Here is a 60927-nt window from a genome sequence, read left to right as displayed (position 1 = left end):
AAAAGCAACTTTACTGGGAACAGCCTATATTCTGCGATGATATCTATAACAACAAGAACAATATTGATAACAAAACTCTGACATCCCAGGTCCTTGGGAAGGACTCGATGTCTGGATAAAACAAACCAGTCAATAACACCTGCCTGACTGTGTAAACAAGTAGAGGTGTGCACGGAACCACAGAGGCACGTTCCGGCACTGGGGGGAGTGTGGCTTTAAGGGCGGGGGGGGGGTAGTACGTACCCCTCCCGCCGCTTTTCCCCCTCCGGTGCTCGACTTATTAGCAAAGTTTTTGGGGCGACAGAGTTCCTCCCTGCCGCCCCTGCCCCCATCGTTGTCTTGAAGAAGGAGAAGTTGGCGCCACGCATGTGTTTGTAGCAGCGTGTGCACGCCCGTTGCTGCGTACACACCGCATGCATCACACGCCCTGGACTGGTTCCGTGCTCACTCCTATAAACAAGACATAGTCCTGTCATTTTCGAACCAAGTTCTCCTCCATTTGCACTCTAGTCGCCTACCCAACCACTTCAGCCCGCACAACTCCTCAGTATACCAAGGGGCCATTTTTGAAGCAGGTTAGAAGGGACGCTTAGGAGCAATCATGTCTACTGCCCTGATGAGTTCCCTGTTCCAGGTTCCCACCAGAGCATCGACAGAATCACCGTCTGCACCAACATCAAATCCTCCAAGGCCTTTGGAAATCCTACTGGATCTGGCTGCTGGGTCCAGCAGCTGGACCCAGCAGCCAGATCCACCTGCAGGGGTGGATTGTGGCTGTGTAACCAACCTCAACCAGGTAGTGGTGCATCCATGACAATGGGGAAACCACCAGATCCCCCACCCACAGAATACCCCCCCGATCCAAACAAAAGACCAGACTGAGTGTGTGGCCGGCAAAATGAGTTGGTTCAGAAACTAACTGGGATAGGCCTATAGTTGTCATGGCCACTATGAACTCCTGAGCTACACCAGACAAGCCAGCCCCAAAGTAAATGTTGCAGTCCCCCAGCACCAAAGGTTTTAGAGACTCCAACTCCGCAATGAGCTCCATCAGCTCAGTTAGGGAGTCAGTTGGGCAGCGGGGTGGACGGTATACCATCAAAATCCCCAATCTATCCCTAGTTCCCAGCCTCAAAAATATGAACTCCATATACGTCAACTGTCTCACAGGGGCCCTGGTAAGGGAAATGGTATTCTTATGGACCACAGCCACTCCACCCCTCCTGCCCACTTCTCCTAGCCTGCTCCATAACAGAGTAACCTGGAGGGAGAAGCTAAGCCCACACTGGAGCACTCACTTCCCCCAACCAGGTCTCAGTTATACATGCCAGGTCAGCTCCCTCATCCACGATCAAATTGTGGACAATTTCAGTCTTATTCTGAACTGACCTGGCATTGCAGAGGAGCAAGGCCAGACCCTGCGGGTCACTGGAGCTGCTCCCCGAGGCCTGAGTGCTGACAGAGCAGTTGGAAGTGGAAACGGTTACTAAATTACTGATTTCCTCTTCCCCTGTAACAGCCAGCTCCTCTGCCAGTGCCAATTCTTCTACTCCCCACCACTATAGTAATAGCTGCCCCAGAACTGCTGGGGCACCCCCAGCACCATCACAAACACATACCTGCAAAAGGCCTGGCACAACCCAGCTCTCAGTTCCACCCTCAAAGGCCCAGCCCCAAAGGCCAGCACCCCTTGGCAGCTGGCTTCCGCAGCCGCCTACAAAAAGCCCAACGGCCACACTGACAGCTACGCCTTTGGCAAGCCTCCTATTTAAGCCTGCAAGTCCCAAAAGCCACTCCTCCCACAAGTGTCTCCCAGGACAAGCGACAGGTGGTGCAGTTCAATCTGGGAGGCTGGCAGCCAGCCAGCTGGAACTTGGCAACAGACAAGCAGACAGGCAGGCTGCTCCCCAGCTGGGCTGCAGTATCCACAGGAGGCAAAGGGGCAGTTGGAGAGTCCCGGCAAGGCAGGTGGAATGGCCTTGCACCCTGCTGTTACCTTCCCCTTGTTGGAAGGAAAATAATTTTAAAAATCAATTTGCTATGCAGAGAGCTAATCAGGTTTTTCTCTGGATTGTGGCTAGTATTTGTAACCTTACAAATGGACACCCAGGCTGAGTGGTAGGCACCCAAGGAGGACAGAGAGTGGCACCCAGCTGTTTAGAAGTAGGGAGAGGGTGTTGCCATGGATGTTTGATTTCCCTGGTGTCATGGAAAGTTACAGGAGGTAGTTAATAATAGCTGCAGCAAGTATCATTGAAAAACCTGTGATTTTTCTATTTATGTATGCATTTTTGAAATAGGCAGGCAGAGCTGCCCCTTGCAACTTCTGGATCCCTCCCCCTCCCCCGGGCCGTTTTTGTAGCTGCTTTCTGCTTTACCTGTGGCTTATATAGATTTATTTACTGTTGCAGGCTGTAGCAGATTTAAGCCCAGCCTTTGTCTCAGAGCAAACCTATGTGGGGGAAAGAAAAATGCTGATTCATTTCCTCCATGTTTGCTCAACAAAGGCTGTTCCTTTAAAACTTAACTGTTTCTTGGAAGATATATCACTTTTTAATGGAGGATAAACCCTTCCTGGTGTGGGCAAAATCCCCAGGAAACTCTCCTTTTACTAATGGAAAAAGACAACTTTGTCTCAAAGTTCTTGATTAGTAGTAGTATTCATTTTTGAAATAATCAGGCACAGAGCTGCCCTGGTGACTTCAGAATGCATTTAATCTCCACAGAAGCAGCCTTTTGTAGCTGCTCTGTGCTCTACTTGTGGCTTGTACAGTTCTTTGCTTATCTTTGCTTGTGTTTTGATCCTGTCATGTTAGATACAAATCTACATACTTCTCTTGTCCTGTTAAGCACTATTAAGCAACCACTGTTTTTCATATTTCTCTGTATCTCTAGTGATGAGCAGTTGAGATTTGTGTGCCTGTGTGTTTGTATTTTGATCCCACTCATTAGATACAAATCTGCACTTTACCAGTTATTGCTATGGCACCCACCTAGTCCTAGCTCTGCTTCTGCAGCTGCCCATAATTGGCTCCTCCTGCCCTGCCTCCTACTAGCTGCCCTGCCTAGAGCCCCCAGTCCTAGGAACCACCAGCCACCACTGGCTCAAGGACCCGGAGATTCTTATCTTCAAAAGCCAATATAACTCTTGCAGTGCATGTAAGGCAGTAAAAGGAGCTGAACTCTCTGAAGACCACCCCTTTAATCACTCAGTAATTAAATACATTTAATATTCCATAGATGAATTGCTAGAACTAATTTCATTTCAGTCTTTTCCCTCCACAATAGTCATTGCATGGATTTTAGTTCAATTAAGTATATTTGCCTTACTTCTGAAATGGCTTTGTGACAGATATTCTCTTGAATCCCAATCTAATGCAGAGTTAAGCTTGCCTAAACCCGTTGAAATAAATGGGATTAGACATGCCTAACACTGCATAGCATCAGCTGTTTTGGAAACTCTGTAGGGTTTCTGATTCATCGGCATCTAATCACAGCACTTGTTGATGTTTGTTTCTCTTAACTTTTTGGATTCACTCTTCCAATGATGAAGCTCATAGTGAAGATGACACTCTCTTAAATACCTAGGACATAAGCTCTTTAGGGCTTTATAGGTTATAACTAGCACCTTGTATTTTGCCCAGAAATGAATTGGTAGGCAGTGTATTTCTTTTAATATAGGAGTAATATCTTCTCTCCAAGATGATCTGGAGACCAACTTGGCTGACATATTCTATACAAACTGCAGTTTCCAGACTACATACAAAGGTAGCCGCATATAGAGTGCATTGCAGTAATCAAGTCTGGAGGTTACCAGCATATATACTACAGTTCTGAGATAGTTTATTTCAAGAAATGAGGTAGCTGGCATATTAGCTGAAGTGAATAAAAACCACCTCTGGCCACTGCCTCAACCTGAGACACCAGGGAGAGGTTTGGGTCAAAAAGCAATCCTGGACTGTGTACCTGTTCCTTCTGGAGAAGTGTGACCCCATGCAGAATGGGCAGATCAAAATTGTCTCCCGAGTTCCAACCCCACACAATAAATACCTCCATCTTATTTGGATTCAGTCTCAGTTTGTTATTCCTCATCCTCCAGGCAGGCATTTAGGGAGGTTATGCTTCTCATGACATGGAGAAATATTTGGATGTCACCAGTATACTGATAACACCTGCACTAAATCTCCATGTGATATCTCCCAGCAGTTTCATGTAGATATTAAGAAGCACTGGAGACAGTATGGAGCTTGGAGGGGGGGGACCATATAAAAGTTCATGTGTTGAAGAACTACAGTCTCCAAGCGACACTATCTGAAATCTGCCCAAGAGGTAGGAGCAGAACCACCGCAAAGCAATTTCTCCCACTCCCAACCCCCTCAGACAGTCCAGAAGATACTATGGTTGATAGTATCGAAAGCCACTGAGAGATCCAAAAGGACCAACAGAGTCACACTCCCTGTGGTGTTCAAGAGGGAAATCCCTCCCTTAGCTGCAGGGAGATTCATCCTTCTAAGGGGATATCCTGGGAGAGTAAAGTAGAAAATTCCTCCCTTACAAGCAAGACTGAGTGGTCTTAGGCCTTCAAGGATGTGTGACTAGGCAGGACCCAATGAGTAGTGACATTCATTAAGAAGGATTTATTTTTTTAAAAATGGTAAGGGAAAATGCAGGTTTCAAACACCCAAAGAATTACAATAAAACTACAACACAGATCCAAGCGCTTAAACATAATCCCTTTACATGTCTGGCTAAACTGGTCTCTATTGTTCCTACTTACTCCTAGGTAAGGAACTCCCTGTTGATTCCCAGCCAAGGCTGTTGGACTCCCTTTCCCCTCAGCAACTTCTTGACCTGCTGCTCTCTGATAGGCCTCCAGGGAAGAACTAATTCCAGAACATAAACTCTTCCAAATGCTCTATAGGCTGTTGTATGGTAAACCCTGCTAGTCACTCAGGATTGGTCCTTTAGTTTTGATTTTCCCAGGCTTTCTTCCTTATTATGAAAGGCCCAACCTCCAAGCCGGTACTCTAAGTCTCTAAGTCACAGTTTCTCAACCGCTGGTCCCCAGACCACTGCCGGTCCCCAGGGGGTTGAGTGCAAGTCCTTTAACACCCCCTCCTTTTCAAGCATGCCAGTCCTTTAACACCCTGGAGATTAGCTCCCTGGAGCTAATCTTTAACCAGGCAGCCTTAGCTGCAGGGCTCTGTCTTCCTCTGGAGTCCCAGACAGCCTTTTCTCACTCCCAGCTAATCTCTCCAGTCTCTTTGATGAGAGGAGATAACGAGTGAGAGCGAGTGCTTGGCTTGGCTGGAGTGCTGCATGCATAAACTCTGTTCTGAACTACTACAGAGGAGGAACAGAGGCAGGCAGGCAGGCAAAAGATAAGAAAACAAACAAAAGTAAGCAACAGTGCTGATCAAATGAAAAAAGGGAAAGATAAGAAGAATGAAAGGGGTGGGGGTGAGGGGCGGGCTGATCATGTACTGACTCAACAAAAGGGGATGAAGATAAAATAAAATGGGATTTTTAAAAGCAAGCATACAGGAGAGAACAAGTACAATCTGTGTGAACTGAGAAATAAAATGGGGGGGGATGAGGGAGATGAAGAAAGGGGTGGCTAGGATGAGCTACTGACTTACCAAAAAGGGGATGAAGCTAACATAAACTGGGATTTTTAAAAGCAAACATGCAGACAGGAGAGAGAACTAGTGCAATGTGTGTGAACTGAGAAAACCAGTGGAAAAAAAGAGATCACGAGAAAGGGGATGGAGTGGGGGCTGGGTGTAGCAAGGTATGAAATGGTGAATAGAGGAGAGAGAAGGAGGGAAAGAAGGATGAAGAAGAGACCCACTAAAAGTCTTCCCACTCATGTGTGAGTACATAGTACTCCCCCCCCTCCCTTAAACCTCTGCCTAAAAATCATTACAGTTGTAAAAACCTGGATATATATGAATGTGTGGTATGAAGGGTTAAATCTCCCACCCCATTCCCTGTGGTTTACTTACCTAATGTGGATGCCATATTGATGTGTAAAGTTCATTACCATAACATTACCTTTTCAAGGTCATGAGTGTTTTAGTTCTGAGTGTACTGCTTGGAGGTTTTTTGGATGATGTTTGGTTACAGACTTCCAGTATGATATGAGATGTCATGTTTTAAGCTTCCTATCAATTAAGTTGATAAGCTGGTTTTATGGTAGCAAACATGCATTGTCCCATTTGCTAAGGAGAGCAAGGGCAGTGATTACCAAATGAAGAGAGGAGGAAAGCTGGAGGGGGAGTACTGTGTGTGTAAGAGAGAGTACTATTTTAAAAGCAATATTAAATTACTATTTTTATGCATTTAAGAAGCAAGATATTATGTATACAGGAACTTGACACAAGTTCCTGCCTGCATGTTTATATGCAAAATAGATAGAGGAGGAGTAAGAAAAGACAGAATTGGAAGAATGGAGTGTAAGGTTGCAACCTATTTTTAAAATATGGTAATGTTAAATCTGGACTGGACAAATCTCAGGTGCCAGGGAGCCATGATGTCTCATCCTTTCCTCCCTCCCCCTTTTGAGCCAGAACTTCAAAAGTTAAATATTGATTAAATTCATTTTCATTAATTTCACTTTGATTTAATTGATTGATTAAGTGTTATTTTAATAATCAGCACCCTAAAAATTGACCTCGGCCCCCATGAGCCAAGTCACGGTCAGTTTTGGCCCATCAGGACACTTGAGTGGTGAACACCTGTGAACGCCTGTACTTGAAACCCCTTTGCTAACTGCTTGAATAAACTTGATAAACTTGAAACCCCTTTGCTAACTGCTGGTCTGGGACGAGAAACTGCACACACAAAATGTAGCGGTCCTTGAAACTCTGCATGATGAATTTAGCGGTCCTTGACTCCAAAAAGGTTGAGAAACACTGCTCTAAGTGACGCCTAGTCCTCCCCTAAAGCATTAAGTTCACTACACTCCCTTGTCAATTCCCTGTTGGAGATCATCCATCAGGCCAACCAAGGAAGTCTCCACCCCACATCCAGCCCAAAACCCAATTAGAAATGGGTTTAGATAATCAGTTTCCTCCAAGACTGTCTGTAGTTGGGAGGCCACCACCCCCTCAATTACCTTGGCCAGCCGCAGAAGGTTGGAGACAGGCCTATGGTTGCTTAACTCTGAGGGATCCAATTCAGGCTTCTTAGGAAGAGGTCTAATAAGTGTCTCCTTAAGACAGAGAGGCTTCCTGCCCTACCTCAGAGAAGCATTTACAATATCTACCCGGCCTGCTACAACAATCCCCCTGCCAGATCATAGAAGCCATGATGGATGAGGATAAAGAAAACAGGCAGTAGGCCACACCATTCCAAGAAGCTTATCAACATCAACAAAAGTCAAACTGAAACTGATCCAGCATAACCACATAGGAGGAATTGTTGGACACTTCCACATTAGACTCTGAAATAATTGTGGGGTTTTAAGTTGGCCCAAATAAGAGATATTTTATCCACAAAAAGTTCATTAAGAACATCACGATAGGTAATGGATAGTTACAAAATTGATGGTTTCAAATTCTGATTGAAGGGAAGATGGACATGTACTAGCCCCTCACAACCCTAAGTATGAGCTTCTACATTAAGCACAGAGATAATTTTTAGTATTCATCAGATCTTCTTTAGAAACACTTAGTGTGCCTCAGTAAGTGAACAGTAAGTAAAAGTTCACAGAATGCATCAATTGCAAAAGAAAGAAGGGAGTAAGGACCAAGTATAACCAAAAGGACTGAGATTTCTTTTGAATGCGTAATAGCAAAAAATTAAAAAACAACCTGGAGGAGAGTGAAGGGGAACATGATGATACTTTCCAAATACCTTAAGGGCTGTTCATATAGAAGAGGACAAAGACTTGTTGCTCCAGAGGTCAGGACTAGATCCAATAGGCTTGAGTTGCAGGAAGTAGATTTTGACTCCTGAGATATAGCAGGAAGTATTAATGATAAAATGCAGTCCAATAATGGAACCAACTACCTGAGGAGCAGTGTTGGCTCTTCCTTCTTCAAGCAGAGGCTGGACAGCCAGTTGTTGTCCGTGCGCTAGCTCTGGTTTCCTGCCTTGAGAATGGAGTTGGGCTAGATGGCCTACAAGGCCTGCTCCGCCTCTGTGATTCTGTAAATACTAGGAATACATTCTTTGATAATAGATAATATCATGCTTGGGGGAGGGGAAAGAGTAACTTTACCCAACATCTAACGATATTTGTCAGTGTACTGGAGTATGAATAATATATATACATGCCATAGCACGAATTTTTAAAAAATAAATAACTAAAGCTAGGTCTTGCTATAAATACAAGTCAGGTAGCTAGACACAAGGAAAAGAAACAAAGGGACCTAACTGACACCAAGTGATAATCTTGTTTTTTGAAACCTGATTTTACATGATTTGGGGGGAGTGGTGAAATTGTGTTGGGATCAGTAATAGTAATATGGAGTCACCCAAGATTCATATTAGCAGAGCATCTCATTTTAATTCCTGTTTCAACAGCATGTCTTATAGTTAAGTTCAACTTCTGGTGTGGTTGGACCCTTCCTTCTTATAGAGGTGTAGGCATCCAAAGGTGTGGTATACTAACAATCTAGGGAAGCAGTCAATGGGTCTGAATAATTGTTTTTAATGATTCTGTAAACCAGAGTTTGGATTGGGAATGTGCTACAAGTTTGGTACATTCCCCCGCTCCATTTCCGAAATGCTTGTAGCCTTGTCTCCTCTTCCTTCTCCTACAGGAGTCCGTGACTTCCACAAAATCCAATGGAAAAGTTACATAGGAAGCTGCTAGACCATTGGTCCATCTAGCTCCGTATTGTCTATCTACACAGACTGGCAGTGGCTTCCCCAAGGTTGTAGGCAGTAGTGTCTCTCAGCCCCATTTTGGAGATGCCAGGGAGGGGACTTGGAACCTTCTGCATTCAAGCATGCAGATGCTGTTCCCAGGGCAGCCCCATCCCCTAAGGGGAATATCTTTACAGGATCACATATAGTCTCCCATTCAAATGCAAACCAAAGTGGAACCCACTTAGCAAAGGGGACAATTCACGCTTCCCACCACAAGACCAGCTCTTCTCCCCTCAAGTTGTGGGGGGTATAACAAGGAAGACTATTCAGTTAAAGGCAAACCCTGTTAACAGACAGCAATAACTTCAATGTAAGGCAGAGATATGACCTCAACTTCAGAAGTGTTACCAACTACCATAAAGCCTTTTGAAGCTAACAACTTTTTAAAACGAATCTTCATTAAGAACAGAGAAGCAATTACAGAGAACTTTACAGAGAAGCAATGTATCAGATTCAGCCTTCTCCTAACTTTAGATTAGGAGATTTATCTAAAAGTCTAAAATTTGGTTTACAAGTTTTGATAGTTACTGTTTATTTCTTTTTTAAAAAAGAAAGCAGCAGGGACTCCTAATGATCTGAAGTGGAAATTTTGCCAAGTCTCCATTTCTGAAAAGGCTAGTTAATTTTATGATACGATGTAACATAATTAATGCATATCAATACAAGATATACTGAGCAGTGCAACAATTGGCTTGTAGACCCTGTTGTGCTACTGAAGCACCTTTCATTAGCACAGAAACTAGTCTGGAATAAGAGGTCCTTTTCTTCGTAAAACAGCCTTATGCTATGTCCTTATGGTAGTGCAGCAGCATTTATAGTAGCACAGGGCTAATCGAGATGCTGCCTTCGGGCATTAGACAAACTTCCATAGAGCTTTTTGGAAAGCCCACATCACTGATTCTCTACTGCCCTTCTCTCAGAAATGCTGCTAAGGAATTGAGAAAAGTGCATTTGCATTCTGAACAGACTATAGTCCTATTCAGTGAAAGATGCTTTCCCCCTGAAGTGTCATCAGTACAGCAAAAAGAACTCAAAAGAACAAAAAGGAGCACAAACTTCAGCTCATCACAGAGTCAGCTTTATTCAGACCTGATGTTGTGACACTCTGGGCTATAATTATGTGACAGGGTTACATAGCCCATACCTGCAATAAGCCTCATTATTAAGTACAAAAATAGAAAAAAAAGAGCTTCAGTAAGGTAAGGCTTCTTTCTACCGGGAACCTAAAACGAAAGAAACAAATGGATCAAACTACTTTTGCCAAAACATAGTCCATATTATATTTTCCATTATTCAAGTACTGTATCCATTATTATTTCTAGCAATGTTGCTAGCAAAAACTAGGGAACAAACGGGGTAAAGGTTCGACAAGGGCTTCACAAAACTTCCGGGCACCAACAGAGGGGGCTTCTGTGTTCTACCTGGCTGCTAGCAATTGTCCTATACACCTCACATTTTTCCTTTGAAAAAAATATACAGCCTAATGACTCAGAATAAGTAACACCAATTGCACATTTGAGTTCTTGGTCCAAAGAGGCTTACTACCCTATGCTACTCAAGGCAAAGAGTAAGCTGCTGAATCAGTTGCTCTATTTTACAATAAAGTTGTCAATAGGGTCTGTACCACTTAGTCAGCTGCTACATTTTCTGCCCTATACCAGACCTACTGTAGTCCACAATCCCAAACCTGATAGAAACCTGGAACCTGCAAGTGTACTCATATGTGCAATTCAGCTCAGACTTTGAAGGGGAAAATAAAACATGAAGAAGAAATTGGTAGTATTGTGGGAGAACATCAACTAGCAAGAGAACTACTCCACTGCAAAACAAACCTCAGTAGTCTGTTGTTTTTTAAGTTGAAGTTTGCACGATAACAGCCATAGCTTCAACACTTTTTCTCTCATTTGAAAGGCTTCCTTAAACTTCTTTTTCTGCATAAATGCAACTGCCTTTGCTAGCAAAGCAGGACATTTGCTTGTATGGTGAAGGCAGGGTCTATAGCTGACATAAATTATTTGGGTTATTTAAGTACAGAAATGTGACTTTGGATATTTGTATTGTATGGTTTGGTTGTACGTATCTTACACAGAATTGGCGTTCAGCAAGTCAAATCACATGAAAAAACAACCACTTGTCTGGACCTGAAGCTTTTCTTGGCACTTCAAAGATTTTCCCTCTTGCAAACTCCAAGGGAAAAGTAGACATAGTTATCCATTTTGAATGTAACTTTTCCATGGATAACCTTTTCTCAGAAGAGAAGAAAGGCCCACTCTAGGCCAAAATACTAAAAAAAATAATTTTCTTTATGATGGGGCAATAAATCTGGACCTCAAAAATGTGAAGGTCCTGCAAATTTCTTATAAGTGTTCATAAAAATGTAGATACAATCAAGAGGCCTGCCATTTGTGTTCATATATAATATGTGAAATGGCCTCAGTATGCTACAGGAAGTGGATCATGATCACACAGGTAACTGACAAATATCTATCTGCAGGGAAGCCAGAAGCCTGTATATTTCAAATACAGTCACACAAGGTTGATTAAATAAGTACCAAGCACTATTGTCACTGAAGCATCTTTATAATTAATTCTTGAAAACAGGAGCTCACGTGTGGCAGACCATTGAGCTGCTTCTGGAGGAAATGGCGGCAGCCATGGCAAGGAAGCGGTGGCCCCAGCCTCAGTGAGGCAGTAGCCTGCGGGGGGAAATGCTGCTGCCGGGGGAAATGGCGGCAGCCGCAGTGAGGAAACAGCGGCTTGCACGCCTGCCGGGGTCAGGAGACGGCTGGGCCACCAGGAAGAAGAGGCAGCGGCTAGAGGGGATGAATAAACTGGCAGGAGAAACCATGGGCAGGTAGGGGGAGGAGAGAAGCAGGGCGGGCAGGTGTCAGAGACGCCCACCGGAAGACAGAGCCAGGGAGAAGGGGCGGGGGGGTAGAGTCGAACTAGGGGCACAGACACTATGCGCCCGTTCAGCTAGTACATCCTATTCCAACATTCCAATTTTAATGTCTTACCTGAAAGTGCCTTTGGTTTACTGTCACACATAAATTCCCACCCAGAGTAATAGGAAGAGTACTCCAAAGCCCATAAAGAGTGAAGCCACCAGGGAGATCAACAGTTCCTTGTAAATGTCTCGGGTATACTTAGTAGAGGTCACTTCATAGCTGAGATCTTAATTAAAGCAATAACCAAACACAAAAGTCTGAAGAAAGTTCTGGCAACGCAACACACACTGAAAAACTCTGGAGTTTTCACAAAGAATTATTCTTCAATAGGATTACCACCTTCTTTACTGCCCTGCACCTTAAATAGGAGCCTGGTATGTAGAATTTAAGCAAGTGAACCTTTTCCTGGCATAACAATAAATAATTAGAAAAGCATCTTCAGATTAATTTCCACACAATAGACTGCTCTTAAACTAATAGGTGGCAGAGCCAGGAGGAAGGTGGGCATCTGCCAGGGGAAACACTATCAAGGACACAAATGTAGGCCTAAAAGGAATTAAGTGACAGTGCTAGTGGACCTGGCTAGTCACAGGGCTGGGTGAACTAGCCGGTCATCCAGAATACGCTCCTGAATAGGACATCAAGCTGAACACACAACTTGGCAGCACTGCTAAACTAATCATGAAAGGGACACAAAAGCCACTCTTCGTCCAAGGTGGTGTTTATCCTAAGATCAGCCCTGCAAGTCACATTCAAATCAGATTACTCTAACGAGCTCTACATGCCCTTTGAAGATAGCTGGATTCAGGCCTGGAGGAAAATTCTGCACGTTTAGGGCTGCAACCTTATGATTATCCTTGTAGGCAATTAGTCCCAACTGAACTCAAGAATCAAAGTGATTCCTACATAAATATGTAAAGGCTCACACTAGTCGAGTTTCAGAAAGGAGAGGGTTTCGCCAGGCGCTTCTTTGCCCAACAAGCTATATGTGATCGCTTCTTCTCTGCATCTGGAGTGAGTCCGCCAGCCCGCCGCAGAGAAGCAAACGCATCTGGCGCTGGCTCCTGTCTCTAAGCAGGTAGAGGATACACGAAGAACCAGGCGGTGAAGAACATGCCGATAGCCAGCAACACCACGGTGAGGTGAGGGAACACAGCCGGGTTCACCGGGCTGGTGTATCTGCTCATCGTCTCCAGCTCCTGGTGCGGGGAGAGGTGAAGAAAGACCATTTCATAAAGAAGGACATATTTCTGCTGCTGCCGCCACTGTGCCCAGCCCTTCCAGCCCCCACACCCAGCCCCTCACCATGGCTCCGCGGGCACCCCTCCTCAACGTCTCTCGCTGTCTCAGGTGGCGGAAGGACACGTCGCTTCCTGAGACAGGCTCCACCTCTTCAGCGGAACTCCATCTGCTGTCTTCCTCTCGTCAAAAGAGCCCGCTCAAAGCCTGCTGGGAACCGTAGTCCGATTCACTCGGGGCTGGCACACAGGGGAGGAAGGGCTTCGAGCCGAGCGAACTACATCTCCCAGCGAGGAGAGGGCCTGCCCCACCTCCTCCAGCGATACTTAGGCGCGGGATTCGGAAGGCGCCAAAGGAAAAGGTGGGGGAGGCGGCAGCTGCGCCACTTGGAGAGGGTTCTTTTAAGCTCTCTCGGCAGCTGCTCTTCGTTGCAAGGAGGATCGCGCGCGGCAACGGAAGGGAAAACCGAACACGGTAAAAGGCACGTTGTGTGCGTGCGGTGGCGTGTGCGTGCCTCGAAAGGGAACGCGGGCGAGCGGGCGGCTGGCCGGCCGAACGAACTCGCTTGGCGGCTTTCGCGGCCTTTCAAGGACGGCGTTTCTCTCGTCCGGCGCTGCAAGCTGGGTTGCCAACTTTGATGGCCTTAGGGGATCCTATGCCTTTAACAGCTATCAGACCGGTCACAACTCAACCGGTATAGCTTTCGCGTAACATGTAGGCAGTTATTCCCGTGTTCTGTCTCGCCATATCGCTCCATTACAGCCTCCCGGCTTGCTTTCCCGCGAAGAGTCAGGCCGATTCCTGGAGACTCCAGGCCAGTCCTGCAGGGTTGACCACCTTATCCAAGGGTCGTGCCCGAAGCTGCCTGGTTCGATGAAGGGGCCGAGGGAGTTTTGGCTTCGGGCATGTGACGAGTTTGTGGGCCTTTTGAATTAAAAGCAAACTTTCGGATCTCCCTTTCTCCTCCAAATATGTCGCGCCGGCGGGGACGGCGAAGGTGCCTCCAGAGAGGCGCTGAGCCTTGGTTTACATGAGGGGAAGGGGTGCGTGTCTGGAGGCAGGTCCCTGGGAGCGCCGGAGTCGGGACTTCCGGATTGCTTCTTTTGAGAAGCCAAGTTTGGGAATAGAAGTGCCCCCACCCCCACCGTGGCGCCCTTTCCCCCCAAACGCCCTCTGCCCTGGGGAGATTTGGCGGTCTAGAAATGGAAGGGCCATTTTCTCCGTCCCAGAGTTAGAGGTGTAAGCCCTTCTAGTTAGTTCTGCAGAAGCGAGGCATACATATGTTGTTGACACTACTTAAAACTTAATTTCTAATGTGTGTAGTATTCAAGGCTATATACAAGCCTTAGAAATGAAAAGCAACAATAATGTCTAACAAAATGGTACCTACAAAAATAGAGTTAAATCAAAATAAATAATAATGGCTGGTGTGAAAAATTACTCAGAGTAGTTTCATTAAAATTAATTTTGACGGGACTGCTTTCCTCATGTCTGCCAAAGAAATGTAGCTAACATGAATTAAATTAGTTAATGTAGCAAGCAATTAAAATTGCCCACCCATGTTTAGTTTTCTTTATAATCCTAATCACTGAAAGTAAATATCCTTAAGACTGTATCCTAGCAGTAGTCACCAAACTATCTTCCTTCTTCTTGCTGTCCTAGATGTTAGGTGCTTTCCCCACCAAGCCATATGCATCCTATCTGGCTACCCAAACCTTTCCTGATGGTGGAACTTTATTCTGTAGTTCTTCTTCACTTCATCTAACCAAAAGTATATATTTTAGTTGACTGAATGAACCTAGTCTATTGATTTACTAATCTAAAAGCAGGTAACACGTGGAAAGCTTGGACTCTGCTTTCCTGTTTACTGGAATCTAGTTACTTTAAGACTTTAGCTCATATCTGTGGTTTTTGTTCCTAGGTTTCTCCTGTGTTGTCACCTCAGATTCAATCTTCAACTTTGGTTTTGTTACCAGGATGGGAATCCATGGTTTAGCCAAACTGATTGCAGATATAGCTCCTGCTGCCATTCGAGAGAATGACATCAAAAGTTACTTTGGCCGGAAGGTGGCCATCGATGCATCTATGAGTATCTACCAGTTCTTGATTGCTGTACGGCAGGGAGCTGACATGCTGCAGAATGAAGAAGGTGAGACCACAAGCCATCTGATGGGTATGTTCTACCGCACCATCCGCATGGTGGAAAACGGCATCAAGCCTGTCTATGTCTTTGATGGCAAAGCTCCACAGTTGAAATCTGGTGAATTGGCTAAGCGTACTGAGCGCCGAGCTGAAGCCGAGAAACAGCTGCAAGAGGCCAAAGAGGCAGGTGAGGAGGAAAATATAGAAAAGTTTAGCAAGAGGCTAGTTAAGGTGACCAAACAACACAATGATGAATGCAAGAAGCTGCTGGCTCTGATGGGCATTCCTTATGTAGAAGCACCGGGTGAAGCTGAAGCTAGCTGTGCTGCCCTGGTGAAAGCTAGTAAGGTCTATGCAGCTGCTACTGAGGATATGGACTGCTTAACCTTTGGTAGCCCTGTGCTGATGCGACACCTTACAGCCAGTGAGGCAAAGAAACTGCCCATTCAGGAATTCCACTTGAACCGCATCCTCCAGGATCTGAACCTGACTCAGAAGGAGTTTGTTGACCTTTGCATATTGCTGGGTTGTGACTACTGTGAGAGCATCCGTGGCATTGGCCCCAAGCGTGCTGTGGAACTCATCAAGCAGCACAAAAGCATAGAAACGATTGCACAACAAATAGATACCAAGAAATATTCCTTGCCAGAGAACTGGCTGCACAAGGAGGCACAACAGCTCTTCTTGGAGCCTGAAGTTGTAGACCCAGAAGCTGTGGAGCTGAAGTGGAGTGAGCCAGATGAAGAAGGACTTCTCAGTTTTTTGTGTGGGGAGAAGCAGTTTAATGAGGAAAGGATCCGTAATGGAGTCAAGAGACTGAGCAAGAGTCGCCAGGGTAGCACTCAGGGCCGACTAGATGACTTCTTTAAGGTTACTGGCTCCATCACTTCCGCCAAGCGCAAAGAACCAGAATCCAAGGGACCTGCTAAGAAGAAAGTGAAGGGGAGCGGTGCAGCAGCATCAAAGTTCAAAAGGGGAAAGTAACTGTTTTTTAGAACTGTATCTGTTCCCTTTCACTCCAGATCCTCTTGGGAGCAAAATATTAAACTGCAAATGTAGAGCCTTGTAGGCATCAACTGCAGGTGGTACTCAAAAAGTAATATAGCTATTGCAAAACCTTCTGTTTTGTCTAACTTGATGCATGAGGGGCGCTACTCTTACTGACAAAAGTGCTGCTGATCAGTGGCCACAGACCCAGCCAGGCAGAAGGCTGGCACTGCTGCCATCTCCTTGAGTGTCATCATCAGCAGACATCATAGAGCTTAGTCCATCTTTACTAGCCAGACCTTGCTTGCAGATGTATTCTAGTGGTAATTTCCAAATTTTCCTATTTCTGCTTCTATATACAGCTTGCTACTGTCAGATTGAAATCTGTGAACATGATGATATAGTGCTGCTAGGAGTATTAGCTCTTGCCAACTAAAGGTTGACAGTTACAAATAATAACCTGGCAGGTGTGATGTATTCTCCTCTCCCCACCCCCGTGTGTGTGTTCTATGAGGAGTCCAAAAAAGTCATTTAGAAGAATAGTAACTGTGTGTGAATAGAATAGTGGGCAAGACACTAAACCACTAACCACACAGATGGCCAGAAGCAGAATTTCTTATTAGCAATGATGTTCTTTTTAACTAGAAGTTATTTTCTTCCTGGTTTTCTGTAACTTTAATTTAGTGTGTATGTGGATTCGTGTGTTTTTCTTGTTGACTTTCAAAATAAATAAGGAAACCAAATTCCAGGCTCTCTCATTTTACAGATCCTAGCATTGTGATGCTTTTAACTGACACCATCCTTGACTCCTGTCACTACTGTGTGTTGTGTTACATTTTGCAATAATTGTATGATAAAAAACCTTTTAATATTATAAGCAATGTTTAAAATAGCAATGTATTAGACAGCCAAGGTTTTGAAACCTTAAGCCACAAGCTGTGGTTTTACCAAAGTTCATGGGGAAGTTCTCCCCCCGCCTTCCCACCTCAGGCCAGTAGCGACTGGTGGGCATTGGAGCAGGAGGGACAGGGGAGAACCTGGTCACTGAGGTAGAAGCCTCCCCTTCCTCCATGCCAACAGGCTTGGGTATTTACTTAGTGGGCTTGCCAGCACTGAAGAAAACGGAGGAAAAAAGCAGAAAAGTAGAAAACAAGTCTTGTAGGGTGGGGCAGAAGAAGGCAGAGAGCAAAAAAGTGAAAATGTAAAGCATCTTAACACTCACTTTAAACTGAAAGTTTTTGGATTACTGAAGCCAGCGTGGTGTAGTGGTTAGAGTGCTGGACTAGAACCGGGGAGACCCAAGTTCAAATCCCCATTCAGCCATGAGACTTGCTGGGTGACTCTGGGCCAGTCACTTCTCTCAGCCTAACCTACTTCACAGGGCTGTTGTGAGGAGAAACCTAAGTATGTAGTACACCGCTCTGGGCTCCTTGGAGGAAGAGCGGGATATAAAATGTAAAAAAATAATAATTCCCTGGTGTTTTTAAAGGGAAATCTGATTAGACTCTATGGGGAAGAGCTTACTCAAACCACAAGGAAGAACTTCCTGACGTTATTTATTTATTTAAACTTTAAAAATTATTTATTATTAAAACTTTTATACCACCCTTCCAAAAGGCTCAGGGTGGTTTACATTAAAACACCATTAAAATCAATTAATCATTAAAACAAAAATTATAAAACAATTAACAATTAAAAACATCATAAAACAATTAAAATATTCAGAACTATTTAAAAACAAGTTTTAAAAAGCTGAAAAAGCCTGGTTGAAGAGGTGTGTTTTCTGAAAATTGCGAGAGATGGGGAGGATCGTATCTCAGCAGGGAGCGCATTCTACAATCTCGGGGCAGCAGCCGAGAAGGCCCGTCTCTGTGTAGCCACCAAACGAGTTGGTGACAACTGGAGACGGACCTCCTCAAGTGACCTCAACGGCCGGTGGGGCTCATAGCGAAGAAGACACTCTCTTAAATACCCAGGGCCTAAGCCGTTTAGGGCTTTATAAGTTATAACTAGCACTTTGTATTTTGCCCAGAAACCTATTGGCAGCCAGTGTAACTCCATCAGCAAAGGAGTAATGTGGTCTCTCCGAGATGACCCAGAGAGCAACCTGGCTGCCGCATTCTGAGCCAACTGAAGTTTCCGGACTACGTACAAAGGCAGCCCCACGTAGAGCGCATTACAGAAGTCCAGTCTGGAGGTTACCAACAAATGTACCAGTGTTTTGAGATCATTGATCTCAAGAAACAGGCGCAGCTGGCGTATCAGCCGGAGCTGATAGAAAGCACCCCTGGCCACCGCCTCAACCTGAGAAACCAAGGAGAGATGTTGATCCAGAAGTACTCCCAGACTGCGAACCTGTTTCTTTTGGGGAAATGTGACCCCGTCTAGAACAGGAAGATCAACATCGTCTCTAGAGTTCCGACCCCGCACAATAAGTACCTCCGTCTTATCTGGATTCAGCCTCAGTTTATTCTCCCTCATCCAGCCCATTACTGCTTCCAGGCAGGCATTTAGGGAGGATATGCCAGCTCCTGAAGAAGTTGACATGGAGAAGTAGATCTGGGTGTCATCAGCATACTGGTAACACCCAGCTCCAAATCCCCTGATTATCTCTCCCAGCGGTTTCATGTAGATGTTAAAAAGCATTGGAGAGAGTATGGAGCCTTGAGGGACACCATACTTAAGCTCAGATTTTGAAGAGCAACAATCTCCAATCGACACCATCTGGAATCTGTCCGAGAGGTAGGAGTGGAACCACTGTAAAACAGTGCCTCCCACCCCCTACCCCCTCAGACGTTCCAGAAGGATACTATGGTCGATAGTATCGAAAGCCGCCGAGAGATCCAAGAGGACCAACAGAGTCACACTTCCTCTGTCCATTGCCAATTGGAGATCATCCATCAGGCCGACCAAGGCAGTTTCTACCCCATAGCCCGCCCAAAAACCAGTTTGAAATGGGTCTAGATAATCAGTTTCCTCCAAGACCGCCTGGAGCTGAGAGGCCACCACCCTCTCAATTAGCTTTCCCAGCCATGGGAGGTTGGAAACTGGCCTATACTTGCTCAACTCTGTTGAGCAATTGTTGTTGAATACAACAAACTTTGTAAAATCTTTTACTAAGATAAATTTGAACTCCCCCTCACCTAAAAACAATTAAATGAAATTTGTGGATTCAATAATAGTGACAGTGTGATCCCACCTCATGATTATTCCACACTGAAAGACACAATAAGCAGGTAATTTGTGTTCATTGTAAGTCTGTACTTCATTTTTTCCTTCTTCTTAAAAGTAACATGCTTTAACAACTGTGTCCAAAACTACAGATTGTTCCAGAAATTTCCCATAAAACTCAGTTATCCTATGAGTTTTATGGGAAATTTCTGGAACAATCTGTAGTTTTGGACACAGTTGTTAAAGCATTTGATACTTTTAAGAAAAAGGAAAAAATGAAGTACAGATTTACAATGAACACAAATTACTGCTTGATTTAAATCCTGCTTGATTTAATATCCTTCAGGATGGTGTCAGCAAAATAGTGTGCACAAAAGGTTTGCACAAGTGACATACCCATTCACACACACACAGACACAGCTGCCCCTCCCCCAGGGCTCAGATGGGCTCCACACATGAATGGAGGCCATCTGAGTCTTGGGGCAGAGGCCATGGCAGCTGGAGGGAAGGGAGCCCTGGCTTGCCAGGGCCAAGAACTGGGGTGAGGCATGTGTCAGAATGGGTAAGGGGCATGCGGCAGGCAGGAGTGGTGGGTAGAAACAGCGGGCAATGGCCGGCAAGAAAGCTGACTGCTGTCCGCACATGGGGCACCATCTGAGTGCTAGCTGTGGGGCAGCTGGAGGGGCAGAGCGGTGAGGACAAGGAGGCTACAGCTACACTGGGCCAGTGGTGGTGTCGCCCAGAGGGGATTAAGTGGCCATCAGGCCAGAGGAGCAGGGTTGGAGCAGCTGGAGGTGCAGAATGGTGAGTCAGCCACCATGTTTGTTTTGAGCAGCGCAGTAAGCACTTTAATATCAAACTTGCTACTGCACAGACTTTTAGTACTAAAGATACATTTTTCTGCCTCTTAAAACACAACTCTGAGGATCAATTGTGAAATAATGGGTATCAATTGGGTCCCAGGGAGACATGCAGCAGGCACTTTTTTGACACACAGTCTAAAGCAGAGATGCACAACGGAAACATCCCAGTGGGCTAGAAACAACCATGACGATGTATGTGGGGGCCGAAGTCAATTTTCAGTGCATTGATTATTGCAGTAAAATTAATTATAAAGATAAATATTAAAGTAATAACTAGTTAGTTGTGGGTCCTTCCCTCCCCACACTGGCCCACAATTTTAACCAAGGATAGTGACCAGAAAATAAGCCCTGTCCTTGGCTCAGTCAGTGGGCACCCACTGTTCTAGCCCCACCCAAATGCCAAATTTTGGGGATCCTGCTGTTGCTGGCTACTTGGGCCATCAAAAATGTCTCCATGGGCCAGATCTGGCCCCCAGGCCTTATGTTGTGCAGGGCTGGTCTAAAGGCTGAAACTATGCAAATGGATGGCAAAATCATTTAAATAGCACTTCCTCTGTCTGAAAAATGTCACTAACCCTTTAACCCCCTGTTCAAAAGAGAGGAACTCTAAACTGCACTATCTAAGCAATTTTCCAACTGTTCTTCAAAAAAATTGAACGGGAGGTGTTCTGTATCACCTAGTGGATGCCAGGCAGATCAGACACATGGTTTTGATTTTATAAGCAATAGAACATTCAGGGCTTATAATGTTGGGATGTTGAAAACACTCTCCAGCTTAACTATACTGGTACAATCATGCCAGTATAATGTAAGGAAAATCCCGTAAATCATGGCAAAAGTCATTTTCAGACATCATTCCCAAGTCTGAAGGGCCACTCTGTCAATTTATTTTATTTATGTAAAATATTTTTATCTTACTTTTTCCATTAAATATATTTAAAACAGCTTAGAATATACAATTTTTAGAAGACAAATCAGCATAATAATAAATATTATGCCAGTGAAAACATAACCAACAACAGCATTAAAAACAGCAGATCAATATATCATTCAGTTTAAGTTCTCCATAATAAAATAGTCTTCATCTGGCACCTCAGAGATAAAAATATGTTGATGCTAGGCAGACACCTTTGGGAAGAGTGTTCCAAAGATGGGGCACCAATTCAAAACTTTATCCAAATCCTAGAGAAGATCAAAATAAGAACCTTATGAAAAGGAAAGAATAAATCTTTGAAAGGTGACTTTGGGCATTTCACAACTTCCACCAATCTATTAGTGCAAGACGAGTCTTCATGACAATAGTGAATGGACCATTTCCATTCACTATGAATGCACTATGAAGCCAGTACTACTTATTTATGCAGATAGGCATCCAGCCAGATTTCTCCTGAATCCTTCAAGGAGCTGCAGGGAGGAGGAGGGAGAGGGAAAGAAGAGAAAAGAACAAACTGATTTAAATATCTGAATCCTGAAAAAAAAGAGGGGCCATTCACACGAACGGTGGGCAGGGTAGTAGGTAGGTGGGGGCAGGGGGAAAGCTGCAAACATTTTACCTTCCCGCCAGACAATCTATTAAATGTTTCTGGGAGCGCATCAGGCAGTGTGGAGCTCTGGAGGCCATAATGACGTATCCCAGCCTCTTAAGTATCCCACAGTGCACTACATGTTGAGCTCAGGACATTGGGGGATTCCCCCAGGAGATGGGCGCTCTAGATGCCTCTCTTCAGACTGAACACAGTCCCAGGAGACGCACGGTCCCAGACCCTGGGTTAATGGTGTGTTGATGCCATTAACCCAGGCTAAAAGCCAGACTAGGCAGCACTTCCCTGCTGAGATTGGGCCCAATCCCAGCAGTTCTCATGTGCAGCCTAGCCCAGACTGGGCTTCCCTAGGCTGGGTTAGGCTGCTCATGAGAACAGCCTCATAGAGAAAGGTAAGTAAACCTACAAAGTTAAATGGAGAGATGCAAGGACTTGCTTAAATTCAGGAAATACTATAACTGATGAGAAACTACTTAGTCTCCTCTCCACAGAATACACTGTTATACCAAATCTGCATTGTTAGACTGAATTTCTCCTGATACATACTGTAAAATGTCTGCAAAGGCTGTCAGCAGAGGCTTGCACTTGTACTCAAGGCCATGTTTGGCACACAAAGACTTCACCAGAGGGGCCACCTTCCAACAGTTGTGCCGAGGCAGCGTGGGGAAAAGGCTGAGCAAGAGAAGAAAAAGTATTCTGAGCTGCCGTTATATGCTGCTACTCATAGGTATTTAGAACCCACAGAGTACATATCATAGCCAAGACACCGTCCTTGCCCACAAAGCTGACATGAAGGGCAACTTCACACACAATCCCACCGCCCCCCAACCCCTGCATAGAGAGAGATTCTCCTTGTATGAGGGAAATCCTAGAAAAGATTAGAAAGCAAATATGTGTTTGGATCCATACTTACTGGTGTTCAATCTGGAAATTCAAGTGCCCAGTAAACCAGTCATTGAACAAGGACTGGTCTACATTACACGTTGCCTGGAGCTGGAATAAGAAATGGGCAGATGTCATAGCCCCCCAAATAGCTTTGGTTATTTGCCTAGATTGCAGCTATGTTAACATCAAGTCCTTCCTTCCCATAGTTAGCATAATTGGCAAGATGACTGCATCAGCTTCCTACACCCCTATATTCCCCATAAGCCCTCATTCGGCTTCCGTATCCATATAATCTATTCCCAAGCCCTCATTGCCATGTGCCTCAGATCCACCTGGTGGTTGTTCTGCAGAAAGGGGGTGGGGTATTGGTCATATGCTTAATTAATTCAGGATTACTGAGGAGAACTGAAGGTATACTGTTATGTTGTGGGTAGCTGGGGCTTTGGTAATGCTCCTCTCCTAAAGGGTGTAGGAATTCTGAGAGAGTCCCTTGAGAGGAAAGGTGATCCTTTCATTTGTTGGTAATGTAGGGTTTTTTGGGGGTGGGGGGGTTGCCCAGGCAGGAGCCTCCTTAAACTGGGTGTTTGTGGAAGTTTTATACTCATTAGGAAGATAAAAGGGCACAGATGAGGAGGTGACCATGGTGATGTACATCATCTAGGCCAGCTCTCTCTAGGCCAGAGATACACCAGTGGTCTAGGAACCTGTGAACAGGAATAAGGAAGATTTGTGAAGGAGTTAGTAGGAAAGTGTCTGGGGGAGGCATACCTGTGCAAACAACTTCCACAGCAGGGGAGGTATGTTTGTTTTCTTACCCGAAAAGAGCATGAACTACACTTACTACAAGAACAAACTAGTACCCCGGCTGGAAGAGCTCAGGGCATGCCTTTCTACACTTATCAGGGAAGGCAAGGAGTTCCTGGGCTGGACACAAGATGGAATGACAAAAGGAGGAGGAAAGTTCTATGAAGAAATTTTATTGCAAGAGGCAGACACTAGGCCTGTGCAAAGCAGGGCCACTTTTCTTTGAGGACCACTTTGGAAGTTCCAAAGGGTCTCCAGGTTGCCTTGCCTCTGCTTTGCTTATTATTATTATTATTATTATTATTATTATTACATTTATATCCCGCTCTTCCTCCAAGGAGCCCAGAGCGGTGTACTACATACTTGAGTTTCTCTTTCACAACAACCCTGTGAAGTACGTTAGGCTGAGAGAGAAGTGACTGGCCCAGAGTCACCCAGCTAGTATCATGGCTGAATGGGGATTTGAACTCAGGTCTCCCTGGTCCTAGTCCAGCACTCTAACCACTACACCATGCTGGCACATTTGGCTTACAGCCAAACCATCTGGCATTCCCTACCTCAAACTACTTATCAGGACTGGCAGGGGTGAGGAGAAAAGGCTTTCAGCTTCACTTCCTGCCAGGAGAGAGCAGGCAGCCGCATTCCACAGCTTGACATTTTTAAAAGGCCACTTTACTTTTCCCCACGGAGCCCAGGGAAAAGGCACAGGTGGTGCTTCCGAGATTTGTAGTCCTTCCTGAGGTGGCAGCCATTGGAAGAGTACCAGAGTGCTGCCTGCACCTACGGTACAGTGACTGGTGTCAGGGATGCTCAGGATCAGAATGGGCTGAGGCTCGAGAGGAATGCCAAAAACAAAAAGCATTTTTCCAGATATGTCCAAAACAAGAGGAAGGTGAAGGAAGCAGTAGATCTGCTGTTTGGAGTAGCTCCTGTTTTGCATCTGTCTTCTCCCAGAAAGGAAATGTGGCCCAACTGGGCAACAGTTGCACTAATGAAGAAAGGAGGGAATCACACCTAAGGACGGGGAAAGAGATGTTAAGAGAATGAACCTCTTCTCATGTGTAGTGAGAAGGGCTCTAGAGCGGGCTGCGAGGAAGGCGGGTTAGACTTACCTTCCCTGCTGACAACTGCTCCTCCTGTGCTGGGCATGCTCCCTGCATGCCCAGACAATTCCCCATGCACCCATGCAGTGGGCAGGGTCGGGGGCCAGGATGTATTATCCCAGCCCCCGGAAATACAGTCTGCCAGATGCTTAAAAAAAATGGGGTTAAGGGAGAGCTCGCTCCCTTAACTTCATTTTAAAGGGTGGCTACTTAGGTGGATTTGCTGCCATAGTGCTGCCAGGATTGGCCCGATCCTGACAGTTGACACACATGTGCAAAACCATTTTGCACATGCATGTGAATAGCCTCAGTATCTAGCTACTTTAAATAAGCTAAAGTCTCCAGAGTCTGGTGAACTACATCCCAGGGTACTGAAGGAACCTGCAGAGGTGATCTCAGAGCCACTGCTTGTAATTTTTGAGATTTCCTGGAGTTGTAGGAACTGAAGACTTCACTGGAGACAAGCAAATGCTGTCCCTATCTTCAAGATGGAGAAAAAGGAGGAGCCAGGAACTAGACTGGTCAGTTTGATTGGATACTCTTATTAAGCAGTCATTCTGTGAGCACTTACTGTAGAAAATAATGTGGTGATTAGTGATAAATAGCATGTGATTGTAAGAACAGATCATATCAGCCTTTAAAGAAAATACTGGTTTAGTAGTGTCTCTTGATTGCAGCAAAGCATTTGAGAGTTTCCTATGATATTGTTAACAATATGGTCAAATCTAGCCTGATTATACTACAGTTCGGTGGATTCATAGCTGCTTGATCAACCACACCCAGTCGGTATTGGTTAACAGGACTCTGTCCCAGGCATTACGCTGTTCAACATTTTAATAAGTGGCTTTAAGGGAGTCAAGGGAATGTTGATCAAATTTGGAGACAACATCAAGCAGCAGGTGGGCAGGGTAGTTTAGAAGACAGATTCAAGCTTGAATCTTGGGCCAAAACCAGCAAAGTTGTTGTTGTTGGTTGTAATTAAGATAAATAATATGTATTTGTTAAGATCAAACAAGGAGACACAAATGCATTGGGATAAGAAAAAGCAAGTAACAAATGAGGGAGATCTGGTTTAGCAATAGTACATATCTTAGAGGAATACAAGTTGGGCATGAGCCAACAGTGTGACTTAGCTGCTAAAACGCTAATGTGCCTTGGGCTGCATTAACAGAGTTATATTGTCCAGAAGTAATAGTTCCAGTCTGTTCTGCACTGGTCAGACCTCACCAGGAATAATGTGTTAGTTCTGGGGACTACATTTTAAGATGGACATTGATACACAGAAATGGGTTCAGAGGAAGGTAAAAAGGATAAGGGGTGGATTGGAGTCTGGACTCTGGAAGCCTATGTGGAATTGTTGAAGGAGCTGGGTATGTTTAGTCTGGAGACTAAAAAGACTAAGCAGAGAATAGGATAGCTGTCTCAACATATTTGAAGGGATGCTATGTAGAAAATGGAGCAGACTTGTTCTCGGTGGCCCCTGAGAGCAGAACTGGATCGATTGGGTTGAAATTACAAGGAAACAAATTCAGGTTAAACATTACGAAGAATTTCCTGTTTGGCACAGAATGGACTCTCCTTCTCTGTAGATTAAAGGTTGTCAGACAAAGACTGAATGACTGTCTGTCAGGGATGCTGTAGCAGTTTCCTGCACTGAATGGGGGGATAGACTAGAAGACCTCCAAGGTCCTTCCCAGCTCTAACATTCTGTCATGCTGGAGTACGGTGGAGGAAATGAGTGGTCACAGTGTGTAGAGTGCATTTTGAGTTTCAGCAGTTCATGGACTTTCAGCAGTTTATGAGAGGCCACAAGGTGATCTCTCTGCAAAAGGGCCTTCCAGGCCTAGGACACATGACAATCTCTTCTACAGAGGAAAGGAGGGAGCACCTCAGTGGTAGCAAGTTACAATAAAACAACCCTTGTTCCTTCCAGGGTCCACCTGCTGCCATCAGCTGTGCCTGCTGCTAATGCTCTTAATAAGTATCCTCAGTTCAGGGACATAGCTAGGGGAGAGGGGGCCTGTGTTCACCCCTCTCCCCCGTGGTCCTTTGAGTGAGGGAGATAATGAAGAAAATGGAGAGTGAAGCTGGGGGGCCCTCAGGAGCTGGGGCCCCGGGTTCTTTAAACCCATCCACTCAATTATAACTACACCCCTGCCTCAGTCCTTGCCATCTACCAGACGACCTTGCCACACTTCATCCCATTGACTGCATCCTTTCTGTCCCTCTTGCTAGATTTTTGAATCCCTCAGTGAAGCTTTATGCTTCTCCTCTACTCCCTAAGCACACCCTAACCTAATAGTATTCACTTTTACTCCCTTCTGCTAGGGATGTGCCTGAACTGGTTCAGCGTCTCCTTAGGGAAGTACCGAATCGGCTCAGGTGCTCACAGCCAAACCAGGGGCAGGGAGCAGTTTCCTTAAAAAGCTGGTAAGCAGCTCCTTACCTGCTCCTCCACTGCCTCACTGCTTTTCCGGGCATGGCATTCGTTCACTCAACAAAAGGCTGTGCATGGCTGTGGCACTGTTCCCTGCAGCCTGTGCGCAGCATCAGCACACCACCACACATGCTTTTTACCTGCCTTTTACAAGAACTACTCCCTGTCCTGCCCGTGGCTGCCTGAGCGGGTTTGGGCACATCCCTAGCTTCAGCTTCTTTGCTCTCCCCTGTTCCCCATCGGCTAATTGAAATTATTTCCTTATTCCATATCCAGCTGCCATGATTCCCTAGCCCAGTGGGACCTACTAAAGCCTCTGAGTGAGCCATTTCTGTTTTATTTTCTTCTGGTTCAAATATATCCCATTCAAACTCTCTCTCCTGCATTTATGCTAGGCATCAATAAATTCCTGTGCGTTTATATAGAATAGTCCTGTGCATTTAAGCAGTGCTATAAAGTAAAGACCTCACCTGTGTTGAGACCCAGTCCAACTTCCTATCATAATTTATCTCCATGGGTATGTGGTTCATTTGTGATACCCAAACAAACCAAGAGCTTTCCAACATCCTGCACAGAGAAATAAAGCCGTTACCATACAGTTGTAAGCATAATCACTAATTCAGCTGCTTTGTGAAATACTGATCAGACCTGCTACCAGGCATTTTTGTCTGCAGCACACAAGGGCTTGTGTGAAATCTTCCATCTTGCACAGAATACAATTCTTTAAAAAGAGTCTCTCTCAATTATCTACATTTTCAGATTTCAACATGGTTCGAAAATGGCAACTTCAGTGAGGTGGCTTACATATTCCACATTTGTATTCATTTAGCACAAGTATGCCCTGGCATAAACCTCATTATGTGAAAAATAACAGCTGCATTTCCTCTGATACATGCTCATCAAATGCCCACAACTGTTGCTGATTAGAGAGCCAAATTAGTCATCTACAGATTGACAAGCCTAAATTTAGTTCCAGTGACTCCTGCTGGAAAATATCAAAGAAAGCTTTTCACATATGTTCAAAAAGCATTCTGAAACCAGCCCTTACAGCTTGCCATGAACAGCAACAAGAGAGAAAGCACAACTTTTGCTCTTGTACTGGGAAATCTCCAAGTGGATAAGAAAAAATGGAAAAGGGAAACTTTAGTGATTACATGGGGAATTTATTTATTTATTTAATTTTAAGATGGCAGAAATTGTCATTAGTGAGACTTCAGATTTCTGGCAGGATGGCCATTTTATTAGATAAGACAACCTACCTCTAGATGCAAATAGAAGGAGAGCACATATCACAGCTAAAATCTCAACCCCCGCCCCCACCAGTTGATGTATAATTCCTTACAAAAACTCCCAAGTGGTCTAGATTCAACAGCACTGAAATATCAGATTTTGGAAAAAGATAAAGGGCATTATCCAGGATCTCATTGAATTAATGCTAATTCTCATTGGATTAACATAAAAGAAATTAATTCCTTCTCTCATTGAGAAATATAATTAGATGTTAAATTGGATTATTATTATTGGATTATCCACCCCCAGCACAGTACCTCCAGTGACTTCTGATGTCTATCCTATGTTTCTTTTTAGTTTGTGAGCCCTTTGGGGATAGGGATCCACCTTATTTATTTATTATTTCTCTGTGTAAACCACCCTGAGCCATTTTTGGAAGGGCAGAATATAAATCAAATCAATCAATAAAATCATTGAATCCTGTTTGACAAGAATGGCTGTTACTTTCTACTTGTGCAATTATGAGAGATGCATATTTTAAACTGATTGTTAGGTGATACATCATCACCTGAAGCATTATTGCTCAAGGTTGGGGCTGTTTTTAGAAAAATTCTAGTTTAAAGAGGACATACATATACATGTGGTTGGATTGCCCTAAATTAATGTTTTTTTCATATGAAATAAAGTATTACATTTGAAGGATGAAGTAATATTTATTGGGAATAGTAAAAAGAAAATTTATTTTATTATTGGTGGCTGCTAGAAAATATTTTGCAAGATCTGGAAACAACCAATCATTTCTACAGTTGTTGAAAAGTATAAGGCTTATGAAGAAAATTACAATTCATGGAGAAAATTACAAGCAGAGCTCAAATAAGAGAAGGGGGCATTAACAGGGATAAGCTTCCTAGAGTATAGCAACTGTCTTTGGAAGAATTATGGTCACACATATGGATTTGTAAAATGGGCATGTACCTGTGGACAGAACAATTGGTATTTGATAAACTTTGTGCAAGTTCTGTAAGGTATGAGTGATCATGTGGACTTTGACTTACCTTTGGGAAGCTGTTTTATTTATGTAGAACCCAATACAATAGAAGAAAGAAGGAAGGAATATGAAGAATGAAATGGAATCCATTCCATGGCCCCATGCCAGCTAGAGTTACTCATGATTCATGCCCCATTGAAATTTATGGGATAAGTTTAGCCTCCTGACTATCTCAAGTCCAAATGCCTTCAGTGGGACAATCATAACTAACCTTAGCCAGATTGGGGACTATATGTTGTATTTTACCTGAACAGAAAGTAAAATAGCACACAAGCTTTTGTTTCTAAAAGGGACCCATAAATGAAGAAAAATCTCAGGTAGAAGGTCAACATCCAGACCAGGTCCTAATAAAAGGAGATGAAGAGAGAGATTTACAACAGAAACTCTGTGCACAATGTCATTCTCCTCACTCATACACTTTTCTGCAGACAACCATCAGCAGAGCAGATAAGAACTTTACAATGTTCTTTGATCACAATGCACAAGCACATAGAGATGTGCATGAAATTAATTTTGCATTTTGTTTCAAGCTCAAAACAAAACACAGATGACCAAAACATTTTGTCAAAATAGTGGTCAAACTGGTTGTTTCAGCAGAGCAAAACCTGAAATGTTGCAAGTGTTTTGGTCATAGGGAACAATGGGAATACTTGAAACACCCCATTGTTCCTCATGGGTAGCTTCTAGGGACACCAAAGTGTGTTGTGTGATAGGGCATGTTGGATGCTACCTACCACCCAACCCACAAAAGAAATGGGCAAGCAGGCGATTTTAAACAAATTTCTTACCTTTCCACCAAACCCATAGGATACTCTCTGGCCACAAAACTTTTCACAAACCATTTCTTGCAACAATACTATCTCACAAACCACAACCCAAGAAAGGCAACCACAACCCAAGTTCTGCCCTATACAGCAAAACCCTATCGTTATAGCAGCAATAGCATATTATTTATACTCAGTGCTGAGAAAATCACAAAATCAAACCTTCCTTCCTCCTCTCCTGATGTATCTTCTTCAAGAAAGGTATGCTATAATGGCTCTCTCTGCCTCCCAATCCCTTTGAATACATTTTGAAATTCTCCTTAGGTCTCTCCCCTCCCTCTCCCCCAGCCAATGGGGGCACACTTGCCTATGACAACACTGGATTTGAACGATAACAAACCAACCAAGAAGCAAGGAGATTGCAAGTCAATCAGAAGCCAGTGCCAGAAAACCGATCAGCAAGGGGAAAACAGGCCTCCCAAATGGCGCTTGCAACATTGAAACGTTTCAACTCAAAATGGGGTTGTTTTGTTCTGAACTCAAAACAGGCCTTTTATTTAAAGGGCATTTTGTTGCAAGCTCAATACACTCGAAACAGCCAGTTTTGAGTCAAAATGTTTCTATGTTGAATCATTTTGCACATCCCTACAAGTACAGAGATTGGTATTGGGCTCATTGGTATTGGACTGCAATTAGTAAGGAGCTTCATTTGCTAAAATTGATTTCTAGCCTTAAGGCTGTGAAGATTAGTTTGAACATTTGTGGGGAACAGCTATTGATACCTCAAAAGCCGGTGAGAAGCAATGAGCATGATTTCTAACTGAGCTTCAGTGTCTCCTTCCCTTCCCCATGACTAGCAGAAGCCAAACAAATTCTGCAAATATAGCAAGTGCATTCAATTTAGCTTAATTTGAATTTATTTAGGTCACAAAATTAAGCTTTTCTTGGCACGGAATCTGGGCTACCAAAGGACAGATTATTTTATTTTATTTTCGAAGGCACAGAACTCTCATGAAAGAAATACTTTGCAACATAACCAAGATCAATATAAATTCAAAATTAGTTGGCATTTCAGAGAGAGAGAGACACAATTCCTTCCGTCGTTTTACCAACTGACTGAAGGATTTTTCTGCTGTATGAGTTTTGGTTCTTCTGCAGTTTCAAAATGTAAAATGTTTGTATTCATTTTTTATGTAACCTGCCTTGAGACTACTTTGGGAGGGCTTAAAAGCAGGATATAAATGAAAGTAAAGCAAAAGATATTTTCCTTATCTTCTTTAAGGAAAATTTGCAAACATTTGTGCAAGCCTCTCAGAACCTTTGAGATGGAGCCAGATATACACAGAATGAATTAGTGAATATACTAATACTTTCTAAGTACACACCAAAAGCTCTGACCATCAAACTGAAACTGAAAAGAGTGTGTTGTCCAAATTCAACATAGCTATCACAGTGACATTTTAATTTTGCCATATGAAACTTTTGTGAAATGGGAGCAGTTGCTCCTGAAAAACCTCAAACCATCTTTTTGGGCAAATCCAAAGTGCAACTTTGCTCTCATGGTAGAACAGTTAGCCATTCTAGAGTGGAGATGAGATCTCCTATGGTTTCATCAGCAGCCCCAGCAATGCAATACTTACCACCCAGTATTTTCTCTTGAAAACCATGTAGAAGGCGTGAATTTGGAAGTAAATCGGAAACAGCAGTGGGGGTAAAGCTAGTGGAGCCCAGAAAAGAAACAGAGACATATTCAGCCATTGCATCAAAACACAACTTATATAAAATAAACTAGACAAGCAGGTGAGATTAGTGAGACTTGTGAAAAATCTGGTGGGCTACTGAATATACAGGGTTGAAGCTCTCATCATATTTAAGGGAATAGAGCATAGGGAGCAAAAAGGCAACTTTTAAAAGTGGCGATTTTCTTTATTGAGCAGGGGGAGAGAAACTGGCCCTGTCCAACCCCAGCACAGCATCCCTCCAGTGGTAGTGGTGGTGACTATTTTATGTTTCTTTTTAGACTGTGAGCCTTTAGGGGACAAGGATCCATCTTTATTTATTTATTTTTATTTCTCTACGTAAACCGCTTTGGGAACTTTTGTTGAAAGTGGTGTATAAACATTCGTAGTAGTAGTATTCTTAGTAGTCTACAGATTTCACCTCAGTTCCAAGAACTAGACTGTGAGAAGAACTCATCGTGCTGATCAGGCATTGTCATTCAATAAGCTTTGCTTTTTGCTTTGGCACCAGGTCTCTTTCCCAGCCCCTTAAGGCACAACTGTACCTTAAAAGAGGTTTTCTGAGAGCAGAACTACAAGAAGTTCCATGCAAAGCACCCAAATGCCCATCAGAAAAGCCTTGATTATCCAGCAGTAGTATAAGATGCTTAGAGCAGCATCCTGGAGTGGACCAGGCAAGTGGACACAGCTGTACACTTCTGCTCTACCTGCCATTCCACTGCTTGAAATTCCTATTGTCCCCTGCCATACAGTGCTTACTACTGAAGCATTGCACCACGGCTGGATAATCCGCTGGATAACTGTAGCATCACCACAAGCCCCTGCTGGCTGCATTATGGCCAACTGAAACTACGCTAGGAATTCACCCTGAGATACATGAGTCCAATTACCCACAAGAAGTTGGACTACTCACTGAAGGAGAAATACCGATGCTGGTGGTTGTAAGGCATGTACTTGATCTTCTTTAGCCCAAGCTGTGAAAGGAAAGCAGAGTCCAAGAAGAATGGTTATAGAAGCAGATCCAGCAGACTTGTTGTCTGTGATAACTTTGGAGAAAACAGTTCCCTTTTCCACACCCATTTCTAAGAAGAAACCAAGAACAGAAATCAAGGCCTTCTGCTTCTCAGAAGTGAAACTGCACTATAGTCCCTTGAGAACAAGAGTAACAAATGAGCAAACATGAAAGGAAGCTTCATTTCCTTAAATGACCTTGGTGACATATTTAGGACATACTGGATACCCTGCTGTTGATACATGAACTATGAAGTAGCTTATTGGGTCTACCAAACATGCAGCCTAATCAGAGGCGTATCTAGGGAAAATAGCGCCTAGGGCAAGCACTGAAATTGCACCCCCTGTCCAAACATCTGACACCCATCTTTTAGATAACTTTACCATAATATCAGCTGAAAAATACAAGTCAAGCTCGTTAATCTTTTAATCTTTCAAAAACTATTCAGCAGTGGACGTAGCCAGACCAAAAAATGCTGGAAAACTACACATTTCAGTATGCTGGGGCTCATGAAATACCCAAATACTATGTGGAGGTGTACTTGGAAAACTAAACAGAAGTGCCTGTCTAATTCTCTACTATGCATTGTAGCATCACTATTACATAAGTTTTAAAATTAAATGGAGAATTGGACTTTTCCCAGATACTCTGAAGATAATTAAAGGCTATGCAGAGTAAACTGTCACTGCTTAGAATATATTCTAGTATTTCAGAAAGACAATTAAAATGAGAGAAAGAGAGCAAGAAACTCCCAGTGGGCCTTAATACTAAGGATTTCACACTCATTCAAAGACAAACTCACCATTAATAGCCATATTATTAAGACATCACATTTAATTCACTTATCACAAGAAGGAAAGTAAAAGCAAATGAATACAATCCTAGCTCATAAGTTTCAGCTCAGTATTCACAAGCCCTGGTTCTCTGTACATAGTGCCAGTCTGAATATGTGTACAGTGTCTTATATCATATTAATTTTTTTTTAAAAAAACTTTTTACCTGTAGCCCCTTCAGGGGGCTTTCTAAAGGCCATGGGGGCATGGGGGGCTGCAAAGGTTTACCCTCCCCCCGCTGGCCTCTAGGGCCTCACAGGGACAATTTGAGCATGTGCGGTGGCCATTTTTAAAAATAATCTTTTTTAAAAAAAATGGCTGCTGAAAACAAAATGGCCACCATGCATGCTCAAATGGCCTCTGCAAGGCCTGGCATGGCCTAGGGCCTCACAGAGGTCATTTGAGCATGCGCGGTGGCCATTTTGCTTTTGGCAGCCTTTAAAAATAATAATTATTATTATACAAAATGGCGCCCCCCCTTCAAGTGGCACCCGGTGCATGTGCCCTGCCTGCCCTACCCTAGATACACCCCTGAGCCTAATGGATTTAGTTGAAGGATCTTTGCACTTACACACACACACTGGCAGAGCTGTTGAGTTTTGAAATGAGAGATGGGGCATTATTGTTCACCTCAATACTCCAGGATATATTTCAGCAGGAAAGTTTGTTTTTTCCTATTCTGGCACAGACAAGTGAGTCCTGTTTAGAAAGTAAAAGTAAAACCAGGACTGGAGGTGATTCCTAGAATCTAGAGAGCAAGAGGCTGTTGGTTTGAATCCCCACTGTTGTGTTTCCCAGAATATGGGAAACTCCTTTATCAAGCAGCAGTGATATAGGAAGGTGCTGAAAGGCATCATCTCACACTGCACGGGAGAAGGCACTGGTAAACCACTCCTGAATTCTACCAAGAAAACCACATGGCTCTGTGGTTGCCAGGAGTCAACACTGACTCGAGGGCACAACCTTTCCTTTTACTTTTTAGTAGCATTATAGCTACATGGGTACAGAGACCGATATGAGAAGAAGTTCCCTAGTTGCAGAGAGAACTAAAAAGCTGTGCAGGAAAAAGTGACACATTGCACCCACTTCTGGACTTGAATGAAAAGTGTTAGAGACTGGAAGAAAATGGCACACACTCCAGAATCTGCTGCCTATGGCTATGGCTCCATGTTGCTTCAGTGTGCCCTAAAGTGGCACACTATCCAGTTTACAATTAAAGCATGCATCTACTGTAATGTGGTTAACATTTGTGCAGACACAGCTGAAGAAGCTTTGAAAAGTAACAGTGGCAAATATGAATCACTCATTGCAATGATGGGCATGTGAGCTGAAGCATAACACTCACCTCCACAGAGAGGGCCTTTCCCAGAGCAAACATGTAAGGATGAATATCTATATCTGGGTCTTTGGAAAAGCAGTTGGGTTTTGCATGGTGTTGAGAGTGCATACGAGTCCACCAGTTGGCAGATGCCCCCTGTTAAAAGTTTAGAGAAGTCAAGGTACACAATATAACCCCCCCCCCAAAAGAAAAAAACAGGTCAAGGGCATATCTACACCACAAATTGGTTTAACAGTTATTTTCTCTTCCCAAGGAACCCTGGAAACTAGTTCTGTTGGGTTTTTCTGTCTCCATTAGAAACTTGTTCTGTTTCCATTAGAATAACTAGAGATATCTAATGGAGAATTCTCAGCACCTGTTAGGACCTGTCAGGACCCTCAGACTGTTTCACCCATTGCAACCCACAAGTGACATAGTCCAAACCATCCCTGGGCCTAACAGGGATTCTGGGAAATTGTGTGAGCTGGAAACAAAAAGCTCGACTATGGACCTTGCTGTTAATATCTCTATGAGTGCCTAATTGCCTCTGGCAATTTTCTCATCCTTGATATGTTTATTGCCCTTGCTGGCTTCCTAGCTCCTCAGAATCCACTCCCCCCCAAACTTCTCCCCCTCAACTGCTCAAAGATCATTCTGAAATGGACATGCCAGAGAGCTTTGGGAGCATCCCACCATAGCCTATGGAGCTGTGACTGAGCATAGACTGAGGTAGCAAAAGTGAATTTTATCAATTTGTAACATGTTCAAAGAAGTAAAACTGTCCCAAAAGGGAGCAACTGGAAGTATCAGGGGAGATGAGACAACCTCCGGGTTGACATTGAGAGGGAGTGTTAGTCTCCTTGCTTTTTGCCAAGCCATGGGCTTCTGAGAATGCCCAGCCCCTTACTTCGGAACTACATATTCAAACTTTGACCAAGCTGACAGATGCCGCCTGCCTCTGGTATGCTTGAAATGAACTCTGCCTTAATCTATCCTCATTCCTCCCCCGCCCCATCCTATCTAGTAAAAAGAGTCCCTCCCTCATCCTAGTTCCAGGTAGCTAGACTTGTTTGCCCTTCATAATTGCCTTTTATATATCCCAACCCCCCCCCCCCCCCGCTTTTCTTCTGAATCAAAGCTTAAAGGGACTTGGTGTGTGTGGCTTGCATTTCTCTTCACAACAATTTGTCTCTCTCCAAAAAATAAGGAAGCCAAGTAAGGCTGCGGCAGACTCCTGGTGCTTGTGCTGGGCATGCTGAAGAACATGCGCAGACTGTCCTAGGAGGCCTGGAGCACAACACACCTTCGCCAGGCCACAATTCCCAGGAGTCCTTGGAGGAAGCCACAACAATTAAACTGGTATAAAGCCAACATGCTTGTAGCAATTAGTTTCCCCACATATCTGCAAAGAACGATAACACTCTGAATTTGCTTTGTGTATTATGTTCATTATGAGGGTTAGAAATTTGAACTACCATATTGTACATTACTTACCATAACATGGCACATCACAAATTTGTGAAGCAGATGGTTCCACTTAGTCTTCTGGAAGACAGAAAGATGTCCCAAATCATGCTGGAACCATGCAGCCTGGATCTGGAAGACAAAGAAGATTGCTGAGAACATTAGCTTAGGCAATGGACTAGCCAATGTTTGAATAGCTTCTATGGTCATTTCTGCATCTCTCAACTCAAATGAAGCCACAGTGCCACTGCATGACATAGCCCTGTACTGCTCTGTGTTGCTTCTGAGATGTGGATAAGTCTAGACATGAATTTCTGGGAAATATCTATTCTTCCTTTATCATTCACTGGTTAACTTATGAGCACAAAGCCTACAGAGAGGGACTGAAGTCTTTTTTAATAAGAACAAGAACTCTGCTGAGCCAAAGACCAATCTAGTTATAGGAACATAAACATGACTCTGCGGGATCAGGCCCAAGGTCCATCCAGTCCAGCATCCTGTTTCCCACAGTGGCCCACCACATGCCTCTGGGAAGCCCACAGGCAAGAGGTGAGGGTGTGCCCTCTCTCCTGCTCTTGCTCCCCTGCACAGTGGCGGAGCCTGACCGCCAGCAGCCCATGTGCGGCCATGACGGTGGCCCTGCCGCCCCCACCCCCTGCGTCTGATGTCAGACGCGGGGGTGTGGTCTGACTCCAGAACGGAACCACAGCTCTGTTCGGGACTCCGTCAGTTGGTACTGGAGGAGGGAACAAGTCCCCGCACAGCCCCTTCAGGAGCTAGACTTGGGCTGGCACTGTGTTCACGGCGTGGCTTGGAGCTGCGAACATCAGGCCGTGCCGTGAATGCAGCACTGGCCATTTAACTCCTGAAGGGGCCACGTTGCCCCTTCGGGAGTTAGACTTTTGCTGGCGCTGCATTTGCAGCGCATCCAGGAGCAGCTCTTCCCTGCCGGCCGCACCGCGAATGCAGCAGCCCTTTAACTTCTGAACAGGGGCCACTCGGCCCACACTTGGGAGCTAAATCAGCATCCCTGTGTCTGGCGCCAGACACATGGGGCATGTCAGGGCCACAAAGCGCGGCCCCTGGTTGGGCACGGCCTGGGTTCTTTGAACCCGATTGCTCAATGGTAGCTCCGCCCCTGCCCCTGCAGCTGGTATTTAGAGGCATCTTGCCTCTTAGGGTGGATGTGGCCTATAGCCACCAGATTAATAGCTATTGATAGAGTGTCCTCCATGAATTTATTTAAACCCCTTTTAAAAACATCCAGGCTAATGGACATAATAACACCTTGTGGCATAAAATTCCATAGGTTAATTATGTATTGCATGAAAAAGTACTTCCTTTTGTCGATCCTAAATTTCCCAACCTTCAGTTTCATGGGATGACCACTAGTTCTAGTGTTAAGCGAGAGGGAGAACAATATCTCTCTATCCATTCTCTCCACACCACACATAATTTTATAGACCTCTATCATGTTTCCCCTCAGTCGTCTTTTTTTCTAAACTAAAAAGCCCCTGGTGTTCTAGCCTTGCCATGTAAGGAAGGTGCTCTAGGCCCCTGAGCAACCTGATTGCCCTCTTCTGTACCTTTCTCAGTTCTATAATGTCTTTCTTAAGATATGGTGACCAGAACTGTACACACTACTCAAAATGTGGCGGCACCATAGATTGGTACAGTATAAGGGCATTAAATATTAGCAGTTTTATTTTCAACTCCCTTCCTAATGATCCTTAGCATGGGATTTGCCTTTTTCACAGCTGCCACACACTGAGTCAACACTTTAAATGAATGGTCCACCACAACCCCAAGACCCCTCTCCTGGTCAGTTACCGACGACAGCTCAGACTCTGTCAGCTTATATGTAAAATCATGAGGGGTTTGCCCTAATACACATCACTTTACACTTGCTAACATTGAAAAACATCTTCCATTTTCTTGCCCACTCCCCAAGTGTGGAGAGATCCTTTTGGAGCTCCTCACAATCTGATTTGGATTTCAATGCCCTAAATGGTTTGCTGTCATCTGCAAATCTGGACACCTCACTGCTTACCCCGACTTCTAGATCATTTGTGAACAAGTTAAAGAGCACTGGTCCCAGTACTGATCCCACTTCCTACTTTCCTCCATTGTGAAAACTGTCCATTTATTCCTAACCTCTGTTTCCTGTCCTCCAAACAATTACCAATCCATCCATGAGTCCCCTCACCCCACTGCTAAGTTTTCTCAAGAGTCTTTGATGAAGAACAGCATCCTGAACCCCTAGTGGCCCACCAGATGCTTCTGAAAAGCACACAAGCTGGATATGAAGGCATGCTCCCTCTCCTTTTATAGCTCTGCTGCAACTGGTATTTTGAGGCATCCTGCCTCTGAACTTGAAGGATGTCTATAGCCACCCAGAGTAGGGATGTGCATGAAGCATTTCATGCATCCCCAGGGTGGCGGAGAACGGTAGCTTTAAAAGGAGGCATGCAGGTCTGTACCTGCTCCTCTGCCACCACCCACCCCACCACTGCACTGCGGTGCTCTCCACTCCCAAAAGCTGTTCTGTGTGGCTTTTTCCCTGTTCCCAGCAGTACACACACAGTGTTGGCATGCACATATCACCAACATATGCGCAGAGCAGGTACTGAACTCCATGCCTCCTTTTAAAGCTACAGCTCTCCACTATCCATTTCATAAGATGACCACTGGCCCATTAATACCTGGAGCAACAGCAATCCCAGTTGTAAAATATGAGACTGGATTCATCAAGATTAGAGTACTAAGCTAAGAAGGAACTGATTACCGGTTCTTGGAATAACAGACAAAGTCTTGGGCTATGTTCTGTGGCCATGCTAACTTACCTGGGATACTGTTAACAACATTACGGAGATGAGGTATGGCAGTAAAGATGCTCCAAAAAACAAGAGGGTGAGCCAGGAAGCAGCATCCAGTACCAGGACATGAAAAAGGAGTGACATGAAGAAGAAAGTGTTGGGTTTCAGGAGACCCATCTTCTCTACAGTGTCTCTCAACTCACGGAAGTCGTCAATAAGCATTTTCTATGAGGAAAAACAAGATTCCAGCTGACAGTTTTCTAGGAGGCAATGGAAACTATTGCTGTACTCAATGCTCTTTAAAGGTGAATGCCATCTACCCAGATGAGCTTGACCCTCTCTCTAATCAGCAGCCCCATTTAAAAAAAAATTGAGAGGAGGGACAGAAGGGGCAAAGTGCATTTCTGGGTGGGTGAGCGGTGTCATTTCTGAAACAGAAATGTGGGGATGGGAGGGGGGACTTCTTCTCTGTGGGAGTGCTTGCCCCCACCTTTTCTGGCGCTACCAGCATCTCTAATGCTTCTCAGTACTTCTTCTGTTGTATCCACCATCTCTGCTGCTACATCTATAAGCTTTGAGACACTTTAAAATGAAGGACATGGTACTGTCCTCCATGCCACTGCACTTAGATGAATGCACGTTTGGAAGAATCCCCCACTTCAAATTTCCCCACATGCAGAGAACCAATATATTAGGCACAAAACTGGACTTGATGTGTTTTCCTTCACACATTGGTTTTCCATGAGCAAAGCAATATTCAAAAGGACAACTCTACAACATGTATGTCCATGCATTTGAAGTGGCTCCTGGAGGCCTGTTTCAGTATGGCAAGGATAAAAAATGTGCTTTTTCTTCACTTATAATGATATAAGGAGCTATTTTATATAATGATATAAGGAGCTTTGCCCTGCTAACTGGACAAAGAGGCACCTTTTACCGTGGTGATTCTCTTTATTGATTGGGGGAGAGTAACTGGCCCTATCCACCCCCAGCACAGTACCTCCAGTGACTGTTGCTGGTGTCTAGCTTGTGTTTTTTTTTCAGAATGTGAGCCCTTTGGGGACAGGGAGCCATCTTCTTTATTTATTATTTCTCTGTGTAAACTGCCCTAAGCCATTTTTGGAAGGGCAGTATAGAAATCAATAATAATAATAATAATAATAATAATAATAATAATACCCCCAGTGAGGCACTACCTTGGCGTGGTTGTGGGGCTTGCGTGCTCTGAGGAAGGTGAGAGCTATGCCAGAGGTCCAACCATACTGGATAGGTCTCACCAGAGGAGCCAGATAAAGAGTGCCTCTCCCATCAACAATATGGTGAGACGTAACTTTAATAAATCTATACCGGATCGGTCGTCGCCCGGGTCAACAAGGACCGCGCCAGGTGCTATAGTCCCTGGACATCTGGTGGCAAGTGGGCAACAGGACTCAGGATCTTCAGTTGAGCAACCAGGGCTGAAGACAGCAAAGTTACTGGAAGAAACATCGCTTAACCAAAAAAAATATACAAAAAATGCTAACAAGGAAATAATGATCTGCTATTACAAGTCTAGTCCAACTAGAAGAGGTTATTTAAAAAGAATGTAGCAAATTTGGAAAGAGAAGCATCCAGACACAGAAATAACAAAACAAAGGCTAGCAGACCAGAGAAGATTCATAATAAGAAATAAAGTATTCACAGGAGTAGAGCTGGAAGAACTGCAAAGAGCAACACAGGCTCAAGACATGGAAGAAGAATTACCACCAACTGAAGCAGTTGCTCAGGCGCAGGTGGAGGTGGTGTTGGAAATCGAGGATGCCACTGTTGCTGAACTGTTTCAAAATCAAAACCAGGCACCCTCTCCTTTGCCTTCACCTCAAAAACCCAAATGCTGTTTAACAGAAAAGCAACAAGAACTAAAGCAAAAAATAACTGAGCACATGAACCAAACAACCACCAGGGTTCGACTTCCAGCTCTAAAAACAGTTGCCAAAAAACAACTTGCTCAGGCATTAAAAGTTGTCAATGCTGCACTTGCAGAGATAACAACCAAGAATTTGCAAGAAACAAACCAACTAATGTACAGTGCAGCAACAATAACAACACAAGAGCTCGGATATAAGATCAATGGACCTGTAAAAAAAGAAAGTAGTACATCACCTAAATGGAAGATTAGATTAGAAAATAAAATCTCCAGGCTTAGATCAGATGCTAGTAAATTGAAAGATATGAAAGACAAGAAGCTGAAGAATGAAAACACCAAACAGTATCTGATCCAAAAATACCACCTAGATTCAAGGAAAATTAGAGAAGTCCTGGAAATAATAAAGCAGCAAATAACAGAACTGTCAAAGAAGATTAGCAGATATGAAGCCAGAACTACACAATACGGGCAGAATCTCCAATTCCAGTTGAATCAGAGACGTTTCTACCAAAGCATAGAAGGAGAAACTGCAAGAAACCTAGAAACACCAAATCAAGAAGAAAGAGTGCAATTCTGGGGGAAATTATGGGACAATCCAATAGATTATAATAAAAAAGCAGGCTGGATGAAAGAGGTCAAAAAATGTAACCAACAAATGCAAGATCTAATAATAACACCAGAATTAATAAGTGAAAGAGCAAAGAAAATTAAAAATTGGACTGCGCCAGGTGACGATGAACTGCATGGCTTTTGGCTTAAACACCTAACAAGCCTTCATAAACAACTATCAAAACAGTTCAATCACATTATGAAAGGCGGTGATATTGAACAATGGCTAACAACTGGGAAAACTCATCTCATCATGAAAGACCCAGCAAAAGGTGCACTTCCAAGTAATTATAGACCGATAACCTGCCTGCCAACCATGTTCAAATTATTAACTGGAATAATAGCAGATGAAGTCATGCAACACTTATTAACTAACAAACAGCTCCCAGTTGAACAGAAAGGAAATTGCCCGAACACCAGAGGCACAAAAGACCAGCTGCTGATTGACAAAATGATTTTAGAAAATTGCAAGAGAAGAAAAACCAATCTAAGTGTTGCATGGATTGACTACAAGAAAGCCTTCGATTCATTGCCTCACACATGGATACTAAAATGTTTAGAAACAACTGGTGTCAGCAAAAAACATTCAGATATTTATAAAAAAAGCAATGAGCATGTGGAGTACACAGTTAACAATCAATGGTGAGACACTTGGACAGGTTAGCATTAGAAGAGGCATTTTCCAAGGGGACTCACTCTCCCCTCTGTTGTTTGTAATCGCCATGACCCCACTTTCACAAATACTCAACAAAACAGGCCTCGGATACCAAACATCTAAAACATCAAGTCAAATCAACCATCTGCTGTACATGGACGATCTGAAGTTGTATGGAAAGTCCCAGCCAGAAACTGAATCACTGCTAAACACTGTCTGTATATTCAGTAGCGATATAGCAATGGAGTTTGGACTAGACAAGTGTGCTGCATTAATAATGAACAGAGGGAAAATAACAAAAACAGAAGGAATAGAACTGCCTAATGGAAGCAAGATCAAGAACTTGGAAGAGAAAGAACATTACAAATACTTGGGTATTCTCCAGGCTGATAACATCGCACACACTGAAGTAAAAAGAAAAATTGGAAGTGAATACATCAGGAGAGTTAGAAAAATCCTCAAGTCCAAACTCAATGGCGGGAACACCATACAAGCCATAAACACCTGGGCTATACCTGTTATCAGATACACTGCAGGAATAATAGACTGGACCCAGGCAGAGCTAGAGACGCTAGATCGTAAGACCAGGAAAATCATGACCAGCAATCATGCTCTGCAGCCCCGCAGTGATGTCGATAGGCTATACCTCCCTCGCAGCTCTGGTGGAAGAGGAATGCTGCAAGTCCATCAAACAGTAGAGGAGGAGAAAAGAGGCCTTGAAGAATATATCAAGGACAGTGAAGAAGATGCACTTAAAATGGTCAATAATGCGAAACTATTCAACACCAACGAAACAAAGCAGGCCTACAAGAAAGAACAAGTCAAGAACCGAGCAGAAAAATGGAGAAATAAGCCCCTGCATGGTCAATATTTGCACAATATACCTGGAAAATCAGACATCACCAAAACCTGGCAATGGCTTAAGAATGGCAACTTGAAGAAAGAAACAGAGGGTTTAACACTGGCTGCACATGAACAGGCACTAAGAACAAATGCAATAAGAGCAAAAGTCGAAAAATCCACAACAAACAGCAAGTGCCGCCTTTGTAAAGAAGCAGATGAAACCGTGGACCACCTAATCAGCTGTTGTAAAAAGATCGCACAGACTGACTACAAACAAAGGCATGACAAGGTAGCAGGGATGATACACTGGAACATCTGCAAAAAATACAAGCTACCTGTAGCCAAGAATTGGTGGGACCATAAAATTGAAAAAGCTGAAGAAAATGAAGATGTAAAAATATTATGGGAGTTCCAACTACAAACAGATAAACATCTGCCACACAATACACCAGATATAACTGTAGTCAAGAAGAAAGAAAAACAAGTCAAAATAATCAACATAGCAATACCAGGGGATAGCAGAATAGACGAAAAAGAAATAGAAAAAATCACAAAATACAAAAACCTACAAATTGAAATTGAAAGACTGTGGCAGAAAAAGACCAAAATAATCCCAGTGGTCATTGGCGCCCTGGGTGCAGTTCCAAAAGACCTTGAAGAGCACCTCAACACCATAGGGGCCACAGAAATCACCATCAGCCAATTACAAAAAGCAGCTTTACTGGGAACAGCCTATATTCTGCGACGATATCTATAACAATTGACAATAAAATTCAGCCATCCCAGGTCCTTGGGAAGGACTCGATGTCTGGATAAAACAAACCAGTCAATAACACCTGTCTGACTGTGTAAACAAGAGATAACAACAACAACAACAACAACAATAATAAATTATGAATAATTAATTAATATAATAATAATAACAACAACAACAACACTTTTGTATCGAGCAGCTCTCCGGGCCTCAGCCAAGGATCTAATCTGCTCTCTTAAACCCTTTTGTCTAGAGAACCAGAACTTGCAGATGAAAAGCTTGTGTCCTGTTACTGAGCTATAGTTCTTCCCATTAGCTATGGCCTCTTTTAGATCCCAATGTCTGACGTCACAGAACCCTGTAGCCATACTATACAACAGAATGTACTACTCAGAAGCCCAGAGTGGGATATTTGCTACACTAACAGGTACTCATGTGCACAACTATTTTTATAACCACAGTAATGTTAAGAACTGTATCAGACCCCTCAAATCATACCTCTCTCCAATAATAATAGAAGCGGGGTGGGGGGAGTATATCATTTTCTCTCTCACACATCCAACATCCAGTTTTTAGGACAGACTTACATTTTTGCTGGGTTCCAAACTTGGTTGATCTGGTGCCAACTCCCCAATCAGCAGTGAATTCAAAAACTTCTTCACCAATGACTTGTCGACATGAAAGGCTATAAAGGCATCCTGCAAGGTCATATGGGAAAAGCAGGGATGAGGGGAAAGAAAAGTCACACACCAGGGAATATTGTATTAGCAGTGTGTGTGTGGTGAGTTCCTGCTCTTTTCTGGCAATGTCAGCCTAACCTGCCAGAATGAGATAAGATATAGGAGTGAAATATTATGAAGGAACATAGAAAATCCCAGTTTCTTCTGTTTGATGCAACTGACAAGGATATTATTTTATTTGTTTGTTTGTTTGATTGATTGATTTCTATACTGCCCTTCCAAACCCTGTCCCCAAAGGGCTCACAATTTAAAAAGAAACACAAGATAGACACCAGCAACAGTCACTGGAAGTATTGTGCTGGGAGTGGATAGGGCCAGTTTCTCTCCCCCTGATAAATAAAGAGAATCACCACGTTAAAAGGTGCCTCTTTGCCAAGTTAGCAGGAGTTAATATTAGAGTCAGATACAGAAGACTGGCTGAACCAAGTGTTTATTCCATATAATCTTTCTTTAGGCGCTGTATGTTTATTGGCCCCACAACATAACCAGTGATAGGAATGAACACGTAGACTGAGGAAACAGGATCAAAGTGAGGCCTATCTACACATAGATATGCAATTTTGAACAGAGCCCATATGTCTACAAACGATACACATGTAGATTCTACACATTGCTTTGGATCAAAGTGTGGTGCGGGCCAGGTCCAGTAGGCATGATCTCATCTCCCTGTCCATTTGTTCATATCCCTGAATATAGCACATGAACAGAAAAAGCATGCAGGGGGCCCAGATTGTTTTGGGCCCATTGGGCTTGGCAGTTGGACAGTGGACAAGTTCAGAGAACACAGGAACTCTACAGGAAGTGAGTTTTTTAAAAAAGAGGTAACACAAGGGTATTCAATGAGGCATCCTTTCAAGAATGCATTAGTATGATTGATGCTGCTTTTTGTGAGTTTATCATAACACAAAAGGCCTATAAACACATGAGGTGAGGTCAGTTGTGTGGGTCCTTAGCATGAAATGGTCATTCATGGAAGGATCCATGTGGTTGGTCCCATTCACATGGTGGTTGTGACTCTTGAGGGACTGCACAACAGTAGCACCAGACCGGTGAACTCACAGAAATGTGATTCCCAGAGCACCTAGAGCAGGGTTCTCATCCTTGGGTCCCAGACGTTGTTGGACGACAAGTTATATCATCCTCAGTCCAAAGGCCATTGTGCCCTGTAGATCTTTGGTTCCCAACCAGGGTTCCTCCAGATGTTGCTGAACTACAATTCCCAGCATCCACAGCTATAATTTATGATGGCTAGGGGTGCTGGGAGTTGTAGTTCAGCAACATCTGGAGGGCCGCAGGTTGGGAACCACTGCTCTAGATGATGGGAGATGCAGCCCAACAACATCTGGGGACCCGCCGTTGAGAACCCCTGACCTCGAGATACTTGAGAAAGCAACAAATTAGGAATGTATCACTCTGGCACTGTCTACTCAAGAAAGCAAATGGAAAGAGACATGTAAACTTGGGGAAAGGGCTGGCTACAATGGTGGCTATCCAAGCTGTAGGATAGAGTAAAAGCTGAGGATAAAAGGCATTTTAATGCTAGCAATTATACAGGGCATGTACAGGACATATGTACAGATGGTCCTTGTTACCTGTAGTCCCAGCACCCATTTGTAGTTTCGCATATCCGTGGTTGTGTCATAGGGATCCATTTTCTTTGTGGGATGAAAATAGGATTATTTTTTGCCTATCTGCGGTTCTTGAGTGGCTGGAAATGACTTCTGGTGTCATTTCCTACCACCATTTTGTAGCACTGAGCCATTTTGTGGCCTTTTTCTGTAAACAAACAAACAAACAAGCACAAAACCCTAAAAAAAAAACAAAGAACAAAAATGGGAGGATTTGGAAGTTTTGGGGGCATTGCTGGAGAGCTGAAGAACTGGAGAGCAAGGTACTGTGCTTATTTTTGCTTCCCCCTACTTTTTCTTGTGATTTGCAGCACACTTCAGTGTACTTTTAGAAACCTAGCGCCCAATACCCATAGGGTTAATATCTCTTGATTCACGGTTTCGAGGAAATAGGTGGGAGTTACGAAACCCCCGTGAATAATGAGGGCCACCTGTATTGCTGAATTGCACTTTAGATTGTAGGGTGCAGCTGCCTTCCCATGTGCTTGAGAAGTTTCTCCCGATTTGCTAGTGTACAATTTAAAAAATATATTATTTTCAATCTAATGCTATTTAACATGTAAAAAAACTAAAAAGAAAACCCCATTTTTTTCTTTCAAAACTTTATCTTTGCTAAACAACAAAAATGCATTGAATCATATTCACTCACATTGCAAGTCTCAAGTCATCATTTTTATTACTTAGATTAAGTGGGATTTAAAAGAAATCACACAAACATTACTCTACAATTCAGCTTCCCCAAGCATTAAGAATAAGACTGATTTCAGACAAATTATATTTAAGCTCCTACTTTTGAAGAAATAATTATGTTTTATGAAAAAGCAACCTGGTCAATCATATCCTTGTGTCTTATTTTATCCGGGACAGATTTTACGGATGCCAATGTCATCATACAGGACATCCAATTATCAAGTACGGTGCTCCTTAGTCTGTTCTTAATTATGACTCGTTAGTTTGTTAAATGCATGCTCTGCTGAATAATATGAACAGCGAGAGTTACGAAGAGCTGACACAGAAAAGCAAAGAAAGGGGGAAGAATGAAATTGTGTTGTCAGCTGGAAATACTTTATGAAGCCATTTGCAATCCACACTTGCTCTCTCTCTCTCTCTGGCATCTTCAGTCACTATCTTCACAGTCAGTTTCACTTTACTCATTCAGATTATGTATTTGTTTCCTCTTGGTAAGGAGATCTGTCACATCAATGTTCTCCATTTGTAAGTACAAATCCATGGAATGCATTTTTGGTGACGTGTCTCACGGTTGTCTTCACAGCACCCACATCTATAACAACCTTAGTGCTTATTATATAGAACCTTAGTGCTTATTATCTGCCTGAAAATCTTCTGAATTCTTGTTCCTACAATGCTGATGTGACAGGAACAAGAACTCAGGACATTTTCAGGCAGATAATAAGCACTAAGTTTCTCTGAAGCACCAATCAGCTGCTTTCCTAGCCACAACAATGAAACCATGTGGAAAACTGAATATATGTAATTACTCTGAGTCAACTATATATCATTTGATTTATGCTGGCTGTATTGCTTGGTTGGTTTCTGCAATTTTAAAAAACTATGTGAAATAGTCTGTAAACTGCCAGAGGTGCACCTAGGCAATTTTGGAGCATGGGCTTAAAGGCCTTTGGAGGCCACCACGCCCCACGCCGACTGGAAGTTAAGCATCATACACACACACACACACCCTGTGACACACTCAGAATTTTTAACACCTGAGTTCTTGAGGGCACAAACAGCAACTGAACTCACAAGAATGTAAGAACACACAACATATTCCCATCCCACGTTTCTTTCCCCACTCCCCGCTTTGTCTCTAAAGAGGATTTGGGAGTCCCCAGGGGTGTGGAGGTCCTCAACTTGGGCCCAAAAGTCCAGGGGTAACAGGACCTCTGTCAACCGCACAATGCTCTTTCAAGAATCCAGTTCCCCATCCCTCCTGCTGTGCCCAGCCCTTAGATCTATGGAGCATACTGGGGTGCATTTGCCAGAATGCTCCAGAGTTCCTATATGGCAATAATTTTTTTTCATTGAAGTTAAGACTTTAAAGAAATCTTCCTTTCCAATATTTTTTCTCCTGTTCTAAGAGTTTTCCACCTCCACAAAAAAAATTGAGGAGTCACCCCTATGTCTGCACACCAACCTTAAGTGTTTGTTGCTTTCACAGTCCCACCACATATGCCTTGAACTTCCATTTTCTACACATTTATTTGCCATCACAAAAATTCACTTGAGATGCAACCTATGCTTAGTGGTTGCTTTTAGGAATTTTCAGTTTAGAACCATAGCACAGAATAAAGTTGGAAGGTACTTTGAGGGTCATGTATTCTAACATTCTACAACAGCAGAATTCCTTGGACTTGAAACATTTGATGACTCAGCCACCAAACAAGTTGGCACAGTTGAAGATACCTTATTAGAAAGAAAGAAAACAGTTCTTGCTAATTTTTTTAATTAATTAACTTAATTAAATAACGTTTTAGTACACTGCATCAAAGTAGAGGTGGAAGTAGGAGAGATATAATTTGAACAGCAATGCCTGTGATGTATAGTTTCTGGCTGGGGTTTAACGCCTGCAATGTAAAGCTTCTGGGGTTTAGATTTCTATCTGTAATTGACTGAGAGAAATAGCTTCCGTCTGACTCAGATTTTAAAAACAGGCTCCTCGCGCAAACTTCACTCTTGCTATATCCCCAAATTATTGTATTCTATCCCACTGGTTTATCTAGGGGTGTGTGTGTCTGTGTGAGTGTGTGATGCATTTGTTAAACCTGTAAACACACCATCCTCTCCCCCACCATGGACTGGTGCATACCCTTGCCTGTTAGCTGTCTCTTCACAAGTCTTTCTGTGAATTATAAATACCATAAATTATGTCAAGGAGAGTTTGCAGACACAAGGTAACTTGAAGTGACATGTGCTGACAAGTTGTGGGAAACTGTGAATCCCTGCTTTACCCACACAATTACCATAGTGTTGTAAGGGCAACATTGCTTGATGGGATAGGATAGTTATTGCCTCTCTTTCTATGCTCCCCATCGGTCTTTAGGCTTTTCCTTGCTATGTAGACAAACTGGATCAATAGCCTGTGGAGGTTGGGTATGTGAAGTCAGTGCATTTGAATGTCACCCAAAAAACTATGCGGGCTTGCTCTCACATGTTAATTCATTCACAGTATGAATGCAATTTAAAGGCTGTGTTCACACAATTACTACTTCTGTAGTATTCGCACTAAAGAAAGCTACCCCTAGACAATCCAAACACCTCATGACAGCATAAAGTGACAAATGATTGCTATGGGATTCAGCATAACTATCTCTTTCTTTCCAAAACCAAGTTCTTATAATTCTTGTGGAAGGTGCCCAGGATTGGCCTTTGGCAAGAGGAGAGAATGGAATCTCATAAGCAAGTGACAGCCACCAAGAATCATGGGCCCTGTCTTCAGCCACATAGAATGATGGTCCTCAGTGACTGGACTTGATGCATAGATGACACCACCAAGAAGGTGTCCTTGGGTACAATGTTCCCTCTAACAGGGATTCCCAGATGTTGTGGGCTATAATTCTCTGAATCCCCAGATGCAATGGCTTTTGCTTGGGGATTATGGGAGTTGTAGTCAACAACATCTGGGAATCCCTGTTAGAAGGAACACTGCTTGGGTATGTCTCAAACATAGTAATGGGCCTCAAGGGAAGAGAGAGTTAAAGTCCTTTTACAGGACTGCATGTAATCAATGGAATTTTAGGTTACTAAATCACCCATTGTCATGCCCTTCCCCGTACTGGAAGGCAAATACAGAAAGATCCTAACTGCAGAGAGACTTTGTCCCTGTGACACTGGGGAGGTAGGAACCACAGAACATGTACTCCAGAGTACATGCACATGTACTTTTGCCCTTTTTACAGAGACATTCGGGCCAAGCATATATCTCTGCTACTTCGCAAGTACCCTGGCAGCCCAAACCGTGTCTGTACCCTCTTGCTGCTTTCAGATGAAGACTTGGGCCTTCACAAATAACACTGCCAAGTTCTGCGTGGCAGCAAGTAGGACCTGTCAGATCATGACTGCCAGGCCATTCCCTTGCATCACCTCTGCATAGTTTTAAACCGCTATTTTATCTTTTTTAGATGCCTTATTATATATACCCTGCTTTAGCCACCGCTTTTTGCATCCTCTGTATATTTCACATTTTATATGTTCATCGTTTTTAATACAGCTGTTCAATAATCTCATAGATTCCCTCTAAGGATAGCAGCTTTATAGTATTATAATATAGCTTTATAATAGTAGAAAACAGTTATTTTATAGTAATATAGTTTTATGGTTCCATAATTTGTTTTTATTATCATATTACTTTGAATCATGCTTTACTGTTCTATCTTCTGCTAGTCTTAGACCGTAATAAAGATGATTTGGTTTGATTTGATTAGGTTGCTAAATTACAAACCTTTCCTCCACCAAAGAGGGCAAGGAGTAATTTGGGCAGCAGATTTCGTTTTTAAAACTACTCAATACAAATACTTATGAAAACTGCAGGTGGTAAGCAGCTTTTTAAAATGAGCCCCATTTGCTCTCATTTGGAGGGAAGGTCTCTTCTGATACAATGTCTGCTCCAATCCAGGCACATAGAATCTAAAAACGATACTTTGTGCTTAGGAATTATTGTTTTTATCCACATGCAAATTGATGCAAATTTAATCTATTAATAAAATGATCAATTGACTAATTTTCATAATTGATGAATATATCTCTAATTGGATAATAGTCTTATTTTTTAAAATTGTTTCTGCACCTATCACTTTCTAAAGTCTAGTAGGCACAGAGATGCACCAAGTGGAACCAGATAACAGTGCATACCCATCTTTGAGGTTTCTCACACTTTTATCACAGAGAAACAAAAATGCATAACTCATAAGTGCCTGACAAATATGAAAGAGAAAGTATTTCTAGCACTATCCCATTCTACTGTCTTGGGAAGTTTGATTGGCACAGCCTAGTGGGTACTCCAGAGGTCTGTGCATACAATGGGTCTATAACTATTCATATTATGATAGTAAACATTTCTTTTAAAAGCTATGCTTCCTTTTAATAAGACTTTTAATACAAGTATCTTTATCAGTTCTCGCATTCTGACTGATATAACCCAAGATGGTCAAGACAGCTTCAGCACACAGTATCATCTAGATTCTTTAAACTACACTTTTTTTAATGGGCTATGTGCTTTGCAGGAATTGGAGGACAACGTTGCTTATTCCTGGTTGTTGGGCTCATATCTCTTGTACCATGAATGAGACACAGTTGTTGTAGGTGTGATTGTTCCAAGATAGATCAGCAGAGCAATTATTATTATTATTACATTTATATCCCGCTCTTCCTCCAAGGAGCCCAGAGCGGTGTACTACATACTTAAGTTTCTCTTTCACAACAACCCTGTGAAGTAGGTTAGGCTGAGAGAGAAGTGACTGGCCCAGAGTCACCCAGCTAGTATTATGGCTGAATGGGGATTTGAACTCGGGTATCCCTGGTCCTAGTCCAGCACTCTAACCACTACACCACGCTGGCTCTCAATTGTGGAACAGCTAATCGAGACACTGGACAAAACTAATTGACTGTAACGGAAATGCATGTAAAAGAATCTCTTTGCTCCACCTCTGTCTTCAAGACATCTGTTCTGCTTCCCAATATTATGATCTTCAGGACAGGGACATTGTAAATGAGTAAAAGATCTGGGGGCCCAATCCACAGGTCCTAGCTCAGGCCCCCAGCCTCTCCCACATTTTGATAATTAAATAATTAAACCTTGTCACCTCTCTAAAGGAAACCAAGACTCTCTTCCAGTTTTTGAAGCCATCTATTACTAGGACATTATTATATCTGGGGCGTTTTGGCCAGGGCATTGCTAAGGCTGTATTAGGATGGGCTCCCTGGCACACAATATTTGCTTTATTTTCAAATTTTCCTCCCATTTGCAATAATTTACATCTTATGGTGACCTTGCAGCTACATGCATTTTTTTTAGTGGGGAGGCTTACTCCTCCTAGTGTATCATCCCTCAACTTTTTTTCTTCCTTTTTGCACTTGTTTGCTGCAGCACACTTTTTACAGACAGACATTTAGTGGGGCTAACAGTACTTTTTTGGGGGGGTAGGGGTGTGTGTGACCCCCTCCTGTCTCCTGGGCCATTGCCACCACGGCCTCCAAGCACCTTTCCTAAGCACATGGTGCTCCGAGCGGTGGTGTTGGGGGGGAGGCTCCATGGCAGAGGGGTCAGTGATGAGGAGTCAGTGCCTGGGTTGACACGTTTAATGGCATCCCAGATTATGCCCTCTTGCTGCTGCCACTTCTTCCTTCGTCCAAGCAAGTTTGTGGTGGTGGGGTGTGTGCGCACAGGGGGTGAGCAGGCAAGCGAGAGGTTCGGGTCCAGAGCACATTTGGAGCATGTGTGCCCAGTCACAGTGTTAGCCACGCAGATGCTTCTGGAATAAATTAGAGCCCAGATTCCCTAATCTAGAGTCACTTAACCCTTTCCCCATGGCTGCTGCGGCCAGCAGGCACAGGGACCTCCCAGACCATCATTTACCGCACCATCACCACTATCCATCCCGGCTTCCCTGCTCACCGTAGCATCTTCCCCTATGTGGCTGATCAGAATCCGGGCGCCTCCCGGGTGTCGCCTGTAAAACCGGCTGACGTCATACACTTTCCGATCGATCACCAGCCACATCTCTCGCTGCGGATCGTCTTTCTTGGTGCGGAGTTCGATTTCCTCCCAAGTAAAAAACCGCGTGGCAGAACCTGGCAGCCCGAAGGGAGTTTTCACAGGTTCCTGCTGCGGAGCCATCTCTGTCACCGAAGCTGCCGCCGCCGCCGCCGCCCCGACACCAGCCCGCGGCTCTGTCCTTTCAGCACCAAATGCTGCTGCCTTGACGAGCATTACAATTCATATCCCGCTGCTCATTCCTGGCCTCACCTCTCTAAATCGGATTGGCTGTCACTCTGGCCCGACACGCCCTCTTAGGTGTCTATTGGTCGGTGGACTGTCGCGATCCATGAATGGGTCCCTGCGGTTGTGATGTCCTGGTCCGTGCGGTTTGAAGATAAGACTCCCACCCACCTACTCTTCCTTCTAGCAAAAGGAGCCACGAGTCTTGCGACACCTTAAAAGCTAACAACGATAACAAAAATATCACTTATACTATAATTAATGCGATAGTTGTTAAGGTGCCATAGTCTCTTCTTGCTTTTGCGAACACAGACGAAGACCCCTCTGGAAATGATCCCCTTTCCTGTAGCTGACTAATTGTCCCAGCTAAACTCACAACCCTGACTTAAAATGCTTCTGTTATCTTTCCTTAGGGGGCGGTGGAGGAGCTGAAAACTCCGTAAAAGGAAGGGAAGGAAGAGAAAATAAGAGAAGGGAAGGAAGACTAATTACTTGTTACTCATGCTCGCTTAGATTACTGCAATGCCTTGTAGGTGAGGCTGCTTTTGAAAACGGTCTGAAAACTGCGACTGGTACAGAAGTGGGCTGCAAGAGGATTGTTAACGGACTGGACGTTTTGGATCCAGACGCGAATGGACGTTTTGGACGTTTTGGACTGGACGTTTTTGTTTCCAGGCCCCCGTTCAAAGTGATGGTTTTAAAGCCCTAAATGGCTTGGTTACCTAAATGGTTACTTGAGAGAGCGCCTTGCCCATATGTCCCTACTTGTACCATAAGATCTTCTTTGGAGGCCCTCCTCTGGATGCCCCTGCCAAACGAGGTGAGGCAGGTGGCTATCAGCGAGAAGGCATTTTCGGTGGTTGCACTGCATTTATAGAACAGCCTCCCTAGTGAGGTTAGCCTGACTTTATCACTTTGCTATTTTAAACACCAGGCAAAGACCTTTTTGTTCACCTAGGCCTTTTACATTTGGGGTTTCAGATTTGATCTGCTTTTAAACTAATTTTAAAATGAGTTATTAAGCTGCTTTGTATTGTATTTTCTTGTCCCCATTTTTTTGTCTGTTAGGATTTAATGAGTTATGTGTTTTTATTGTAGGTTTTAATCTTCTGTTGTGCTCTGCCCAATGAAAATTTGTTATGGGGCAGCTAACAAATAAAGTTGATTAATTATTAATTAATTAATTACTACTACTACTAATGCATAGTTAACCCCAACCACATTTCACATGGTGGCAAGGCTGCCAGAAGAAATGATTGGAAAGGGGAGGGAAATTTGAAAATAAGGCTAATTTCCTCCATAAGGGGAGGAGGGGAAGGTGGAAACCAATGACTCATAGCTTTGCCTGCTTAACACTAACTCTGACAGAAAAAACGGGGGAGGGTATAAACGAAATTACTGCTTACCCTTTAATAGCCTATATACTTTAAGATTTCTTTCGATTCCTCCTTATCATTAAATAAAGGGATCTGCAACGAAAAGGGAGTTATTTACAAAATTACCTGTAAAGAATGTGGTGGAAATTATATAGGGGATAAGATAAATTGCGCCTTAGAGTCGGTTTTGACTCCTGGTGACCCAAGAGCCCTGTGGTTGCCTTTGGTAGAATACAGGAGGGGTTGGGGTTACTAGATTCAAAGAACGCCTAGCAGATGCCAAACATAAATAGGGAAAGGCCATGGTCAGTTCATATGAAAAATAAACATAATGGAAAAACAATGCCTCTTAAAGTAAGGATCTTAGAGTCTGAACAGTGTACACTCAAAAGAAAGATAAGGGAATCATTGTATTTCGACAAGTTTCAATCCGGGGTCAATAGTAAGGAAGAACTGAAAGAAATCTTAAAGTATATAGGCTATTAAAGAGTAAGCAGTAATTTAGTTTACACCAGTGTTTCTCAACCACCGGTCCACAGACTACCGGTCCATGAGGCATCACTAATAAAAATCACACACACACCCCAAAAATTTATGGGGCCAACAAGGGCCACCGGGAGCTCTCCAGAGCTCATTTCCAGGCAGCCCTTGCTGCTGGATAACATTCATTGCACTTCCTCAAAATGAACATAATCCAGCAGCAAGGGCTGCCTGGAAATGAGCTCCAGAGAGCTGCCCAAAATAGTTTTTTGGGGGGTCCCTGGGGGGTGGAGTTGGGGGTGAGGGGGGCTACCCCTTTACTAACTACTGGTCCAGGAAACTGTGCATGAATAATGCACTGGTCCATGACTCCAAAAACATTGAGAAACACTGGTTTACACCCTCCCTCCCGCCCATTTATCTGTCAGAGTTAGTGTTAAGCAGGTAAAACTGTGAGTCATCAATTTACACCTTCCCCTCCTCCCCTCTATTCTTTTTCACATGCTAATTGGGTGCCTGATTAGATTTAAGGAGAGTACCTGGGGATATATGAGTGTGGGTTTTAAACAGTGAGACATGGAGCACTGAAGTTGACGTCTGTACAGTACATCAAAACATCTGTTCTTTATTTGTAGTTTTTAATTTTCTTTTAATCTACGCAATAAAAAGGTCTGGAGAGAAGAATTTGGTGTAGATCCATTATGCATATTGCATCGCCAGTATATCAACAAAACATATGAGAGTCGGTTGCGGGGAGCTGTAGCCGGCAGTCTGCCCCAGCCTGTGAGGACCCTTCCAATGGCAGTCAAGCCTCCCTATCATAACTAGGCCATGCTGCTGGTGTGTATGGTGCAGAGGAAGCATTGCAGAGCCCATGCTGGCTGCAGGGCAGGGAGGCAGGTGTGCTGGGGCCCTACAGGAAAGAGAGGCCACCAGGCCATGGGAACTGCACCCCAAGGTCTGGGTCTAATGGCGCCTCTGCATACCAGGCATCCTAATGATGTGGCATAAGCCTGCAAGGAACTTTAGAATTCTGTCAACTAGTGAAAGAGACAATACCAGTAAAAAATGCAGCACTACCTAATTAGTATATTTGGTAGTGGAAGTGGTCCCTGAGAACAGGCATCTGGATGAGGTGGGTTCCTCCTCCTCCACGGATGGAATCTCTTTGTCCAGGTGAATACTGACCTGACAGAGTTGGTAGAACATCTGATATGCACACAGAACATCTTGGTTTCATTTCCTGCCATCTCTAGGGAGGACTGGAAAAGACTCCTATCTGAAACCCTGGAGAGCTGCTTTTGACTAGTCTGACCAATAAAACTGCACTCTCCTAATTAGTATATCATAGATCCCCATCTGCTGAACATGACAATCGAAATCCAGCCTTCCATATGACAGGTGGGGAGTGTGGACCCTAGAATAAAGTGGCAATGAATCATGTGGCGACAGCACTCTGTGCTGACACCCCATTCTATCCTCAGTGTGGTGCCTTTATACGGAGTCAGACCATTCATCCATGTAACTAACTATGATCTACTCAGACAGGCAGCAGCTCTTCAAGGTCTCAGACAAAGGTCATCCCACCCTGAGACTCTTCAACTAGACTGCCAGGGATTGAACCTGGGACCTTCTCCACACAAAACTTGCACTCTACCATGGACCTATCGTTGAGTGAGCATTTGTTCCCATGAACTGTTCCAAGAAATCAGAAAATGGCTTCATCCTAATTATGCATCAAGGGATATATGATATGATGCATCTTGTAAAGTCAGATATGATTTAATCCTTTGAGATTTGCTTTAGCTTCCAAAATATCAGGCAGTTGGGCAATTGTCTGAGGCCTGTGCCGGCAGGCCCAGCATGGAGCAGCAAAGGCAGGTCTATAGCTATAGCACAAGGAGCGTCTTTCCTCTTCAGATGCTCCATTGAGACTATCCAGAGGCAAGACCTTATGGAAGTGAATGGAGCCTGTTTGCTGGTCTTTAAAGCAGCTCCCTATGCTGACCCTCCCACTCCTCTCATCTTCCCTCCCAGTTGACACATCCCACCACCTGCTTCCCTTCCATCCAATGGTTTTCTGTAAACATTGTGATTATTAATGCAAGTACTTATAAGAACTGAGAAGTGCAAATGCTCCCTTTGAAAAGGCATCCCCCTTTTCTCTCACATAGGAGAAAATGCCTCTTTTAAGTTGATGCCTGCTATGACATAGGCATCCGTACTTCAAAACAAGAGGCTAATTACTTCAAAACTATTGCTTCTTTATCCACACAAAAATTTAATTCACCGATCAACTAGAATTCATATGGTTAGCCAACTATGATTACTTAATTGGGTGACTTCTCTACCAGACAAGCCTTACTATTTCAGAATGGTTCTCACGCGCTCTCCGTTTTCTGACCCTCTGCAGTTGTTGGCACTTTGAATTCCCTGTTAGGTCTATACTGCATGTTCATACCAACAATGCTTTGATCTTTTTTCCACAATGGGTGAGTTCTTATGCTCAAAAAAGCTGCAGCTTACTGAAAAATCCCAGACACTGAGGCTTGCGTATGTCCACGGAGTATATCGTAAAAGAATGCAGGATTTTTCCACTAAACTCAGATCAGTGTTGCTACATTTAACAAGGATAACATTTAATGAGGATAGTTCATCTTAGACCTGAACTTGGCTGGTTGGTCCTGGTTAAATGTTGGGAACTTGCTGTACTGATCTGGGATTGCCAAAATGTCTATGTCCACCCCACCCCCCACCCAAAATCAAATCAAATCATCTTTATTAAGGTCCAAGACCAGCATAAGATAGTGTGAGGCAGTAATTGCAGGGATAATATACATTAGGATAGAACAGATTATAAAGCAATAAAACCATATTACATTAACATTACTACATTAAAATTACTATAAACTATAATTACTATAAAATGATTATTATAAAATACTAGAGGTTATAAACTAAAATTACTGTTGTAAAATGTATTAAAATAGGAAGAGAACAGAGGCAAAAGTATGAGTACAAGGTCACTACATTTATATTCAAAGTTGTATGCATGTGTCTATGAGAAGATAAAACATAAAATATTTAAACTATAGGAAGGAGTGGCTAAAATATGTAGGACAGGATAACTAGTTGAGAGCGACGCAGGCAAGTAAAATGGACAGTGGCTAAAATCAGTACAGGACTAATACATGGTTATGGACTGGCAGTCAGGGCCTGGTGGATCTTGTACGCTGCTGCACAGAACTTGGCAGTGTTATACGTGAAGTTCTGATCTTCATCCAAAAGCAGCATCGTGGTGTAAGCTTGACTAGGGTGGCCAGCAGGGGTGTAGCAAGGTTGTAGTGTGCCCAGAGACAAAATTTTAAAATGGGCCCTCCCTCACTGAAGCTCAGCTCATGAAGTAAAGAAATCTTAAATGAGGCTGAATAGTGGTTAAAAAAAAAGCACAGTAAAATTTATATATATGACCTATGTGCCACAATAGAACATCTTCCTAAATTATTTTTAAAACGGTGTTGTAAATTGTGAACGATATAAGTCATTTAATGGTACTAGAGAAAGACATGCTGTTCTGGTAGCTCCAAGTCTTAACACTCACAGCAGTTTCAGAGGTTGAATACAATTAAAGGAAGCCTGGGCAGGTGCGTGGCTGGGGGAGTCAGTCATGTGACTTGCCTCTGGGGGCCCCCCCAAGGCAGTGGGCCCCCAGACAACTGTCTCCCCTTGCCCTATTCAAGCTACGCCCCTGGTGGCCAGGGTACTTGAGGAGCAGTGGAAGTATAAGCTTATCATGACTGGCCTTATTAAAAGGGCAAGAGAGGAGTACATGCTTTGTGGATTCTACCTCTACCTCACAGGGGCAGAGTCTTTCCATGATTGGTATCTTTCTGTATTTGCCTTCCAGCACTGCGGAGGGAAGGGCATGACAACGGGCAAGTGAGAAAGCCCTTCTGTGGCTAGGGATTTCCAGCTGTGTCAAGTATGCAGTGGGGGAGACAGTGCATCTAAGTCTTTCTGAGGACAGGAAGCCTGGAGCCCTGCCAAGCTCAGCCTGGCAGAGGACTGCTCAGGGTCCAAAACCCTCTGTTTGATGGCCATTTTTGCCTTGACACACCCCCATGGCAGGGAGAAGCCCAGTAGCGCCACTTTATTCTGGACTGCCCATTTCCAGGAACAGTGGAAACTGTCCTGTAGGGTCAGAAGTGCCAGGCCCCGAGGACTGAGAGCTAATTTGAGCCAGTGGTTGAGAAAGATCATCCACACCCTGGACTCAACTTTTAGCATACCGGATTCCAGGCATAGAATAATATTGGAAACACAGCAAGGCACTTGTTGGGCCACTCTTAGGAATTTAGACTGGACACGTTCTAGTGAGGCAAGATTGGAGTGGGGTCCTGGGTGGGCACCATAGAGTAGTTGGGCCCATGGCTTGGCCTTAAATAGTTTAAGTGCTGCTCGTATGTAGTGGCCACCTCTAGTCCGTAAGAACTTCAGAATGGCAGTGGAGCTTCTCTGTGCAGTGAGGGAGACGTGATCACAACGGGCCTTTCTTGTGCCAGAGACATGAAGGACCACCCCCAGGTATGTGAAGGAAGTGACTTGCTCAATTCTGTGGCCATCAATATTCCAGTGGTGGATCTTGGATCTTCTGGCAAAGGCCATGACCTTAGTTTTTTGGTAATTAATTCCAAGTTATCCACTCTTGCAGAACTGCACTAGTGTCACCAATGCCCTTCTGAGGCCTATAGGGGTCCTTGAGAGGATTATTGCATCATCGGCATATAATAGGGTGGAAATGCTTCTTTTGGCCAGCTTGGGGGGATGGAAATTTGGATTGCTAAAATGGCTCACCATGGCATTGAGATACAGTAAAAGTTTAAAAGAAGTGGGGCCAGGATACATCCTTGTTTGACTCCGTTTTGGGTCAGGATATGGTTCATAAGGTGTCCTTGGGGGCTACACCTCATCTTGAATGTCAAATCTGTGTGAAGGATGTGAATTAGGTAGAATTAGGTAGAGCAGATGTCGATCAATTGAGGAAGATTCCAGCTTCTCCCATAGCTTAACTCAGGATAGAGAGTCAAAAGTGGTCTTGAGATCTATGAAGGCAGCATAAAGGGAGGCAGAATTGTTGGAGGAATACTTTTTGATGAGATGCTGGAGCACCAGGTATTGATCAGTTGTGGATCTGCCTTCCCTAAAACCTGCTTGCTCATCTGCCTGTAGATTTTCTTGTTCTAACCAGTCCTTGAGTTTCCAATGTAGGTGTCTGGCATATATTTTGCGGATGGTGTTGAGCAAGCTGATGGACCTATAGTTGGTAGGGTCATCCCTCCCACCCCTTTTTAAATATGGGGATGATGATTGCCAACCCCCCAGTTCTTGGGAATGCAGCCATGAGAGTCAGTGCAGGTAAACAGTGAAGCCAGAACTGGGGTCACCACTTCAGATTATTTTTTATAAGATCCATAGGGATGAGGTCCTCCCCAGGGTGACAAGAGACTCAACCTCCACTGCAGTAACTGGCAGCCAGCTGGGCAGGTCTTTTATATCCGGTAGTGTGGGCCCCAGGTCCGCAGTGGCATATTCATATAAGTTCTGAAAGTGCGATTCCCAGAGCACTGGAGTGATGTGAAAGTGGTAGCAAGCACAACGTCCTCTAAGCTAAGCAGAGTCTGCCCTGGTTGCATATGAAAGGGAGACTAGAAGTGTGAGGACTCTAAGATATTCCCCTCAGGGGATGGAACTGCTCTGGGA

At 43.7% G+C, this 60927-nt stretch overlaps 3 protein-coding genes across 10 annotated transcripts; 1 reads left to right on the top strand and 2 right to left on the bottom strand.

Annotated features, from left to right (window-relative positions):
- Positions 1 to 9939: 9939 nt before the first annotated feature.
- Positions 9940 to 13282, bottom strand: TMEM258 (transmembrane protein 258). Its single transcript, XM_053284872.1, has 4 exons — positions 13131 to 13282; positions 12915 to 13024; positions 11895 to 12044; positions 9940 to 10100 (listed from the first exon to the last, which is right to left on the bottom strand). The coding sequence occupies exons 1-3, from the start codon at positions 13131 to 13133 to the stop codon at positions 11918 to 11920; spliced, it is 240 nt and encodes a 79-aa protein (XP_053140847.1). The 5' UTR covers positions 13134 to 13282; the 3' UTR covers positions 9940 to 10100; positions 11895 to 11917.
- Positions 13283 to 13314: 32 nt separating this feature from the next.
- Positions 13315 to 16936, top strand: FEN1 (flap structure-specific endonuclease 1). 7 transcript variants are annotated; one of them, XM_053284870.1, is made up of 2 exons: positions 13315 to 13538; positions 15041 to 16936. In XM_053284870.1, the coding sequence occupies exon 2, from the start codon at positions 15042 to 15044 to the stop codon at positions 16188 to 16190; it is 1149 nt and encodes a 382-aa protein (XP_053140845.1). In that variant the 5' UTR covers positions 13315 to 13538; position 15041; the 3' UTR covers positions 16191 to 16936. The 7 variants fall into 7 exon arrangements, with proteins under 7 accessions (XP_053140845.1, XP_053140842.1, XP_053140840.1 ...); XM_053284867.1 differs by having other exon boundaries at positions 13315 to 13545; XM_053284865.1 differs by having other exon boundaries at positions 13316 to 13538; positions 14986 to 16936.
- A 4156-nt stretch (positions 16937 to 21092) lies between these two features.
- Positions 21093 to 53327, bottom strand: LOC128350825 (acyl-CoA (8-3)-desaturase-like). Of its 2 annotated transcripts, none has more exons than XM_053309634.1 (12): positions 52988 to 53327; positions 44576 to 44686; positions 39249 to 39446; positions 36436 to 36537; positions 34969 to 35097; positions 32692 to 32752; positions 31680 to 31756; positions 29522 to 29619; positions 27468 to 27564; positions 22682 to 22761; positions 22315 to 22440; positions 21093 to 21631 (listed from the first exon to the last, which is right to left on the bottom strand). In XM_053309634.1, the coding sequence occupies exons 1-12, from the start codon at positions 53300 to 53302 to the stop codon at positions 21580 to 21582; spliced, it is 1446 nt and encodes a 481-aa protein (XP_053165609.1). In that variant the 5' UTR covers positions 53303 to 53327; the 3' UTR covers positions 21093 to 21579. The 2 variants fall into 2 exon arrangements, with proteins under 2 accessions (XP_053165609.1, XP_053165683.1); XM_053309708.1 differs by having other exon boundaries at positions 21093 to 21409.
- Positions 53328 to 60927: the final 7600 nt, after the last annotated feature.

This window comes from Hemicordylus capensis, chromosome 1 (genome assembly GCF_027244095.1).
Source record: "Hemicordylus capensis ecotype Gifberg chromosome 1, rHemCap1.1.pri, whole genome shotgun sequence".
NCBI classification, from domain to species: Eukaryota; Metazoa; Chordata; class Lepidosauria; order Squamata; family Cordylidae; genus Hemicordylus; species Hemicordylus capensis.
This window is presented reverse-complemented; position numbering and strand designations above follow the sequence as displayed.

Excerpts from the sequence above, each read along its gene's own strand:
- FEN1 (XM_053284870.1), top strand. The coding sequence starts at position 15,042 with ATGGGAATCCATGGTTTAGCCAAACTGATTGCAGATATAGCTCCTGCT.
- TMEM258 (XM_053284872.1), bottom strand. Across the intron at positions 12,045-12,914 it reads TTCACCGCCTGGTTCTTCGT|CTATGAAGTGACCTCTACTA; the intron begins GTATCCTCTACC and ends TTAAGATCTCAG.
- LOC128350825 (XM_053309634.1), bottom strand. The coding sequence starts at position 53,302 with ATGCTCGTCAAGGCAGCAGCATTTGGTGCTGAAAGGACAGAGCCGCGG. Across the intron at positions 32,753-34,968 it reads GAAAGGCCCTCTCTGTGGAG|CTTGGGCTAAAGAAGATCAA; the intron begins GTGAGTGTTATG and ends TTCCTTTCACAG. Across the intron at positions 22,441-22,681 it reads AATTTCCAGATTGAACACCA|CCTTTTCCCCACGCTGCCTC; the intron begins GTAAGTATGGAT and ends TCTCTTGCTCAG.